General features: G+C 43.3%; 2 protein-coding genes across 2 annotated transcripts; one reads left to right on the plus strand and one right to left on the minus strand.

Annotated features, from left to right (window-relative positions):
- The first annotated feature begins 743 nt into the window (after positions 1 to 743).
- ADA (adenosine deaminase) lies at positions 744 to 37,356 on the plus strand. The gene is made up of 11 exons (XM_077335495.1): positions 744 to 898; positions 5,517 to 5,578; positions 6,516 to 6,638; positions 9,756 to 9,899; positions 13,487 to 13,602; positions 22,975 to 23,099; positions 28,217 to 28,288; positions 30,042 to 30,143; positions 31,274 to 31,341; positions 32,878 to 33,007; positions 34,475 to 37,356. The coding sequence occupies exons 1-11, from the start codon at positions 863 to 865 to the stop codon at positions 34,577 to 34,579; spliced, it is 1,083 nt and encodes a 360-aa protein (XP_077191610.1). The 5' UTR covers positions 744 to 862; the 3' UTR covers positions 34,580 to 37,356.
- Positions 37,357 to 41,705: 4,349 nt separating this feature from the next.
- PKIG (cAMP-dependent protein kinase inhibitor gamma) lies at positions 41,706 to 52,753 on the minus strand. Its single transcript, XM_077335496.1, has 4 exons — positions 52,601 to 52,753; positions 50,967 to 51,146; positions 43,558 to 43,733; positions 41,706 to 42,701 (listed from the first exon to the last, which is right to left on the minus strand). The coding sequence occupies exons 2-4, from the start codon at positions 51,104 to 51,106 to the stop codon at positions 42,622 to 42,624; spliced, it is 396 nt and encodes a 131-aa protein (XP_077191611.1). The 5' UTR covers positions 51,107 to 51,146; positions 52,601 to 52,753; the 3' UTR covers positions 41,706 to 42,621.
- Between the last annotated feature and the right edge of the window lie 19,336 nt (positions 52,754 to 72,089).

Here is a 72,089-nt window from a genome sequence, read left to right on the forward strand (position 1 = left end):
GAGGAGAGACTCAGCCACCACAACCCATGGCTATGAGCCAGTGGTTAAGAGTAGCAACTAGCAAGCTGGGTTTGATTCCCCACTCCTCCTCTACATGCAGCCCAGTGAGTGACCTGGGGCCTGTAACAGTTCTCTCAGAGCTCTCAACCCCACCTACCTCACATGGTGTCTGTTGTGAGGAGAGCAAAATTTGAGTCCAATGGCACCTTTTAAAACCACAAAGTTTTATTTAAGGCGTGAGCTTTCGGGTGCCTGCACACTTCCTTGTACAACGGAACAGGGATCATAAGAGTGCAGCTCTCAGTAAATAAAGTAAATAAGCAGCAAATCAGGAAACGGCATCACAACGTCCAAAATATACAGTATGATCATTCTTGGCTAGAAAAGCAAGTCGGTCCTTTGGGTTCAATTATCGCCGCGGGGACAGGAAGGGAAGGCGACCGAAAGCCGCTTTCGTACAGTGAAAAGCGGGGTATAAAGAAACCCTGCTCTGCTCGTTCTCTCCCCGAGCCCACAAAAGCCAGGCTCTGCTCACGGAAACTCTGCACACTCCCAGAGGCGCTCTCTGCTGGCCTCCAACGCAGGCGGGCCCCGGCTCGAATTCCGCTGCCGGCCGCAGAAGAAGGAGGCCGAGAAGGGCGCCGTCTCCGTGGCCCTCGGCGGAAAAGCAGAAGCGCGCGCCGGGGCCGTCGGCGGGGGGTGGGCGGAGGGAGGCGGTTGCCGCCTCAACCGTCCCGAGCAGAAGGTGGGCGGAGCCAGCCCTGCGGGAGAGCCGGGAGGGGGCGGGCCTCTCCCGAGGCCACTAAAAGTCCTCCTGGCCGACCGGCCTGCGAGAGCCGCCCAGAGACCGCGGCGAGGCAGCATGGAGAACGGCCCGCCCGTTTTCGACAAGCCCAAGGTGAGCCAGCCAGCCAGCCAGCCAGCCAGCCAGCCGCGGACTCCCGTCCTGAGGCGCCGGGGAGGACCTGTCTGCCGTCTGCCGCGCTTGCCCTCCCGAGAGCCCCTGGCGGACGGCGACAGCGGGGCAACACTGCGCGCTCTCCTCCGGCCCCGCGCAAGCCCGACCCTTCCTGTCAGGGGAACGCCTCTACCTTTGCCCTGCCCTGCCCGCGACCCTTCCCGCTTGGCGTCTCCGCAGCCTCTCCCCTGGCCAGGAGGGAAAGGCTTCTGGTCCCTGAGACCGGGAACCCACATGTCACCCCCAGACACCCACCCAGCCCGCGCACCCACAGACACCTGTTGGTCAAAGAGCGTGGCCCGCTCGCTGCTCCCCTTTTGCTGCAACCACGAGCTCTCCATTCTCCTCGGCCAGGGCAATAGTCGGACTGCCCCTGCCCCTGCTGGGCGCCTGCGAGAGCTTCCCCCCCCCCCCTTCCCCCTGTTCCTTTCCCCCCTGCCATCATCCCCGCGCCCTTTCCTCTCGGTTCTTGCCAGCTTCCCTCGCCTCAGCATCCTTCAGGCGACTCAGACGGGTGCCCGTGTTGCTTTGGGAGGCTTGCAGACTCTTGCAACTGCTTCTTGCATTTCTGCTTTCCTGGGCTGGCTGTCCTTTCGCCTTCCCCCATCTTGGCATTTCTTCTAACCCCTTCCTTCCCAGCGGCTGCCCGTTTCCCCGTCTTCCCATGTTCTAGCATTCCTGTACAGAAAATGGCATGTGTAGACTGCGCTCGTGGTTTATAGGTTTAGTTTGTGGTGGTCTTGGGTGTGCATCACCTTGGAAGGGGCATGCCATTTGTGGTTTCTTAACATGAGTAAATCCCAGAGAAATGTCACTGCATTCTGTGCACACAGGTGTGCCTATCACAAAAAAAGTTTGGTGATATGTGAAGTGGCTCTCAGTTGTTTATTATATCCTACCCAACCTTTCTAGAATTTTTTTTCTTATGGCGTGCCTGCCAGTGTTATGCATGCAAGAACATCTTTTATGTAAGTAACCTCCTCTGGGCACTTATAATGCTGACTTTGTTAATGGAATAGTTAATTAAGATAACTGTTATATGGTTGCCCATAGTTAAACAGCACCTAGTAGCCCTGTCCTAAGAAACTGCTGTATTATTTATGTTGGTAGGTATACTCTGTTTTTCTCCCCAGCGGAGACCCAAGCAGCTTACAATATTGTTATACCTTCCTCCATTTTTTCCTCACAACAGCCTGATGAGATACTTGCCACACCAAAAAGTGTTATAAAAATCATCCTGTCAATATCTTTTTTTAAAAAAATCTAGATTCTGATCTTCTAAATCATTTGTTGAATGCAAACCAATTCCAGGCCAGACAGGTGTGTCGGAGCTAGGTTTTGAGGCCATCTGAACTTTTGGTCAGGGATATGAACTGAACGAATGCTCCACCATTCATAGGACCTTCACCCGTGTGGTTGTTTATGTGAGATGACTGCACAGTCATCTTTTGTAATAAGGGTAGGGTATGTTACAACGTCAGAACTCCCTTGTGTGTGTTTTAGCGGACCCTGCTGCACACATTCATTTCAAGTAGACCTTTGCATGTAGCAGTTGGAGCATGCTGAACATGTGGCTTTCTTTGTCTGATATATAAATGAAATCCCTTCTGCACTAGTGAAGCTGACAATTCAGAATGAGCTTGTTTAATTTCCTGCAAAACTTGAGGAAGCAGCCGGAGAAAATGAAACCAGTTCATCCCAATTCTAATGACCATACATCCTGTTGGTCTGAGTTTCTAAAAGATACAGGAAAGTTAGCTACATAATGCTGACTTGCAAGAATGAGGAATGCAGTAAGGTTAAAAGTTAGTTTTATGACTGCACAGGATCTTAAAAGTCTGCATAAATCTGTTCTCTGTGTCATATGTTGCTGAACTCCTCCACAGAGGTGGCGCTAGCAGCCTGATCAATTACATACTAGATATTAGATGTTGCTGAGAATAATTAGTATTTGATGTTGTCTGTGGCAGCATACAGTAGTTCACGAGGGTTAAGTTGTATGTAAATCAGCTGCTTATTTAAAATCAAAGAATGCTAGATCTATACAGTACCACTCACAACATTATGGTAAGCACATTGAATACCCAGTTGGTATTGAATCAATGACTCTTCAAGCTATCTTGATGCTACGATGACAAATTTTAAGAGTGGCTTTTGAAAGTAGAACAATGTTTGGCATTCTTCCATAGATCTGGTAGGTATTTATCCTCATGATATGACCATGAGTAGCAAATAGGAAAATCCTCAATTGGAAATAAACTTACGTACATGGATTATACAAGCAAGTAGGAAAATATTCATTTGGAAACAAGACTTACATGGAATTTACAATCTCCCTGTAGTTAACCAATATATATGGTCTCCTTAAGGAGAATTAGTCTAACTTAGTTCATATGTTTGTACCTGCACATATTAAGCTGGTTGTTTAGGGTGGTGGAAACGTAGGAGGACTGTGAGGTGCTACAGTAGTTGGGCACTTGGGCGTCAATGTGGTAAATGAGATTCAACACTGGCAAGGACAAACTAATGCACATTGGAGCCAAAAATCCTACCTAGAAATATACATTGATGGGGTCTGAACTAGCAGTGATGGACCAGGAGAGAGATTTTGAAGATAACTCACTACAAATATCAACTCATTGTGTGACTGCAATAAAAAAGGCAATGCTATGCTGGGAGTACTAGGAAAGGGATTGAAAACAAATCAATCAATATCAAATTGCCCCTATATGAGTCTATGGTGTAGACTCATTTGGAATATGAATGTGTACAATTGTGTACAAATGAGTTTAGGACTTTTTAGTTGGAGAAACAATTTAGGGGTAACATGATAGAGGCTTACAAAATTATACATGGGATACGGAAGGTAGAGAAATAGGTAATTTTCTCCCTTTCTTAAAATACAAGAACTCGTGGGCACTCAGTGAAATTAATGAACAGTAGGCTTTGAAGAAATAAGAGGAAGTACTTTCCCCCCAAAGAGGTTCAGTATAAAAACCATGATCAAACGTAATTTTAAGGCTATTCTATTTTGAACCCCTGCCAGAAGAAAAGTTTATTTTATACCCCACTTTTCACTTTCCAAAGGAGCCTCAAATTGTCTTTCCTTCCTCTTCCCACAACTGACATCCTGTGAGGTAGATGGGGCTGTGAGAGCTCTGAGATCTGTGACTAGCCCAAAGTCAATCAGCTGGCTGCAGGTGGAGGAATATGGAATCAAACCTGGTTTCCCAGATTAGAATCCACCCACACTCTTAACCACTACACTAAGATGGCTCTTAAAAGCCTGCAATTTCTTAGAAATGTCTCTAATAGAGATGTTCCAAAATTTGATAATTCATTTAGTTTTTTAGAAAAGCAACAAAGGGCCAATAAAAATATTGAAAGAAAGATGGGCCTTTTTGTGCTGGTGTAATGTATGGGACATCCAAAGGTTATTTAAGGTAAAGGTAAAGGTATCCCCTGTGCAAGCACCGAGTCATGTCTGGCCCTTGGGGTGACGCCCTCTAGCGTTTTCATGGCAGACTCAATACGGGGTGGTTTGCCAGTGCCTTCCCCAGTCATTACCGTTTACCCCCCAGCAAGCTGGGTACTCATTTTACCAACCTCGGAAGGATGGAAGGCTGAGTCAACCTTTGGAAGGTTAACCTTAAATAACCTTAAAGGTTATTTAGTTGCATATAATACCATGAGAATGTGAACGTACAAAAATGTTTGTGTGGAGAAAAGGATTTCATTTTTTCTCTGTTGTAAAAGAACATTGTAAGAATTTATCTAGAGTTCAAAGGATGCTATGAATCAATTTTGATTAAAGAGATTGAGAATAAATGCACTCTTCTAAATTGCTTTCCTACTTGGACAGGAAAAGATATATGCAATTAGACAAATGCACAGGCCCTACATTATCAAGTTCTCTTGTGCCTTGCTTGATTATTGTTAGTCCAGTTGACATCACAAACTGAGAAGGAAGCATCTGTTTTCTCCTGATATTGCCTAAGTTGACTGAGTGACATCAGCTAGACATTTTAATTTACAGTCAGTATTCACAGCAGGACTTTCATGCTCAGAGCTTCCCATTCCCTGCTATTTTTGTGTGTAGCATGCAAGTTATTAGTCTATGGTTCAGCACTAGTTTATAAACAAGATCTGTTTTCCAGTATCAACAATAGTATCATAATAATGCATTTATGTTTTTGGACTAGTACTAAGGTTGTGTAATTGTTCATTAGAGCCATAGAGAACTAGTGTGGTATAGGGAAGGGGATGGCAGGTGCAAGGAGACTAAAAGTAAAAATGCAAGGAAGCCTGTCATATGGAAACCCTGTTACTGGTGTGCTATAGCAGCAAGGGGCAGGTGGTTGGGTTGGGGGAACCACAAAAGTCTTATCTCTATCTAAAAATAACCCTTGTCATGCCAGCAGAACTGGTAGGCTGATAGAAGTTTTTCTCACTCATGAAAAACCCATGCAGATGACCTCTCTGTTAATGTGCTTTTCCACATCTGCATTACAAAGACTTTAATATCTAATTGTTTTTCTATTCCTTTAACTCTTTGCAGGTAGAACTTCATGTTCATCTGGATGGAGCCATTAAACCTGAAACTATTTTACAAACTGGCAAGTGAGTGGGGCTCGGTTGCTTATGTTTCTCCATTAAAAAAAATGTAAAATGGCCTCTGACAGTAATAGTTTGAGAATAAGCAAATGAAATGTCAAGCTTTGGTCTTGCCTTTTTGTGGTTTAGATTGTGTTGCTTTAAAAAATGTTATTTAAGTCTCCCTGGATAGTCCAATCTCATCAGTTCTTGGGAACTAAGAAAGGTCAGCTCCAAAGTCATGAGGCAGGCAGTGGCAAATTACCTCTGAACACCTCTTTCCTTGAAAAATCTACAGGGTTTCCATCAATCAGTTGTGACTTGACAACATTTTCCACCATCACCAATGATTACAGAACTAGCAAGTGAAACTAAGCCGCAAAGTTACATTGGTGACGGGTTTTCCATCTTCTCTCTCATCCTTGTCTCAGACTCTGTCCTTAGCTGAACAATCAGAAGGTGCTCAGGGCAGGGGCCATGGCTCAGTGGTAGAACATCTGTTCTATACACAGAAGATCCCAGGTTCAATCTCTGACATCTCCAGTGAGGATCAGATAGTAGGTGGTATGAAAGACCTCAGCATATGAGCATGTTGCATTATTGCTAGTTTGAATAGAAAACTCTAACTTTTACCATTTCCGCATGGAGAACTAGGATCAGGCCAATGCTGGTCTAGTTGCAAGGCTAATCCCCATTTTCCGATGACATCAATGCTGGCCCAGGCCCAAACCTGGCCCAATTTAGGCCCTCCATTGTCCTGTGGTAAGGGAACGCAGATATTTCCACATTGCCTTTTTTGCGCGATACTAATCAGAATAAATCAAAATAAGTCTTCAGTAGATATGTAGAGAAAAAGCAACCACCTCTGCTTCTAACCCTTTGCTGGTGTTGCTGTAAGTCAGCTGCAACTTTTGACAGCATTGTATAGTCACATCACAGATGTATGTTGTTGTTTAACTTACAGGAAAAGAAAAATTAATCTTGTTGCTGATACTGTGGAAGGCCTCCTACAACGTGTTAGCTATGACAAACCACTTTCTCTCACAAAATTCTTAGAAAAGTTTTCCTTCTACATGCCAGCAATTGCGTAAGTAAAGTAACTTTCCTCTTCACCACTGTCAGAACCTCCTCAGTGTCTTTATCTCTACTGTGGATTGATATTACCAGCATAGGAACCTGTGATCTGGACCTAGCTTTGTTTCACCCTGATTTTGGTAAACAGTGACATGCTTTCCTCTCTAAGCTTTCCTCTCTAAGCTTTGAACAAAAAAGTGCAGGCTTTGATGTGGAAATAAGATTAATGGCTGCCCAGTCTGTGTGACTTGCTGGTGCACGGTGACCCTTTGCCTGTGGTGAAGTGAGCAAAGCAGTTTCTAAGGACTATCCTTTCCAAAGGATGGGGGGGGGAGGCAGTTCTAGCTGTGACAAAAAATAGGGTTTGCATTGTTGTAAAATTTATATTTTGTAATTTAATTTTTTGGAATTTATGTAAGATTCCATATGTAAGCATTTTAGAGAAGTATATATTTTTTACTTGTTGTAACCCACCATGAGCCGTCAGGGACACGTGGACTAAGAAGTAGAAAAGAAAAAGTTAAAAAATAGTTGTAAGACTAACATGCTGACTTCCAGACTGGTGCAGATCTTGTAACTAACATCAGCGCCTCCTGTTCTGTAGCTAATAAAGTCTTGCTGGAGAAATCATTTCCATGCCATAGAATTCTGATTCTTGGAATTAATTTGCAGAATGGTCAGTTTTAAATTATACAACGGATTGTTTGCAGTGTTGGGAGACCAAGACTAAGAAGGGTGGCTCAGCCAGTGACTTCTATGGCATCTGGGTCAGTTCTGTACTCTGCTCCAATGTGATATAATACCCTGCAGTTCAGCAAAGTCTGAAACCTACCTCCACCCCTTCCTCCTCCTCAGGTGGCACTTCTTCCACAGTAAAAAACATTTAAGCTTAAAGGCACCTTGCTGAGGAAAGGGGTGCTATCCTTTCCAATATGACTAAAATCATATTGGTACATTAAAGCGTGCTTGCCAAGAATTACTAATCATTAAGTAAAGATTTGAGTGAGGCATAGGTTGTTTATATTCCTAATGGCTCAACGAAAAATAGGGCTTGGTACACTGAAAATGGGGCTTGTTTTCCTCCTGTTGCTCAAGCTTACCTTTTTTTCTTCAGGTCCCTCCCGAGCCGGCTGGGTCCGGGAGTGGCAGTCAACAACTATGAATATAAATAAATAAAATAAATAAATAACCCAATCAGCTTATTGAATTCTGATTCAGGAATCTGCTCCCTCCCTTGTACCCTGCTTGAGATAGGCCGTCTGCTTAATTTTAACATTTTATTTATTGCCACTCCTGGGCCTTACCGGCTTGTGGCAGTTTACAATGAAATGATAAAACTACATAAAACAGATGCAAATATATAATCCCATACAACTGACAATAAAAACTAGTCTAATCCTCCCCTCCCTTTCTTGTGCACCCAACCACAGTCTCCCACAGCCCCTAACCACCATCTCGGTACATAACTCCTGCCCAGATGACCAGCATATAGGGCCTCCAAGGGAGGGACCTGATTTTCCTAGTCTGGCCTCAACCAAATACCTGGCGGAAGAGCTCTGTCTTACAGGCCTTGCGGAACTGTGATAGTTCTGTCAGGGTCTTCAGCTCTTCCAGGAGTTCATTCCACCAGGTCGGGGCCAGGACCAAAAAGGCCCTGGCCCTGTTCAAGGCCAGTCACGCCTCCTGGGGACCATGGACCGCCAATAGATTCAAACCCCCAGAGCTTACACGTTTGTCTTTTGATGTTCTTTATGGCTGACCTTTCCTACAGGCTGGAAGACATAGGAAGAAGCACTTTCCAGCAAAGACTAATAGCTCTGCAATCTTCCCTTTGAACAAAATATGATTTAGAGTTCTGGCATACAGCTCAATGTATATTCTGTGTTGCATTAGGGATCTAGCACAACATGCTGCATCCTTCGGTTTTATTTTCAGGAAGAAGTACCAGGTTTAATGTTGTATTCCTGAAATCTAGTCATTTATAGAATCGAGAAGGAAGAATGATCACTTGAGCCACTGTGCAGATGGATAGGGCATTGTGATAAAATGTATTAAGAGATCTGTTAGGTCAAACCAAAGACCCATCTCCTTCAGCATCCTGTTTATCATGGTACCTAACCTGATACTGCCATGAAGCTCAGAAGAAGGACATGCAGTCAATAGCTTTCCTCCTTGTTACCCCTCAGCACCTGGTGTTCAGAGGTATACTTCCACTGATTATAGAGGTTCTGTTTAATTCAAACAAAGCAATGCATGTAGGGGTTTGTCATTGACAAACCAGTCTTTCCCAGTGCATTTTGCACCAAAATAATAGTTTACAATGAATCATAGGGAAACCCTGGCAATTACAGGCAGTGCAGGCCCCATATTTATTCACAATGCAGTGTTTATGCTACATTTTCCAAGGAGCTTTGCTTGGCAAAATCAAGGGAGCTGTGTGAAATTCTGAAAAGAGACAAATAGTACGATACTAAGCAGAGTTATACTTTTCTAAGATCAATGGGGCCTAAATGAGTAGAACTTTACTTGGGGGAAAGTGAAGTTCAGTACTAAACTAGCTTCAAATCTGTCTGGTTAATTAAATAAAATTGTCTTTCCTCATAGAATTTAAAAAGTATAAAAATTCTACTCTGTAGCTAATCATCCTCGTTTTCCTCATTAATTGCATGACTGAATTTCAAATAGGAAACATGGATTGCATGACTGAATTTCAAATAGGAAACGTGTTCCCTACATTGTTTATGGCAAGCATAATTTAGCAATTGCATATGGGTTTGGAACTGGATTAGATCATATTTCACTTTAAAAAATGGGATTATTATAAAACTCCTGAAGCTTTTTTGCTTGTTTTTTTATTTTTTGGTGGGGAGGATGGAAATGGAATATCAGCGGACCAAATGTTGTTTAGTTGTGTCAATTTCAGATTTGTGGGTACACAAAGTATTTGAGCTGCATGTAGTTGAAGCTTAGATATAGTCTGCTGTGGAGCCATCTTGGGCATTGTGGAAAGGTGTAATACAAATATTTTCCATACATTTCACATTCATAGCACAGTGCATATGTTTACAGATGCTTGGTGATTGTTTGACTATAGTGATTGTAAAAATAAATTCAAACTTTATATGTGCAGGGGAGACCGTGATGCTGTGAAAAGAATAGCTTATGAATTTGTGGAAATGAAAGCAAAGGAGGGAGTCATCTATGTTGAAGTAAGGTACAGTCCTCACCTTCTTGCCAATTGCAAAGTGCACCCTATCCCTTGGGGCCAGGAAGAGTAAGTACCTCTTTAAATATTTTCAGTATGCATTCCAAAAAAATATCTTCCTGGGGAGGACAGTTATCAGTTAACTATTATTGGCTGTTAGTGTGCAGTTTGATTATTAAAGGGCACATCTTCATGTCTAGTATAACCTTACCTCATTTAGCATTCATAAGAGGAGTCTTTCTAAAATGAGCACTGATTATTGGTGTGCAGGACCAGCTTTCTCCTGCCTGAACAGGGAAGACATATTTCCTTCTTTAAAGGACAGTTGCCATATTTTTCTCATTCTTCTAGTTCAGTATTAAGTCCTAACTGGCATCTCTGTCAATCTCTTTTTGTCTCTGTCTCTCTCATTGTTCCCACAAAAAGAGCATATGTTGCTCGTTGCAGTTGGTTTCAGAGGCTACCTGTGTTGGCCTGGAATTTTTGAATAGGCTCATAAATTCCCAGATGCAAAATATAATGCAAAAACACACCTGAGAATTATTGGCAAGTGACTTTTGCACTGCTTCTGCTTAATGTTAAGATGAAGGAGAATTTAGAATCATAGAATCATTAGAGTTGGATGGGGCCATACAGGCCATCTAGTCCAACCCCCTGCTCAATGCAGGATCAGCCCAAATTTATATAAAACAACGTTTTGGTGGTATTAACTTCTCAAAAATTAAATTGGATATTTCATATTGACAAATATGTATACTGGTATCCACAAAAAAACAGGTTTCAAGCATATGTTCTGTAAGTACCAAATAGTTGATAAATTTTGGAGAAATATTCTGAGTGAAATTTGTCAAAGAACAGTAAATAATTCCAAATGAACATTGTATATTTGGAAAATTCATAAAAGGATCCTTCTTGATCTTATTACTGCAGCAAGAATTTCCCACAGAATTGGGGGGGAAGCAGAAAATTTTAATATTAAATCCATCTAAAGCCATATTTTCACATATAAAACAACAGAAATTAACTAGGCAAAAATTAACCATGTCTGGATAACAGCAAGTCATCCAGCAGTCTGTATAAACTAGCAGACCTAGTCAGACTAAGCATGTCAGGCTAACCCATCATGTGTTTCAGAAAGCTGGAAAAAAAGAATTTATAGTTGTGCTAATTTCCTGTAGAATAATGTTTAATTGAATCCAAACATAGAATGTGAGATGGCAGTGGATGAAAGCATCCAGTATTACAATAATTTAGCAAGCCTTTCTGAACTTTTTTTTAATATTGAGAAATCCTTGAAACATTCTTTGGGCTTTGAGAAATCCCAGAAGTGGCACAGTCATGCAGAATAAGGTTGGGAAACATAGTTGTGTACATACCCACCCAGGTCCCTCCCTTTCCTACCCTCTCCAGGCCTATCATTGGTCATTTTGGGAGGGGTGAATTGGATCAACATGGTCATATCACCTGATAAATGTTTAACAAACTTTTAAAAATATATAAAACTTAACTCCACCAATTTGGGAAACCCTTCCAGGGCCATCAAGAAACCCCAGGGTTTCACAAAACCCTGGTTGAGAAAGCCTGATTTAGTGGTATATATATTATATTTAGAATCTTCTTACCTTTATAAATATTGTTGAAACATATCATTTATTATCTGCTTGGAAAAGGAGATGTATTAATTGTTATTGGCTTGATTTGGTGGAATCTATATATATTAAAATAAAAGAAAATATTTTAAGATCATCAAGGCCTATTGTTTTCTTTGATTGGATGCGAGGGCTTTTCTTGATGAAGATATCCATAGTCTGTGCAATCATTGATTCACGCTCCCATTTTTTGTCACAAGTGTACTTTTTTTGCTTATTCACTGCTGACTGAGGAACCTTCACGAATTCTTGTATTAGGTGAGCCACAATACTGCTAAAATTGTGTTGCTATCAGCGGGAGGGCACAGCTTAACTCTCTCATTGAAATCAGTGGAATTTCAAAGTACTTAACTTTGGCTGCTGGTCTGAAAATGTCAAATAAATAAAATAACTTTTATGATGCTCATATAATTGCTGGCACAAAAAAGTTAACTTTGAATTATTGAGGCTTGTCTTGCGCTCCTATGTTGTTAAGAAAACAATCCTAGTATAAATGGTAGACTATGAAATGCATTTATTTCTGTTTGCAGATGTACTCTTGGTACTGTGGTTCTTTAAATCACTAAACCTATGTCCCATTATGGAATAACTACCTGATTCCCCCTGTCCATGCACTAGCCCATTCTTTGCAAAGTTTCAGTAGGACCTCAGTTTTAATAGGACCTCAGCCTTGAACACTTCTTCGATGTTTAAACCAGCTGTAAAGGGGAGGGTATTTGTGGTACTTTGTTGTACTTCTTTCTAAAGAAAAAACAGAGTTAAAAATGGCTTTTTCTCCCCCCTGTCTCCCCTGGGAGTGGGGAGGGCCTGTAGCAGATTTGACTGTTGTAGCCGTTGACAGTGAACCTACAGAGGATCTTTACAGGTCCTAATTTGTTTAGAAGAAATCAACGTTGTTTGACGATGCTGTGCTACTGCAAAACAGCTTTGTAAGAAGCTGCTCTAAGGAATTAGTGAGAAAAAGGCAGGAAGGGAGTTTTGGCACTGGTGGTTTAATTTTTGCCAGGATAGCCTGAGGTTGTGCATGTTAAAAAGCTCTTGGACTAGAGTGGGGCTTGAGGATAGGGAAGAGTGCTGTCACCAACTGGAAAAAATCTATTTCCTTGTGAAGACCTAGGGGCAACCAATTCTAGTATTAGGTATTAGGCCACACTGTTAACAAGGCAAGCCATTCAATTTTGCAAGGTGATGGCCTTCTGAAGAAGTTAGTTTGCTCCCTCTTGCAGTAGCAAAAACAGAGTAGTGTCCTTCATTAAACTGTATTTTTATTTAAATAGGATAGATTGAAATGAAGCTCTTTTTCTTCTGTTATGCTGATGGTGTTTATGGAGTATTTGGAAACAAACAAATTTGCTTTAATCCTGAAAGCTAGATCATACTTTTGAGGCAGACTTTTGTCATGTGTAAATAAGTATTCGATGACATCCTCTATAAAGTGATCACAAAAACATCCTTCCTTTTCATTTTAGGACAAAAATATACATTGCATGTTACAATTATCTTGATGGAGCCTCCTTTTAGGGAGAAGTAATCCAGATATTACCTCTGGAAAGCAGGGCCATGAAAAGTGGCACTTAACAAGGTGGGATGGGATAGATTATTTGTGTTTTGACCACTTGCTTGTTTTATTGTAAGTTGGGGTTTTGTGGAGTTTTTAATGTTTTATTCCATGAACCGCCGCAGGTTCCTAGGAAATGCGGCGGTATATAAATCAAAATAATAAATAAATAAGACCTTTTCTCTCTGTTTACTGTTTTTCCCTGCCACTGTATGCAAAATCACAATCTCTGCAGCCCCAGATGTGTGTATCTTCTGCCTTCATAGTTTAATACACTGTTCTGCCTTTGGTGTTCATGGAGAGATGCTCAGTAAACACTTCTGCTACCTAAAGTCCAAAACGGACTCTGGGATTCAACCAGCTTGACTGAGTAATCTTCCACTGCTTCTTCTATCATTGTTGGGCAGTGACAATGTGCTAACTGATCTCTCTGTATTTGTTTTATGCAGGGGAGACCTCACTCCGGATGAAGTGGTTAACCTTGTTAATCAGGGATTAAAAGCTGGAGAGGAGGCTTTCAACATCAAAGCCAGGTCTATTCTATGCTGCATGCGCCACATGCCAAGTAATGTATTACTGTTCACCCTCACTCAGCTTCTCTTTATCTAAGCAGTCTAATTCCACCTTCTTCTACCTTCAGTTCTCTACTACCTTGGTAGTGGTTAAGAGTGACAGCTTCTAATCTGGCAAGCCAGATTTGATTCCCTGCTCCTCCACATGGAGTCAGCTGTGTGACCTTGGGCTAGTCACAGTGCTGTCAGAAAATTCTCACAGAGTTCGCTCAGCCCTACCTACCTCAAGGGGGAGGTGTCTATTATGGGGAGAGGAAGGGAAGGCGATTGTAAGCTGCTTTTGCAGCTCCTTCAGGTAGTGAAAAGCAGAGTATAAAAAGGAATGGAAAGGAAGAGCTGAATCTGCTGAACTCTCTCCATTAACTCCTCCCATTTTCCCCTCTCTGAAATTCTTTTTAGAGCCCTGCTGGCAGAAAATGGCTGGAGGAAGGCTGTTGCAAGCAAAGGGATTCAGATATTCAGTCAGGAGAGGACTGTGTACAATACCACAGAGTCTGCCCTCTAAAGCAGCCATTTTCTCCAGGGAAACTGATATTTGTAGTCTGGAAATGAGCTGTAATTCCAGGGGATCCCAAGATCCCACCTGGAAGCTGACATCTCTGTCTGAGAGCTATTACACTTGGATCCAGTGCAAGGATCTTACCAAGTTTCCTCTTACCTTGGCAGCCATTTTTGATGCTGGGTCTTGCTAGGTTTGCCAACCTCCTGGTGGTGCCTGGAGATGTCCCAAAGTTACAAGGACCTCTAAATCACACAGATCATTTCACCTGAGGAGAATTTCTGCTTTGCTTGGTGACAGCTGAGATGACTGCTTCCTTATTTTGCTCAGGCAAGATAGTGTACACAAAAAAATTAACTTATTTAACAATCATTTTATTTTATAATGCCATGCACCATGTAAACATGTGACTTCCAGGGATATGGCAGGGAAGTGTGGCCAGCTGGCATCACTTCCAGGGTTACTTGAAGCCTGAAGAATATTTCAGGGGTTACTTCTTAGTAAAAAAAAAAACTGGGAATGACTAGTGTCATGGTTAAAGAGTAGTGGAGTCCATATGAAGCCAACTGGTCAGTCAGAGCACTCTCAGAGCTCTATCAACCCCACCTACCTCGGAGGATGTCGGTTGTGGTTAGATGAAGGGAAGGCAACTGTAAACCACTTTGATTGATTATGCACAGCAGCAGCCACACTGGGTTGCTGCCGTGCCGTTGCAGCGGGGTGGGATGCCCTACTTTTCCTCGCGTACACACAGGGGAGGGGCTCCCCCTGGTGTATGCGGTCTGCCCTGCCATAATGGCCACGCAGGCACAATGCGGAGCTGGAAGTGCCGGGTATGCTTCGCAGCATCAGCAACAGCAGGGGAACCCCACCCCGCTATGGCAGGGGAGTGGCATTGCGGAGCTGATGGGTGAGAGACATCCCTGCAGGGACAATGTAGGTCAGGGGAAGAGGTCCTCCTATTATGCATAAGGCTGGCCTGACTTAGCTCTCACTGGTGCCAGCAGCAGCTCCGGGAACGTGGAAGAATCCGCTTTTCCTTACTGAGGGCTTGGGTCGGGCCACGGCTGGGTAGCGTTCAGGACGTTGGCGACATCACGCATAATCAGGGATTTGCCCCGAAGTCCTGTTGCTGCTAGCCCGGGTATTCCACCCTGTGCATAATTGGTCATTAAGACTCATTCAGGTATTGAAAAGCAGGGTATAAAAACAAGTCTTCTTTGATTAAGTTAATTATGGGTGATTTTTTTTTTTTTACAAGATTGTGAAAATTTTCTAAAATGCTTTTGGGATTGGATACTTGATACCTTCAGTGTTTTGGAGGAAATGAGAATCTGAAACTAAAGACCGCTAAATGTATTTTTAATCATACATGGGATTTATGTATAAATAAGCACTCCAAGGGTGTGTTAATTGTTAACTTGGTATCTTATCTTTGTTTTTTGCTTTCTGCTGAGTTGAAGTACAATGTTGGTTTCCTTTGCTAGGGTCATCAACATTCTATCTCAGTGACAGATTGCTAATAATAATTCTCTGTCTCTTGAGTTCTGTGAAATAATAGTGTAAATGAAACTTTGCCCATGCAGGAACACTTTTGCAGCCATTACATATTTCAGGGAGTCAATCTGATAATCAATATCTGTGGTTTAGAGTGGCACCTATACAACCCGATATTAAACAGCAACAGGTGTGTCTGGGACCATTAATTTCAGCTACCTTTGGCTCCTCTAGTTCTGCATAGAATGGGACTGAGTTTCAAGGAAGGTACAATAGTGCAGAATCCTTGTATAACCTGATCTTGGGTTGGATCCTAAGCAGTACGAGGTGGAGTCACTCTGAAGGAAGGCAGCTACCTTGCATCCCACCCACTCACAGCCTTCTGTGCCTTTTGAAGGTGTGCTCCTTTGGGTCAGTGGATACAAAATAAAAATGGTGCTAACCCCTAAGTTTATTCAGAACTATCATTGACCCATAAGTGTTAATGCAGTCAGCAGTGGAATAGCATGGTGAAATGTGCATATATTAAATAATTAAAGATTTCTCCTGAAAATGTCTTCCTGAGGGCATCAACTGTTCCAGACCATGCCAATGGGTCTCTAGCAACAATCACATGTTGGCATCTGCACAATAAACATCACCATAAAATGGGAGATCTCATAATAAAGGCCAAATAAGATTTAATGATTCAAAAATATAATTTGTGAATGATACGGATTTTAGGAACCGTTTCAGTAAAAATCCAAAGACCTTGGAGCACAGAACCAGAGGATTTCCCTATGTCATCATAACCCTTTTACAACTAGAGTTTCCCAGCTTGGGAAAATCATGGAGAATTTAGGATAGTGCCAGGGGAAGAAATTTAGCAGGGATATGATACCACAGAGTCTGCCCTCTAAAACTGCCAACTGCAGGTCAGTTATAATTCCAGGCCCCATTTTGAGGTTGGTGTCAAGAGAAAAGCCAACTTCAGCGCAAAATTCCACTGATTAATCCCCCTTGATTTGTTAGCAACAGGTGTCATCCATTCACACAAACACACCTCAGCTAGACAGTTAGCTGTTCAAAGATGTTTCCCAAGCCTTGATAATTGTTTCACTCATTTTAGCAAGATGCATTTGGGAAGGTGAGAGAGCTTGCTCTTATCCAGAATGTCCCTCAGACAGCCCAGTGGTTGGTTGAAGAGGGTCAGAAGGACCATGGCCCATATTTCTACAAAATATAGTCTATGTTGGTAGGCTACAGTCTTTACCTCTAGTCTAGTCCATCTGCCCACTCCTATCCGTGTTAACTTATGCTACACCAATGTGGAGTTATGCTGCTTGCTAGGAACTGAGTTTGCTAAAGTTGTAAGAAGTTAAGGCTTATGCTGCTAGTAAAAGTATATAGAGAAATGTTTATTTTTATTGTTCTTGGAACTGCCACTACAGCTATATTGCTTTTAAAATTTTTCTTTAGCTTCCTTAATGCAATTCTATTTTATTCTAAGGTGTGTTGCTTTGAGTTGTCAGACCAAACCCAGGGTAAGAGGGCTTGTTCCATGGTCTCCCGTCAGAGACAAGGGAATAAATCTCTCAGATGAAGGCGGGTCCAAATTGACAGTTGGCAACTTATTCTAACATATTTTAGTTTCAAGGAGCTAAGGAATGTCCTGTACCAGGTAACCTCCTTCTGTGATATTAAGAAATATCCTGGAATTTATTTTCAGAGTTCTTTATTGAACAAACAAGTTAGTAGGACTCTACTTGCCCAATTAAAAATAGTCCCTGGGGAAGAACAAGTTGGAACCAGCCAGGAACTGAATTATGGCTTCACTGAGAAAACATTTTGCCCTGTCAAAGTCTCATTATTGTCTCTTGCCAAGTAGTCGTGACCTATTTGCCTAATTCATCAAACTTGTGGCAGCTGCAGGTTTTTTAGCTTATGAAAAATACAGCTGCCAACTCACAGTGGCCTATATCAGTAGACTTGGTGATCACCACAGTACACAGGAGACTGAAGAAACTGAGGCAGGCTGTATCAATTCTGGTGGGACAAACAAAGAAAACGGCATATGAGGAATTATCTGAAGAACTTATACTGGAATTGGGAAGCTGCCCATGACTTATGGAGGAGAAACTGTAGGTGTGGGCCAGGTCACTGAGTTTTAAAGAATGAAACATCTCTGGACAGGTACGGACAGTTGCCCAAATGATAGGCCTGATTGTCTTCCCAACTCTTGCTCGTGAGTGTCTTTGTTGGGCTAGGAGGCAGAGTGTACAGTAGACAGATCTCTGGCTAGGTTCAGTCATCCAGTTAAGTACAGTCAATGAAAATATGCATGGACATGACTGATGCTGGACTCATGTGTCTCACTCCTGTCCAACCTCCCCCTTTCTTGCTTGTACATAAAGACAGAATGGTGGCCAAAAGCTAACTCCACATCATGGTTCAAAAATGCTGATGTGCAGCTTGAGTGGCATTAGTTTCAGGTGGGTAAGCCATATTAGTCTGCAGCAGTAGAACAGAAGTTAAGTCCAGTATCAACAGTTTTTTTCCAGGATATATGCTTTCTTGAGTCAAAGCTCACTTTGTCAGATACAAACAGAATGAAATTCCATCAGCCCTTGTATCCAGGTCAAAAGGTAGGTTGTATATTGCAGAAAAGGGCCAGTTGGAGTCATGATGCAGAGGTATAATGCAACATCATGAATACTAGGCGATACGTGTAGGGGGTGGGAAGTTCAGAAAATTAGCATCTGTGATGAGATAAGAATCCTGTTTCCCTATTGGGGGAGTCTGTTATCCTGGAACTGTTAATTTATGCTGGTTTGACAAGCGGAGTTAGTTTACACACACACACTGGGACTCTTAACCAGGGCTTATGCCTGAGATCTTGGGAAATGAATTCCACTTAAGTTAGGCACCTTTATTTGTATGTCATGGGTAATCAGGGTTAATCTTAAACCACAGTACCTTTATCATTCTTCACACAAAAAGAAAAGGGGAAAGGAGGAAGAGCTAGGCTCAGAAGCCTGGCAGTAGCTACATTTGTTAATATCTTTAATGAACTGTGCTGGTATACTGGTGGTCTGAATCCAGCTTATTTCTTATTTTGCTTATCTAGGGCTATCTTATTGCCTAGGCAACCATGGACCCTTTTGGCTAAATCACTTGGCTTTATTGTATAAGGACACTTTCTCTTCCCCCCTCCCCTTTTCCTAATTATGGCAGAATTTAAGAACATCTGTGCTAGCTGCAACCTGCTCCAAAACTAGGAATAGTGTGGCAAATAATGGCATAGGATTTAGTGATTTCTTCCCCCCCCAGTCTGACAGAGCATTTAAGTTTCCATCACATCCTTTTCAGAATGCATCATACAAATAAAGCCTCAATAAGGAATCTATTGGGGAAGGCACTGGCAAACCACCCCGTATTTAGTCTGCCATGAAAACGTTAGAGGGCGTCACCCCAAGGGTCAGACATGACCCAGTTCTTGAACACGGGAATACCTTTACCTTTAAGGAATCTATAATGGAAGAAAGCCCCTGATTTATGGGAGATGACTCAACTGTACACTCTTTATCAGTTGTCCAGAATAGTAAAAAATGCGAGGTAGTCAGGTTCTATAGTTAAAACTCCTGCCAGACTTTTATCATGCTAGTGCCAACTTTCAGTGAATACTTTGGTGTTATGCCTGCAGGTTTCTAAGACCTTTCTGTGGCCAAGTCTATCAGCACAGTTCTTCTCAAGATGGGATTCTCAGTTTCACCTCTAATGGTGCCTGGAGTTTTCTGAACTCCTCATTTGTAGACTTTTTCCTTCTAAGAACAAGTCATTGTGAGTTTTCTAAAGCAAAACAGTTCCACTTGTAGCTGCTGTTAAAATATTTTCTAATTTTACAGTCTGGGATGTGCTTGGTAATTCTAAATCTTGGTGATTCTAGATTGTTCTGTTGACCTTGTGAAGTGGTTCCTACTTAAAGCAAGCTATGGGGCAAATATTCTTCAAGCAGTAAGCTTATCTTCTGTTTCCTAGCATGTTTCAATGGATGGCAATGCCTTGAGTTGGGAGGAGTAAAAAAAATCCTTTTTCCAAAAATTTTGTGAGGAGAAGCCTTGGATCTGAAGATGTTGTTCCATTAGAATACACTGTTCTTCCAGCAAGCACACCATTTATGCAATCTGATGATTTATATCTGCTTAATGGGATGCTGAAATGTGGCCCAAATCTAAGCACATTATTGTGAAGCCATGATTGCATCATTGTGTATTTAGGCCCTGGTGTTGCAATAAAAGCAAATGTTATTTTGCTTGTGCTAATGACTGGTGAAAGAATGATTGTGCCAGAACTGTGTGCATTAAAATATTGGGTCTGAATGCATGGTGAACCGTTTGAACACACCCTCTAGATCATGCATTAAGACAATTCACAGAACCCTTGAACATTCAACTTGCAGCTTTTTTCTCTCCTTTCTGGGCTGATACTGGTGTGCTTGTTGTAGAATTGCTCATTTGAGTATACTGCAGCATGTTAGTCTAGATTGCAGGCAGCCCATTGTAGTTCAAATTGAGTTTTCTGTAATCTATGTGGAATTACAATTCATCCTTGAGAAGGAGTGTTCAGATGCAACCTAGTAATGGTCTGATCCAGCTGAGCTCTTCTTCTGTCCTTCCCTAATCCTGGCCAGGGATCAGATGAACAAGCAGAAACCCGGTCATTTGCAGGTTCAAGTTATTTCCTCTTGTGTGGCACGTTGACACTAAAGGTGCCTTAAACTTCAGATAAAAATCTCAGTTCTTAGAAACAAAACTCAGGATGCCTGAATTCAAATATAACAAATAACTGGAATTAGAGGGAAGATCTTTTTTGTTCTCTAAGGATGAGAGGAAGGAAAGAATGACAGGCCTAATTAGGTTCATGCTAGTCATGAACAAACTCAAGTTTGTCAGTGGAATTGTTGATAAATGGCTATGAAACGGAGATTCCAGAGTAGCAAACCAGAAGTCTAGTAGCATATCAAAGACTAATAATGTTTATTTCAGCATGAGTAGTCATGAATCACAGCTCACTTTTGGTACATTTTACAGATTCTTAGAAGGAATATTACAGAAGGAGAAGGAAGAGGAATTGGGGCAGAGAGATGGGCCTGGTGTGAATCCCTCTGTAAACCTTTTAGGTGTAATTATCTGCATAAGAGATTGGGATCGATGTGGTTCTTGCCCTTAATGGATGATGAGATTGGTCAAAGGTTTCTGATTATCATACTACACTTGATCTTAGCCAAAAGGCCAAGAAGTGATTTCAGACTCTCATAGGGTGCGGATAAAGTATAATGTATAATATAAACATTTAATAAAGAGGAAGCATGAAATTGGAGGAGCACGTGATTAGGACAAATTTTAATGGGGATAAATTTTTAACAGCTTTGTACTTTAAAGATTATTTATTGTATCATTGTATTGATTTTTTTATATGTTGTTAGCCACTCTGACTCCCTTTCAGGGGAGAGGGAGTGGGATATAAATTTGATAAACTTAGTAATTCATGAAACTGAAAAGATGGGAATGGGGAATAGAGATACACAAACTAAGGATGGATATATTCCCTTTCTTCTTGTATTTCTCCTTGTGAGATGCTCCTGCAGGATTTTTAGTCATAGTTTTAAGTTTTTGCTTTCCCCCCTGGAATGCAGCTTTATGTGCAACTATGATGAGATGTCTTTGCTCTTTCAACCCATTTCCTTTTCTGATATTTCTCTTGAACCTTGCAGTCTAACTTTGCACTGGTTGGGAAAGTGCAGTCTTGATGTGAGGTGATCCTTTCACACTATATAGCCAGTGCAGTGCACTGTAATATGAGGTTTGTGTAGGGACCATAAAGTATTATTTGTTTGTTTGTTTATTGCATATGTGTGCTACCCTTCTCTTAACAGCTCAGGGCAGGTCATGAGATTAAAATACATACAATGTAATATAAATAATATAGAATTTAAAAGAAATTACAATGATTTAAAATAATGGTGCCAATTCAGTCTAAAACATCTCCTATTTCTATGGAATGGGGAAGGGTGAGATATAAAATGAGTCTGCAGTAGATGTTAATGGTTGGGTTCATTCAGGGACGCCAGCAGATGTTAATGGTAGTCTTCAGGCTTCAGCCATAGGCCTGGTGGAACATCTCTGTCTTTCAAGCCCTGCAGAACACTTTTAAAGTCCTGCAGGATGGTGATCTCATTAGGCAGAGTGTTCCACCAGGCTAGGGCCAAGGCAAACAAAACCCTAGCCCTAGTTGAGGCTGGTTTTATTCCTTTAGGGCTGGGATCCTTAATAAAGTTTTGTCACTTGACCATAATGCTCTCGGGGGGCATAAAGGGAGAGGCAGTCCCACAGATATGAGGGCCCCAGACTGTTTAGGGCTTTAAAGGTAATAACCAGAACCTTGAACCTGATCCAGTTTTAATCTGAAGCTTTCAATGATCCAGTCTTCAATGCAGCTAGAAGAGCATTGGTTATATATGTGCTCTCCCTTGGGTCCCGGTTAGAAGAAGAAGAAGAGTTGGTTCTTATATGCCGCTTTTCCCTACCCGAAGGAGGCTCAAAGCGGTTTACAGTTGCCTTCCCATTCCTTCCCATTCCAAGCTGTGTGCTGTTGCAGGATCCATGCTGCTGCATTTTGGAGTGCAGAAAATTGAAGTTTTCAGAGCCGGCTCAAGGGTAGCCCTGCATAGAGCGAGTTACAGTCATATAGCCGAGAGGTGACTGTTGCATGGATCACTGTCATGATCCAACAGGTAAAGTGCTAATTGCAGCACCTGACGAAGATGATAAAATGCCTGATACACAGAATTTGTGAACTGGGCCTCCATGGATAATGAGGCATTCATGATCACACCCAGACTCTTGACCGTCACTGGAGTTGTTAGTTGATCCCTGCCAAGAGCCAGGAATAGCACTGACTCTTCTGGGGCACAGAGGACCTCTGTCTTAGCTGTATTCAACTTTAGCTCACTCCATTTGAGCCAGTCCACCACAGCTTTCAGACATGTGGCCAAAGTATCCGGGGGTGAATATGGAAGGCCACCCATCAACAGATATCGCTTCATTTCAAAATGGCTTAACTTTATAAGAATGCTATTGGAGATTTTACTAACCGCTACTGCAGTGACAGTGCCCAGAAAAAAAAATGCACTGTTGAAAAGACTGGTGGACAGTCTCCAACATCTGGATGTTTTTTTTTCCTGGGAGGGCCTTAACAGATGGAAACATTTTGAAAAATGAAATGTTTTGGAATGACATATTTCCTTTGCATAAAAAACATATTTAAGCAAGGTTTAAGATAGTGCAAAAAAAGATGCCTTCTTACTAACATTTGTTGCTTTTCTTTTCAGGCTGGTCACCAGAAGTGGTAGAACTCTGTAAAAAATACAAGAATGATACTGTAGTTGCTATAGATTTGGCTGGGGATGAGTCAATAAATGCGGAGACCTGCCCAGAACATCGGAGAGCTTATGAGGTTTGTTCAGATAACATCAAAGCTCCACCAGAATATCGTCAAAGGGGATGGCTCTTCTGGGGAAGAGTCTGAGAACAATTTAGAGTGACAACAACTTTTTGCTGCAGTTCTAAAAATGCTTACTCGGTAGTAAGGCTCATTGATTCATCTATTTTGCTCTGGTTTCCACAATTCATAGTATTCAGTATTTCTTTAAAGTATAAATGTCCAGAATGTTTCTTTGTAATATGCAGCTTCCCATTTGTTTTCTTTCCTAGGTGCATTTAATAATCACCTATTATAGTTCTTATCGATTCAGATGTGATGACTCTCTTGCCCTGAAACAGGATGGGTTGTCAGTTGGTTTCACATGAGTCAACACTGGTGATTGTTATGTTGATGAAGGAACAGGATAGGGAAACATTCACCCTTCTTCTCCTGTGTATCAAAGTCCAGATTGCTTCATCTCAGTAATGAAGATAGTAGCTTACTTAGAACCAATAAAAGAACTGACTTATGCTTAGACCCTGTGAATGAATTTTGTATGTACTAGATAGTCTCTGCTGTGGATCATGCTGCCAGCTAAATTTTCCATATCTACAAGATTAGTGGTTTTTAATGGGCCCTTGCACAAACTGAATTTTAGCAGCAAAAGATGCACATTTCACAAAACAGATTACACAGAATTCTTTCATAGGATTCAAGCCAATGTGCTAGAATAGCTAGTTCTGAGTTCTGCTCATTACTGTTAATTGTGACAGGTAGTGTTGCACTGGGGTGTTCCAAGCTGTGTGCTGTTGCATACATTGCTTCCTCCAAAGTTAAAACAGAGTGCTGCTATTTTTAACGAACAATCTGTGTAAGTGGAGATGAGGAGAGGGATCTGTTAGGGGTAACAAATTATTACAGGAAGATTTTGCGTAACAGTGCTTTATTTCTTGTCTTTTGACTGCCGAGCCAGCCAAGTGCAGCACGAGGCTGCTTGCTGCTTTTCCTGGAGGGGAGGGGAGCCATTAGCAGATTTAGAGAACGAGGCAAATCTCTGTTCAGAAGTATGGGCTTCTGGAGGGCAGTCACTTTATAACAGATTCCAAAAGGAGGGCAAAATTAAGTCTTGGGAGGGAAGCCGTGCAACCGGGAACCAGGAAGTCTTTGAACTGATGCCCAGCCAATCAGGGACAGACTACTTCTCTACATCATCTGCATCTGGGTCAGAAAAATGAAAAGCATGCCTACTGGATGGGGGATACGCTTCTAGGTAACACTGTGTGTGAACAAGACCTTGGGGTACTTGTGGATTGTAAACTAAACATGAGCAGGCAGTGTGATGCAGTGGTAAAAAAGGCGAATGCCACTTTGGGCTGTATCAACAGGGACATCACATCTAAATCACAAGATGTCATAGTCCCATTGTATACAGCACTGGTCAGACCACACCTGGAGTACTGTGTGCAGTTCTGGAGACTTCACTTCAAGAAGGACGTGGATAAAATTTAAAGGGTACAGAGGAGAGCAACGAAGATGATCTGGGGCCAAGGGACCAAGCCCTATGAAGATAGGTTGAGAAAAGGAGGTTGAGAGGGGACTTGATGACCCTCTTTAAGTATTTGAAAGGTCACTTGGAGGAGGGCAGGATGCTGTTTCCGTTGGCTGCAGAGGAGAGGACACACAGTAATGGGTTTAAACTACAACGATATAGGCTAGATATCAGGAAAAAATTTTTCACAGTCAGAGTAGTTCAGCAGTGGAATAGGCTGCCTAAGGAGGTGGTGAGCTCCCCCTCACTGGCAGTCTTCAAGCAAAGGTTGGATACACACTTTTCTTGGATGCTTTAGGATGCTTTGGGCTGATCCTGCGTTGAGCAGGGGGTTGACGGCCTGTATGGCCCCTTCCAATTCTATGATTCTATGATCAGCGTTGCAGGCATCGGGCCGGAAGTTAATCCGGCAAAAATCAGATCTACACTTATACTGAGGGCTTTCAAAAGCGGGTTTCTCAAATATAGCGACTTATATCCACTCCTGGATATCGCTGGGGAAGGTAGGGTCACTGCAGATCAATCATGCATACTGCAGAGGGGAAATCTAAAGCGCCCAAATCAAAATGGAAATCGAATACAGTGTAGAGGGGAGAGGTTTATTCAGGCTGGGAGAGGATAAAAAGCAAAATGCAGATTTGATCTTGGATTCTGCAGATTTACCTCTCATTCCTGAATACAAGGATAAGCAAAATAGTATGAAATAGTTTCACATAGGTCTTTTTGGCCAATGAACCCATGGAATTACCCACCCTCACTGCTTTGTCTGCTGATGAAGTAAATTATGCCAGAATATTGTCAGGCATTAAAGTTGAAGGAAATGCTTTTCCCTTTGTTTTTGCTCTCATATAATCAAGGCTTATTTGGAAATCTCTCCAGACTTGAACCCTTCTTCATATTTTCAAAATTTTGTTCAGTTCAAGTCTTTACAGTATTGCAACTCTAGTGTGATGTTTCCTGTATTGATAGAAAAGTTTCAGTGTCACTAAAGGCAGTGAGGCATATTCAAAGCCACAGATAGAAGTGGATTCAGGATTGCAGTCAAATTAAATGTTTCTTGTTAGTATTAGGTACTCGTTCCTCATTAATCATTTCACTAAACTATTGGATTTGGGTCTGTCACAGTTTTAAAGCCTATGGTAGCATTCTATAAAAAATGAACATTGAAAAAAAGTGTCAAAATGTCTGCAGAGCATATCTTCTCAAAGATTAGAATGGCTCTATGCCATAACTATATACATTGGTAGGTTCTTGGGGTTGTGGCAGATAACTCAATATTGACTCAGTGTGAGACTACAATAAACAAGACAATAAACAAGACAATTGATATGCTGGGGATTATTATTATTATTATTATTATTATTATTATTATTGAATTTATTTCCCGCCACTCCCTTGCGGCTCGTGGCGGGTTACAACAGTATAAACCCCATAAAATACATTAAAACCAAATAACATGTCAATATTAATGACTACCTGGCAAGAGCGGCTAATCAACTACCCATTCCCCCTTAGCAAGTGGAGAGGGGATACTGATGGTACTCATGTCTAATCCCAATCCTCAGGTCCCGGGGGGGCGTAGGTGTTAAGCCTGGTCTCAACCGTAAACCTGGCGGAAGAGCTCCGTCTTGCAGGCCCTGCGGAACGATGGAAGGTCCCGCAGGGCCCGCAGTTCTCCCGGGAGCTCATTCCACCAGGCAGGGGCCAGGACCGAGAAGGCCCTGGCCCTGGTCGAGGCCAGGCGTGCTTCCCTAGGGCCGGGGACGACCAATAGATTTTCTCCCGCAGAACGTAAAGCTCTACGGGGGGCATAGGGCGATAAGCGGTCCCTCAGGTATGTGGGTCCCAACTCGCGTAGAGCCTTGAAGGTTAAAACCAAAACCTTGAACCGGATCCGGGCAGCAATTGGCAACCAGTGCAGCTGCCTCAGCACTGGCTGGATATGGGCCCTCCAAGGTGTACCAGTGAGGACCCTGGCAGCTGCGTTCTGCACTAGCTGAAGTTTCCGGATCAAGGACAAGGGAAGGCCCGCGTAGAGCGAGTTACAGAAATCTATTCTGGAGGTGACCGTTGCATGGATCACCGTGGCCAGGTGTTCGGGGGACAGGTAGGGCGCTAGTAGTCGGGCCTGGCGAAGTTGGAAGAATGCCTGGCCTGCTACTCTTTTGATCTGTGCCTCCAAAGTTAGGGAGGCATCAATGATCACGCCCAAATTCCTGGCCTGGGACGCGATGGTAAGATGCGCCCCTCCCAGGGTGGGCAAGCGCGCTTCCTGATCCTGCCCCCTGCGTCCCAGCCACAGGACCTCCGTCTTGGAGGGGTATTAGGAAAGGGTCTGAAAACAGATCGGCCCCTGTAAGATGCGGCCTCATTTGAAACACTACATATAACTCTGACCACTGCACATCAAAAAGATATTATAGCACTGGAAAAGATGCAGAAAAGGGCAATTAAAATAATTAAGGGGATGAAACACCTCCATGAAGAAAGGCTAAAAGAGGCTAGGACTCTTTAGCATGGAGAAATAATTGAGGGGTGACATAATAGAGATTAACAAAATTATGCATGGAATAGAGAAGTTAGAGAAAGTACATTTGTCTTTCTCACAATATAAGAACTCAAGGACATAATGTAATTAATGTGCAGTAGGCTTAGAACAGATCAAACATAGTACTTCTTCACCCAAAGAGTAAATGACACATGGAATTAATTGTTGCAGAAAGTGGTCACCACTGCAAGCATAGACAGCTTCTTGAGGGGATTAAGTCTTGGGAGGGAAGTTGTGCAGCCGGGGATTGGATAAACATATGGAGCAAAGGTCCATCAGTGGCTATTTGTCAGAAGGTATAGATTAGGGTTTCTCAACCAGGCATAATGGAGACTCCAGATCTCATTGCTACTCACTATTATACATCCAATGTGAATTTCTGTGACTGTTTAGGTTGTTTCATATTAGTCTTGCATATTAGCCTCGTACTATAGCTCCTTATCAAAGTAATTCCTTAATTAGAGTTTTGTTCATTGACATTTGTCAGCTTCTAGATATACAGATGGTATCAATTGATGAAGTAGCTTATTCCTGGCACTTGGCAGATCATTCGTATCGATATACATACATCCAGTGGTATATATGATATCAGAATCATGCGTGTCTTTTGGATGTGGGATGACTGACCAACTGAAGATTAATGAATCCCTCATCTGAAAGATGTTCCTGTTCCAAGCAGTTTCTTAAATTTCCTCAAAGTGGCTTCTTGTGAATAAGTTAGCAATTGTTTTTGGACACTTTACCCCTCCTCTCCAGCCCTGTTGAAAATCGCAAGAAATTGGTAAATAAATAAATAAATAAAGGGGGTGAAAAAGAAAAGAAAATCGCAAAGAAATTGGCATCTATAACTTTGTGCTATATTTTTATAATGCAGTTTATTTTACTCTTTGGGAGGGAAAGCATCCCTAGATAGAATGGTGCTGTGTTTATAGACAGTTATTCTAAGTCTGTAGCCAAGTAGTTAAGATAGCAAATACTGTCCCTCTGACATTGGCTGCTTGCTGCCATTTACATTTCTCTGATGGAGTGGTCTTCTATTTTTGTTTTATCCAGGAAGCTGAAAGATGTGGCATTCATCGAACTGTTCATGCTGGTGAAGCTGGCCCACCCCAGGTTGTCAAAGAGGTAAAAACTGTACCACAAAGCACTGAAAATAGATCTACATCCAGAGCTCTTATCCAAGATGAATTTGATGGAAATTTTGTACTAAACAGTTGTCCTTGCAAAATCAGTCTCAACATGCATTGTATTTAGTTTGTTTAGTTTGAAATTTTATATGCCATCTCCATGGAGGCCTGCTTGAGACAGTTGAAAGTATTAAAAAATAAAATGGAAACTCCACTGTAAGAAATTATTACTAAGAAAAAAGCCAGGGGCATAAAAACATCCGGCAACCTAAAATGATATTCATAAAACTGTTCTAATGCTGGGAGTAGCCCATTAAAACGGTTTTAAAGATGGGAACTATACAGTTAAACATCTGAGTCAAAGGAAATGTTTTCAACTGGTATCTAAAGGACATGCTGGCCTTAATACCCCAGCCTAGCCCGATCGCATCAGATCTCGAGATATCAGAAGCTAAGCAAGGTTGGCCCTGACTAGTATTTGGATAAGAGATCTCCAAGGAATACCACAGGCCTGATGTGGAGGCAGGCAATGGTAAACAGCCTCTGACCATATATTGCGTTGAAAACCCCACAGAGTTGCCAGTTGTGACTTGATGGCAACAACAACAAATAATAGTTGTAAAAGTAGGTGCCAGGTGAGCCTCAAAGGGGAGGTCATTTCTAGGGCAAGGTGTCACCATGGGAAAAGCCCTCTCTCTGATCACTATTGAACTTACACACAGTGAGCAGGGCTTGGGAGGAGGATCTTAATTAGAAGGCTGAAGAGTATGGAAGGGGCAGTCCCTCAAGTACCCTGCCCCAAGGCTTTTGTTGTTGTTGGCAAGTCACAGCTGACTTATGGCTATCTTGTAGGGTTTCCATCGCAAAAGATGTTCAGAGGTGGTTTGCCGTTGCCTGCATTTGTCTTTTCTTGTGAGTCTTGTCTTCTCATGACCCGAGATAACCTCAGTTTATTCATTGTAGTTTCTAGGGAGTGTTCAGGATTGAATTAATGAAAAACCCATTTATTTGTCTTTTTGGCTGTCCATGGTATCTGTTAAACTCTCCTTTCTTCCCATCAGCTTTCTTCATTTCCAGTTTTCACCCTCATATATAGTATTGAGGAATACTATGATATAGATGATCTTGGTTGCCAGTGACACATCCTTTCACTTAAGGATCTTTTCTAGTTCCTTAATGGTTGACTTTCCCAATTGCAGTCTCCTTCTGAGTCCTTGGTTGTTGTCTCCCTTTTGGTTGATGATTGAACCAAAGAATATAAAATCTTTAATAATTTCAATTTCTTCATTGTTAGCTTTGAAAAAGTTGTGTAATTCCTCAGTAGTCTTGATGTTCAGAGTAATCCTGCTTTAGAGCTTTCTGCTTTAACCTTCAGCAGTAGTCATTTCAGGTGTTCACTATTTTCTGCCAGTAATGTGGTGTCTTCTGCATATCTCTTTCTACCAGTTTTTGCTCTGCCTTACTCTAAACCTAATCTCTCTTTCCTTATGATATGTTCTACTTTAAAGATGCCCATGCCTGTACTGTACTAATAGAGCAAAATGATTTTTGTAAATATTAAACAGTTTGAGTTGGAATTCCAAAGCAATTTAAGTGAACCGTTTTGACTTCATGAATGTAGTTTTTAAAAACGTCTTGTGGCAAAATGAGTCCTAAAAGCGACTCATTCTCTCAGAGGGAAGTGAGGCACACTGCCTGCTCAGAGGGATCGAATCAATAAGCACCTGGTTTGTTTGTTTTGTGTCTTGTAGGCAATCTGCACTCTAAAAGCAGAGCGTATAGGCCATGGCTACCATGTCTTGGAAGATGAATGTCTATATAAGCATCTGTTGAAACGAAACATGCATTTTGAGGTAATATCTTGCAGGGTGGCATCTCTGTAGGTAGACTGTATGTACCTTTGTCAACTTTTTTACCATTGAGAAACGCCTGAAATTTTATCCAGGCTTTAAGAAACACCAGAACTGGTATGATCGTATAGAATATGCTTGGGACGCATAGCTGTATACATGCCCACCCAAGGTCCCTACCCTCCCCACCCCCTCCAGGCCCAAAACTGGCCATTTGGAGAGGGTAAGGTGGGTCAACATGACCATATATTATATAAGCCTGCCCTAGATAAATAGATTATCATAGATCTTTCTGATGGCGGAGGAGGTGTTGCTCTGTATTGCTGAGACACTATCAACTTTTAGGCTAAAGTAGCAAATAATTTACAGAAATTCTGATTTTATTTGAAGACAAACTCCTTGGTATTTCATTCCAGCTACATATCAGCTATGCAAGATGATATGTACAGTACTGATCTGATGCCTCATTTTCCTAAAATATGCATTGCTATATTGTCCTAAATATGAAGGATCAACATGCCTTTGAATAAAGAAAAGCAGATAGTGTAGAAATCTCTGTGCATTTACTTGGGAGCAAGGGGCATTGCTAAGCAAGATTAAGCCTTAAACCCTTTATTGAGACAGGAAGTACCATTTGTTGTTCTCCTTCTTCCCCTTTCCACCTGAAAAGTTCTAGGTAAACTTTGTAAACCATTGGGGCAGTTACATGAAGGCTGTATCCTGATGTGTGATCTTCTTTTTTGTGGCACAGTTATCTCACACTTGACTGCATAGTCTATGCTGCTGCAAGAGTGGTTTGGTGTGGTGTTCTTTCTCCCCCCAAGCATTCTTGAATTGGTATAGTTAATCCAGTTTAGCAAGCCAGGGGGAGCCAATTGTGCATGTACAGCCTAGTTCTGTTTTCAGAGCTGTGTTGGAATGACTGTGATCCCAATGCTCACAATTTTATATATTGTGGTGCCTTGACAAATGTACTTTTCCATGGGTAAGGAAGAGAGGTGGGTATATTTCAAAAGGATGAATCTTAGGAGTGATAAAGGAGAGAATTGTTTTCTGCTAAGTTATGAGCTTTATAAGAAAGTCTTGTTCTCAAAGTGGACTTTGATTTTTTTTTTCACATGGCCAACATACAGGTATGTCCTTGGTCAAGTTATCTCACTGGAGCATGTAGCCCCAACTTTGCTAATCATCCTGTAGTAAGGTAAGTTGAATTCTTTATATTTTTGATATCGTGCCAGCATTGTGCAATGGTTAGTGTCTAGAATCTAGGGAGTCTCAGGTTCAAATGGCCCACCTATCTTGGAAGCTTACTAAGTGACCTTGGGTCACTGACTCTCAGCCTAATCTACCACGCAGGGCTGTTTTGAGGATAAAGTGGAGAAGAGGAGGATGATATTGTCAGCTGCTTTTGGCTCCCACTGGGGAGAGAAGCAGGGTTTAGATATCTACAATAAAACATCATACACTCAATTTATTTATTTGGTTGTTGAATTTCTATATTGTCCTTCCCTGAGGGCTCAGGGTGGTTTACAGCAGTGGTCCCCAACCCGCGGGTCGCAGCCCGGTGCCAGGCCGCGGCTCCCTCTCCCCGACCCCCCCCCCCCGCAGTAAAAAACTTCCCAGGCCCCAAGCTTGCGGCCCGGGAAGCTTCTTACTGCGGGAGGGGCGGAGAGGGAATCAGGGCCGCGCCCGTGCATTGCGCATGCGCGGCTGGGCCACACATGCGCACATGCACCATGCACGCCGAAATCGCACATGCACAGCACTTTCGTGCCGCACATGCGCGATTTCGGCCACGGCCCGGCCGCGCATGCGCGATGCACGGGCGTGGCCGCGCATGTGCGGCATGCGCGGTTGGGCAGTTGCCCTGCCGGTCCCCAGCCTCAAAAAGGTTGGGGACCACTGGTTTACAGCATAATGCATTTAGGTAAAACATTTAATATAGTTAAAACCACTTTGTGTTAAGAATATGGTTATTTAAAACCCCAGGAGCTCCCACCTTTTCTTTAGTGGGTAGAGAGGGAATAAAGTGCTATACCAATATAAATTGGTGACAACTAGATGTTATTTCTATGTCCATGTATGTGTAGGGAGGCCAGTTACATTGATGTTCTATTATCTGCATAAGTGTTCAATAAGATGAAGCAAAGTCTGCACAGTCATTTCACTATATCTTAGTATTTTTCCTTGACTGTTGGAATGAATTTTTAAGTAATACAGCTAAGATTCACCTTTTTGGATTCAGCTGAGACCACCTGCCAAACAGCTGATAATGACAGGCGCTCCACCTGTTTCCTTTTAATCCCTCCCCCCTGTAATTATCATCCGTTGAGAAAGCAGGAGGGATGCATTTAAATAGGCCAAATTGTGGCAGAATCACAATTTGGCCACCTTGATTGAGGCTGTTTGAGTGCAGGGAATGGGCAGTTCAGCTTGGATGAACTTGAAAAAGTACCCCAAAAAGAATAGATTCTGGTGCTTTCTGGCTTACCCAAACTGAATCGCCCATCACTAGTCTTGCTCCTGATTTTGCTTTGAAACAATCCTTGCAGTTTTATCTATCTAGTTTTATAATAAAGAAAAGGAACATACAGATGTTCACTTCTGACCCTAGCTTGGTAGGAATTCTGTAAGTATATAAAAACATTTTGGATTGTTTGTACATTTTTATTTTGAGGAAAAATACAGGGCATAAGTCTGCTTTCAAACTGTCCCAGTTTCATTTCTGATTTCCCAGGTTTATGAAGGATGGTGCAAATTATTCCTTGAACACAGATGACCCACTCATTTTTAACTCGACGATTCACACAGACTATAAGATAGCAATGGATTCAATGGGTTTCACTGAGCAGGAATTCAAGAGGGTGGTATGTAGACTTGTGCTCATTCTCCTTGGAAATGTATTGTGTCTGGGCTTTTCTCCTTTCATTTATTCTTTTATTATTAAATTTATTATTCAGACCCTCACTTGGGTCCCGGGATAGCTAACAGCATTGTAAAAATTACAGTGCAGTCAATTTCCAAATTATTTGCTTGGAACGTCCATCCAAGGAAATGTGCTAGAACTGAAGCCAGTGTTTTACTTCTCAAAACATTGCATTTTTAGGGCAGGGATGATTCTGTAGAAACTTATCATGACAGGCATTCGGCTACACCATAGGCTGTAATCTACTCCCTTATTGAGAGCTACCCGGCATCTGAAGGCATAGACTTATGCTGCAGGTGGTGTAGACCAGTGGTCCCCAACCTGCGGGCCGCGGCCCGGTGCCGGGCCGCGAAGGCCATTGCGCCGGGCCGCAGCTACCTCTCCCCACCCCCCCCCCCGGCAGTAAAAAACTTCCCAGGCTTGTGGCCCGGGAAGCTTCTTACTGCGGGAGGGCGGGGAGAGGGAATCAGGGCCGCGCCCGCACACTGCGCATGCATGGCCAGGCTGCGCATGCATGCATGCGCCATGTGCGACCGAAATCGAGCATGCGTGGCACTTTTGCGCATGCGCGAAAGTGCCGCGCATGCGCGATTTTGTCCACGCATGGCACATGCGCGCTTACCTCAATTGAAAGGAGCGATACACTTACATTTGGGGGTTGATGGTGAAGGCATTTATTTATACCTCTTCTTTGTTGTAGAGACCTAAAGTAAGTGACAAAATAACATTTTTTAAAACAATACAATTCAAACTAGAATCCATTAGTTTAAGGCACTGAGGGTTTGTGGTCTTTCTGCCTTCCCTTTCTCTTTGCGCCCAGGGAATTCAGGCCCTGTGAAACACCAGAAGCTCCCACAAAGCCCTCAGCTCTTCCGGGAGCTCATTCCACTAGGTCAGGGCCAGAACCGAAAATGCCCTGGCCCTGGTCAATGCCAAATGAACTTCCCGGGGGCCCAGAACCACCAGCAAGTTACTACCCACAGAGCGTCAAGCCCTGTGGGGGCCATAGGGTGACAGGCGGTTCCTCAGATATATAAAACTTTGATTGTCTTAAACGGTGCCACTGGACTCAGACTTTGTTCAGATGATTTTTTTTTTAGTGTTGTGATGCCCTTCCACTAATAAGTGTTACAGGTTTAATGCCATGCAAGTTTTGGAGGCTGAAGAATTCCATTTTTCTCTTAAAGAACACTGCACCATGACCTAATGCGCCGTTTTTTTCATACCTTAATATTCTGTTTTAAAGGAAAGCAATAACTTTTAAAAACAACCAAGGGGTGAAAATATAGACTTAGAAACAGCACAGCTATATATTATTTCAGCTCTGTTTGTGTGCTTCAAACTGCAGAAATACTAGTGGAAATTGAACTGTCTGGAATAAAGTCACCTTCTGTTTTTCTTTTTGCAGAACATAAATTCAGCCAAGTCTAGTTTCTTGCCGGAGCAGGAGAAGAAGGAGCTTCTCTGTAAGCTGTATTGTGCCTACGGGATGGTGAAAAGCACAGCGTTCTAATCCTTTCTGTGGCAGCCTCTCATGATGTTACCACAGCTCTTGTGCTAGCTGGAGACATCTCCCTGCTTCTTGGGGGGGGGGGGGGAAACGCACAAACTTAGTATTACAATCTTGTTTACTATCAGTATGCACAAAGTGGTACATGCTGTATGTACGCAGAACAGTATTCCCATGTTGTTTGTATCATATCTACCTACAGGACCCAAATCTCACAGCCTGGACGGCTGCTGTCTAGACCACTAGCCACTATCTTTTGACTGATCTATAGGAGTGTTCATTTTTAGATTGGGGAGAATCTAATTTTTCTGGGAGCTTTCAAAAGAGGACCTGTGGCTTGTGGTACGTACTTCATCTCAATTTCCACTTTGGTAAAGAGGTTTTTACAATTTCCTTTTTCCAGTTTTGATTCGTTGACCTCTTTTAACCTGAGGTGACAGAGGGACAAAGGTGTTTGTATATTTTTGGGAAACAAACATCTACCTTAAGAACAATTTCCTTTCCCTAGCCTTAGAGAGAAATTTCTAACTGGTCTGTGTGCCCCTATATGTGAAAGTCAGGAATGTCTACCACTGATTTTTAAATAGAGATTTGTCATCTGTTGGTGATTTTATAAAAAAACAAATTCTGATGAAAATGAATGTCATGCCACCCTCAGTCATTATATAATTGATGTAATTCTAAGTCTGATTGTTCTCAGCCTTAATGCCGCCCAACACTTTTATAAAAATCACTAAATTTGGTAGTGCTGCAATCTGATTGTGGCAACTTTCATCCAAAGATAGCTTTGCGTAACTAGCAACCTGAGAAAGGGACTACAAATGCACCTTGAAGAACAGAACAAAACAAAAGAACAGGACAACACTTTGTTTCAAAATCACCTGCATTGACCAAAGAAGAAACCCTTTTAATTGTTATACGCTGGAGGTGTCTCATCCCTTACCTGTGTTACAGAAACCTTCCTGTTTAACAGCAGATTTGCCCAAGTTACGTTTGTTATTTTCTGGCCTGCCATTTGGTGGCCAACTGACTTTCTGTAATGGTGCTAGATGTCTTAAGTATCACAGGTGCTTTTCAGCCCAGTACACAATCCAGTTAAGTTGAAGCACTAGATTGTCCCCAGATTTAGTTCTGTTGAATTAGTCAGTGGGACTAATTTTGCCTTACATGCAAATACTTCTTACTAGTTTCACTGGTTTAACAGCTTGAGCAGTAAGCCAGTAGTACCTTAAAGAGCATGACATAAAACTGATGCTGTTTGTGCAGGAAGAGTTAACATGATACAGCATAACTTCCCTCCTGTTTCCTATGCAACCCTGCATATAGACTGGCCCCCCCCAGACCATGTAGAGGAACATTCTAGGAGGCTCTTATTGTGACTTACTCGCTCTCTTCTGTTCTCTGTCCTGCCTCGAACATGTCAGACCATCAGGAGTCTCTGCAATTTTGGCTCTAGCTATTATCTCTTTGGAAATATCAGATCTAATGAAGCCTGTGCAATACCATGAGAACGCCAAGGTTCTCACATCTTCCTTTGGGCGCCTTGGTGGGAAAGCCCTCCAAGAATCCAAATAATATTCAGGGCTTCAAAACATCCTAGCTTGCTGCATGTTTCTGTGGAGAACATGAAGTTATTGGGTTTCTGACAGTGCCATCATAAGCAGAGCTACAGCCTTCCAAACCCATAGGCTTAGAATGGTATAACTCTGCTTATGATGGCACTATTAAATGTATTATGTGTTCAGCAGTCCAATTCACAGCTGTAGGTAGCTTGAAGTACTATGGCTTAACCAGATTCAGCTCTGTTCCTTGTCTATGGGCCCTAAATGAGCTTAAATGCAAATGTTTGGGCTTAACTGAGCCATTGGCGGAGTTGTAATGAAACTCCAATAGCAGTTTATTATTTCACGTGTGTAGTAAACACAGTGTAGGAGACAGTCCAGTCACAGCTGGGCTTACTTTTTGTTGTGCTGATAAGGAATAGTACAAAAAATAATAATTGTGCAACAGCACATGGAGAAACGCGTGGGAATGTGGCTTTTAATTATTTTATTTTGCACTTTTAAAAATGCTTGTTGGAGGAGAGTCTTAAAATATCCACAATCTCCCCCACCAGCATAGCAGAACTCTTTGACTTTCATATCTGGGAGCGTTTTACACGCACTTCAAGAAGTGTTTCTGAACAACTCCTCTGTGGACAAAAGGCATCTGTTGCCCAAGCCCTGCACATCACAATACTCAGACATTTTACATTTTATTCGTATTTAGAGATATGTAGTTTAAGTTTACAGTATATCAATGTTTTTTTGTAACGTTTGTACATAAAGTTAAAGCAGCTCCAGAAGCTGGTGCTGTTGTGACTCAGAGGGCTTAGAAAGGCTGGTCTTACAACACTCCAGACACCAAAGTCTGCCTCTGATTAGTGTCTCTGACATTGTCTTATGTAAGATGAGTTATGATGGCATTATAATAACATATCTCAGAAATAAATTACTCAGCCAGTGAGTAATGGCTTACATTACTGATAGGAAAATGTTATTTTTTTAAATATATATATCCAAGTATATGTATACAGCAAATATATATATATGAATTATGTTATTTTTTTTAACCAGTGAAAAAGTTACCCTGCCTATAAACGTTCCTAACGTTGTCATATATCTTGTTTTGTTTGGTTTTGTAATTCCTTTGGAATATCCTTTTGAGGAAATTGTTCACATCTGAAGAACAAAGCCCGATGTATCCTTTGGCTTAAATAAATAAATTTCCATTTTGCTTTGCATGTGTTCTGACTTCCCTCGACCATGGCAGGAAAACGGCCAAGCCCTGGAGTACAAGCTGCGATTCAGTCCGAAGACTGAGCTTCAGTGGAAATTCATGATCTTTTGAGACAAGTGACACGCAGAACTGAAGGGAGGGCCGGGAGCAGTGCTACAGCTGGGCTTGCTAGAGGCATCTACAAAAGGAACTGAAATGGCAGAGCACAGAGTTGGACCGGCTCGATGGGTGTTGTATAATGCAGAAAGAAAAACAACTTGTGGTTCTGGTTATCCCTGCTTCCCAACTAGCCTGGTTCCCCCCGCCCCCCCCCTTTTTTAAACATGAAGCTGTTCTAGTATTGGAGAATTTCAGTGGGGAAGGATTTATTTGACCCTTTCTTTCCATTTGTCTGTTCAAAATCCCTCCCCTCCCCCTGCAAAAGATTTCTGCTTTCCCTGTAAGTTTGTCCACTGCTGGAAAAAGCAGTTGGGAGAAGCAAACCAAAATCAAGAAGGGATGTTAAGCAATCCCCTGCCCTGGCTGCTTTTTTTCTTCTCTTGATCTGCAACCGGTTCTTATATGCAGCTTTTCTCTACCAGAAGGAGGCTCAAAGTGGCTTACAGTCACCTCCCCTTTCCTCTCCCCACAACAGACACCCTGTGAGGGAGGTGAGGCTGAGAGAGCCCTGATATCAATGCTCGGTCAGAACAGCTTTATCGGGGCTATGGTGAGCCCAAGGTCACCCAGCTGGCTACATGTGGGGGAGTGCAGAATCGAACCTGGCATGCCAGATTAGAAGCCTGCACTCCTAACCACTACACCAAACTGGCTCTTGTATTTAAAATGTAGATGATAGTTTAGTCCACAGTAATGCCAGCAATATCAGAAATTTAAATTTTATATTTCCATTTATATGTCCAGACTTAGTGAATCATAACTGGGTTCTAACCTAGAAACAAGAAAAGCTTCCAGTTCGTTCAGTAGCTGTCAGTTTCCCAGGTGCCCTTGAAAACGATGCTGCATTAGATAAAGACCTTTTTAACTGCCTTTGTGAGATTGTTCTTGATCTGTTATGTCACCAGTGAAAATTGACACTGGCCTAAGTGTAGTTTACAACCTTCTCCTTAAGGATTTGGCTAAATATAATCCATAACCCAGGCATTCTTAACAGGACTAAGTTTAGCTTGTCTCCTGTGGCATCTGAGTTACCAGTGAAGATCTTACTGTCCCTCTTTCCTGTTTTGGCTGCATATGTGGGACTAGATCACAAATTCTCCTTTAAGGAATAGGAAAATTGCTGTAAGGTATGTTTCAGAAACCTCTTCCATGGTTGAAATAAGCCACAGTTCACCCCAATTTAGTGATACGGGGCTAGATGATCTTATAATACAGTGCAATGGTACCCTGCAGCTCGAAGGCCTCATGTGTTCGCTTCACGTGCTACCTCTGGCTCTTTTGGTTTCTATGGGTTTGCTTTACACTTCTGATAGCGGGCCCAAAAGTAAATACAATAAATAGGTTAGTGGGATTTAATTTTGCTGCATTAAATTGACTCAGTTGCATTTCTAATGATATCCTAAATATTATTGGACTAGAAATAAAGCTCATTGCACTTTTAAATGCAATGGGCGCTAGGAGCGGGATGGAGGGGCTGTGGCAGGGGGGCCTCGTCTGTGACGAAGCCCTGTTCCCCCCCCTCCCGCCCCAGCCTCCCAGCTTGGCGGCTGAGGAAGGAGCTGGGTGGCCACGTCTGCGACACTGGCCCAAGTCTTTCGCTGGCTGCGAAGGGCTTTTCTCCCCCCCACTCGTCCCAGCCTCCCTGCTTTACGGCTGGGGAAGGAGCTAGGCAGGCGCAAGTGTGATGCGCCGGCCCAGCTCCATCCCCGACCGCAAAGCCGTGTTTTCCCTCCCCAGCCTCCCTGCTGTCTCTGGGCGAAGGCCTCCCCTGCCCGGCCCCCAGGTCACCTGGGGGTTTCACGCTGGGCCCAGGTCCGTTGGGCCGGTCCAAAGGGCCCCCCCAGGCGAAGGTCGCAGGGTAGGGTAGGCTGGGCAGCCACCAACCTTCCATGTCATCGGATAGCCGCATAATGGTGGCTGTCGGGCAAAGGAGGCCCTGCTTGGGGGGTGGGCGGGTCTCGAGGCGCTTTGCGCCTCCTGATTCGTCAGTCTGGGGGCAAGGGGCAAATGGCCTCCCTTCCCCATCCCAGACCAAGCCCTCCCCTACACCCTTTACTCTTTTATTTATATCGCTCCCGTGGTGCGGTGTAAAGATGTGTGTGCTTGGAATAGTATGCTGGGCATACATGAAGCCTGTAGCATGGTCTTATACCAGTCACAGTTCTCTCAGAACTTTCTCAGCCTTACTTACCTCGCAAAGTGCTTGTTGGAAGGGAAAGACGATCATGAGCCACTTTGAGACTCCTCCGCATAGAGAAAAGTGCAGTATAAAACCCAACTATATTTAAACAGCACCATAGACATTGTTTCTTGCATGTGTGTTGTTGCACAGCTTGATAATAGTTTCCCCACAGAGGAAACTATCTCTCGATCTGCATGCCGCTTGGCAGCCAATTATATAAATCAGCAAAATCAGCCAACCAGCTATTGTAAATGCTGCATTTGTTTAAGCAGACTGTTTAACGTCCATTTAAGCCCATGCTGTTGACATTATTTTGCATATGTGCATTCTTACAGAAGTCTTATGGGAGGCATTGATTCTCCCCCACCCAATAACATAAAATTTCCTGATCCATTCATCCATGACCCTGTGAAGAATCAGCTCACCTCCTACACAGATGAAAAGGCCTTCCAAGTAGAACATGAGACAAGGTTATTACTTGAATGAGCTGCCATAGTTGATTATGGCACATTAATAATACTTGCATTTTTTACTCTATATATGTAATTCAGATAATTTGGGCTCTATCTTACAAAACAATCCAGAAATGCTGGTACATATATATCTTCCTTCTACGGAACCAGTATGCTTTTTAAAAAATAAAACAGAAACAAAACCTCTGAAAACCCCACAAACCTGGAAATCCTCTAGGCCATTCCGCACCTGATAAATATAGTGAAATGCTTACCTTACGAAGAAGCCATAATTTTGACGTTTTGCACGACGTCACCAACCTCTCGTGTCTATCCAGCAAACCCCAAGTAACATCCGCCATTTTAAAGTAGTAGTTAGGGAATTGCATAAAGTGGGTTCCCCAACCTATGTGGCATGAGCTACAGGAGAGCAACCAGCAAGCCACACGCTAAAGAAATATATGGAGGCGAAGAAGGACTATCTCCACTTCTAATGTCCCACTCTCACACCCATCTCCCTTCTTCCGCGGATGGGTTTTTGTTTTTTTTAGAGCAAACTGTCTGGAGCAATGAATATGGGTTCAACCGTGCAGCCAAAGTTGTCACACGAAGCATGCTTCTCTAAAGTCTCTCCCCCCCCCCTAAAATCAGGAATGATACTAATTTTTTAAAGCTTCCAGACTCGTGAGTTCATAAGGGATGGCATAAAAAGCACTATGCATCTATAATTAGATGCATAGGTATTTCAATGGAGAAGTTTTACTTTAAAAAAAATCAGCAGGAAACGTGGGCCCTTTTAAAAACTGTGAAAAGGGATAGGCTGCCTGACTTGATTGACGGGCAGAAGAGAGTTGCTTTCTTCCACCATTTCAATCAGTGCTTGCAGAGTGTAAGAAGTGTGAGAAGGTGGCAGGCAAAAGCAAGAGAGCCAAAAGTTGAGGAATGGCCGGTGGCGCAGTAATTTTTAGTGCTACCACGTTGGCATAACACTATTTTTTTCACTGTGCGAAAATGCCCTCTGTTTCTCCCAAGTTCCTTCTAGGGGTTTTGGTGGAAAGTGCAACCAAGTTGCAGCTGACTTATGGTGACCCTGCAGGGTTTTCAAAGCAAGGGATGTTTCATAGGTGGACTGCCATGGCTGCCCTATAGAATATTTAGATCTTGCATGCACTAGGTAATGTAGCCAATGAGTGTCCAGCAGTTCTAAAAACACTCGTTAGGGCAGAAAAAAGCAGCTAAGATCACAGTACCCTAAGAGGGAAGCCAAGTGAAATCCCCCCCCCCTCCCATCTACTACAGGCACTCTCATACTTCAGTGTTTTTAAGCCACCAGCACAATCATTCTGCCTGGTTTAGGAATGACGCCATACTTCATGGAGAGAAGTTTTCTTGAAGTCCAGTTAGGATGTTTGGGCACCTCTGGATCCAGTGACGTTACTTTTGAAATCATTCCAAGGCAATCACTTGCTGGCACACTTCTGTGTAAGATCAGATCATAACACCAGCTGAGAATTTTGTGTGCCTTCGGGATGAATGTGATGGGAAAGAGCCAGACGTGTGACAAAAAAGCCATTTAACTTTAATAGCTGAGAATTAACAGGTCTATAAATTTGCGTGCAAATCTCAAAACAAGGTGTTTGTACTCATAGGGGGTGCACAACTTGAATAGAGCTAGCTGCCTGAATGACACAGAACTTCCTGTGAGCCTGAAGAAGTCTCTTGCCATTTTCTAAACCACCGGGAAAGCATTCTAGAACACCTGATATCTGTCTTTTGCAGTACTAAACCACCCACTGATGCCGAACTGTGCCTGCAAGAAGTGGGCTTCCATGTCTACTTGAAAGCACCAAGTGGGTGGCATAGGAGTGGTGGTGACTGTCCAGCAGTACAAAGTGGGTCAGAACTCTTGGGAATAACTCTGATACTCCCCATGGAAGTGAATACAAGTTACACCAAAAAAAGAAAAAAGAAGGGGGCTCTTTACACAACTGTCATTGATTTCAACAGGAGTTGTTAAGTTCCTGCCAGATTATATGACCTTTGTGTTTCCCAAATGTCAGATGAACCTGAGGTGCAGTGTGGGTGCAAAGTGAGTGATACAACATGACACTTAATGATCTACAGGGAACATGGGAATAAATATATTTACCGTGAGGGCAAAATGTACCTCGTACAATAAAGTCTGAAGTGGATATTATTGCTAAAATGGTGCTTTCCTACATGGGAAAACAGTGGCTAAGGCTCTTGGAGTGGCTCAAGACAATGCAACCTATTCCACTTTGTAGTTTTATAGAAGAGAGTCCTTGGGAGGTGTCAATGTCCCCAGAAGATGACGGTGAGACCCGGATGTCCATGGCAAAGGCCTTCAAGTGATGAGGACTCCCTGTTGCAGGTGGACTTCTTAGCAGAGCAAAGGATCCCAGTTGCTACCATCCATCTCACCTACCCCTTCCATGACCTAAAACACATAGATCTCACACGGTGGGGCTGTCATCTTGGTTCTTTGGTTTTGTTCCAGGTTCCTTATCAGTAGAATCAGCCTCTGCTTCAGTTTCTGTGGAAATGAAATATTAAATGGGTCACTGAAAAATGAAATAGAATCATAGAGTTGGAAGGGGCCATACAGGCCATCTAGTCCAACCCCCTGCTCAACGCAGGATCAGCCCTAAGCATCCTAAATCTTTCTGTTGGTGGTGGTGGTGTCTTGGAGCCCAGGAAAAGCCACTTCTCTGTGGCGTAAATGCTGTTTGAGCAGTGGCTATGATTCTCTGGCAGGAGCAAAATTGACTCTAGCTTAATGCTTAGCTGGCCATGCCTAGAGTGGAAAAAAGATTTCATTTGAGGCACTTGTGCGCTTATGTGTCCTGAGACAGCTGCCTTTTAGAACCCTTCACTCAAAGCTACCACTGTGGGGAGGTGTGCCCTGATCAGACAATTCATGGGGAAGGTCTGATGCTGTGTGTTTCAGATTCGTGCATAATTTTTTTTCAAGTGAAATGCTATTATTTCCATTTTTTTAAAATAGTTATTTTTCTGAAACATTGGATTGCACACCTGTACTTCAACCAAGAAAACCCAGTATTTGTAACAGAAGTTGGCTTCTGCTCATGGACTTGATATTGGAGACAACTCTGGACAAAAGGAGCAGGGAGCTCATCCAGCAAAAACATATCTTTCAGCCACAGATAGCCAGCTTCTCTTCTGTAGCAAAGCATTGCTCAGATGGGCCCTTACGTGGCTGGAAACCTGGCCTCTTTCACCCAAGGGGAGGAGGAGTGGGACACCACTTGCGGGATTTTCCAGAGAAGCCCAAAGTGATTTGTACAGATCATACACAGAGCTGGGCTTTATGAATCAGAATGGCTGTTTGGGAAGATTTGGAGAGACTTAAGTAAAAAAGGACAACTCACCTCCCTCTGAAATAGCAATCTCACTCATGTTGCCTGCCAGTTTCTGCAGGTTAAGGGAGGCATCTCCCTGGAGATCAGGGATCGCATTTCTTCGCCCGCTGCGGTCAGAGGTGATGAAGTCAGAGTAGGCCGGCTCATTATCCATCACCTCCTTTTCATTGTATGCTTCAGAATCTCTGTGGAATAGACATAAAGATGGCTGAGAAGATGCCCAGGGTACATTCTTATGAAAATCCACCCAGCATCAGAACACATATTTAAGCAGCATGAAGGGAAAAAGCCATTTTCAGACCTACATTTTTCAAACTCTTGCTGTAGGTCAAAATTTGCTGGTCACATTCACTGAAACAAGCAAGCCTACTTGGTCAGACCCTATTGTTCAACCTAACTTTCTACGAGCAGGGATTGACAGATATTTGATGGGAAATGGACAGCTTCACATATTGCTAGATTGAGCTGTATCCACTGCAGGTATTACATCCAACACATATGTAATGGGAAGTTCCAGGAATTCTTCCTCCATGTGGTGGTGGTGGTGGTGGTGGTATTAGTAGTAGTAGCTGTTGTTATTTTTAAGACAAGGAGCTACAGGAGGCTGTTAGAGCAGAAGGCGCCATGTGCAAAATTATTTTGACCCTTTCTTTTCCAGCCAAGTCCTAAAAAATCTCTCCCTCCCCCCCCTCCAGCAGCCCACTACTTAAAGCAGACAAATAAATGGCAAGAAGTGGAAACATTAAGCATCGCCTCTCCTGCTTCTAATTTCAACTGCTGCTGACTACTTAAACATACAACACGTTGGATCCTGTCACACAGGCTGCCATGTTAGTCTGTAGCAGTAGAACGAAATGCAAGTCCAGTGACATCTTAAAAACCAACAAAATGTTCAGGATGTAAGCTTTCTTGAGTCAAAGTTCACTTCATCAAATATCCACCCCCACAAAAAAAATCTTGACAAAGTGAGTTTTGACTCATCAAAGCTGGCTTCTACTCTGTGGTTGATTTTTAAGAGCCTCTGGAACTCAAAGGCTGGACCCTGTGACTCCACCAAGTCTTGCTTCAATGACGAGCGGCGTTCCTTCAACAAAGAATGACTTTTATTCATCAGAGGAAGCCTAGCAGGAAAGAGTCATGGGAATCAACCCATCATTGATAAGAATCACAGCACAACCCACTACATATAGTTTGACCTTTCACATCTAGTTCAGAGCTGTGATCAGCTAAACTGGGTCACAGGAGACAAAAATGCATTTCGTGACATTTGCCCGCATACCTTCTATGGCAGTGAATCCTCAAGATCAAATGCAGGCTGGGGAAATATTGGCTGTAATTATTGCTTGCAGTTCTTCTTGGATCAAGGAAATGTAAGCTAGGACACCGTGGGACAAATGGGACCCCAAGAACATCGCCTGTTTCCCACCACCTGATTTGTTCAGCCTTGGAAAACACTGGATTTAATTGGCTATGCAAACCATTGTGTGGCTTTGGTGCCCAATCTGCATGCTGGATTTATTTCTAAGACTATATCTGCACGCTAAGAACTGTAAATCAGTATGATATGTATGTGTATGCAAAAAAATAAAAATATGTATCCTCAAAGCTATGTTAACCAGTTAAAATAGTATGTATGACCGGTTTCAGCTGTTGAGCAGAATAGCACCTCCAAAGAGAGCACCCCATATTGTAGCCAATGAAGAAGAATTTGTTTCTCTACCAGGAGTTTCAAAGAAGCTTACAATTGTCTTTCCTTCCCCTCCCCACAACAGACACCCTGTGAGGGAGGTGAGGCTGAGAGAGCTCTGATATTACTGCTCAGTCAGTACAGCTCTATCAGTGCTGTGGCGAGCCCAAGGTCACGCAGCTGGCTGCATGTGGAGGTCTCTAAGTGCACACCTGAAGACCACTTTTTCATAGCATCCTGAGAGAGTGGGACAAAATGTAAGATACCATGAGATACGTTTATTTCTTCATTTAGTTTGTATACCGCCTGTCACTGTGACGTCTCAGGGAGGTGTACATTTATTTATAATTTATTTATAGATTATATGTGCATTTATTTATAGATTATGTACTGAGTGTTTGGCTTCTCAGGGTTCATGCTCTTGTGCATAAATAAGAGAGCAGTTCAATCCCCTGGCCACAGATGTGCTGAATGCTTTCAGATCCACAGATAGGCTGAGTTACTTATTTTTCCAAAGAGCAGGTATCATATAGCGAAGGTCATATTGTAGCGATGACTTTATTTCTTAACCTGCGAAATTGCCCTGCAACTGAGACTGAGATTAACCTTCATATGCAGAACAAATTTTGCACCCTTCTGCCAAGGTAGAATGTCTTTGACAGTGACAGCACGTTCTCTTCCACTTAGGGTTGCTAACTCTGGATTGGGAAATTCCTAACAATTTATGGCGGGTGGGGTGCCTGGGCAGGATAGTGTTGGAGGAGGGGAGAGTTCAACAGGTATAAGACACCATACAAGCCACTCTCCAAAGCTGCCATTTCAGGAAGGGGAAATAAACTCGTCTCTGTTGTCCGGAGTTAAGTTGTAATTCTGGATGTACTCCAGGCCTCACCCGGAGGCTGGCAACCCTACTGCCACTTTTCTGCATGTAAGAAGTCTACAAAGAAAAAAACTCAGCTGCAAGGTCCATTACAGATGAGATATCAAAAGGTCACAGAGCTAAAAAACCAATCACCTTCAGTATGGCAAATATACCCCCTTCTCCAACCTGGGCAAACTGCCTGCTGGCCTCAGCCTGCTGGCCAGAGTGAAGTGGCTGCATCCATGAAGTCAATGGGATCTTCTCTGTCTACTCTTGCCTGGGACTGTTTGTGATCCGTTCTCTTTTTCCGAACCAGAACCTGGAGGCTTTTCAGAGCTATTGTCCGAAGCAACCTGTCCACTCCACACCCTGTACTGAGTTAATTAACAAGGTGTTCTACTGACATGCAGTCCTTCTTGTAAGAGGTGTTGGCACTGAATTCACATTAACAGCTAGACACATGGAAGTGGCTCTCAAGAACCACTGCCTCCCAGAATGATTCAAGAAATGTCAAAGTAAATGGGTCATAAGCCATTTGTTGTCTCACGAAATCAAGAACAAGATCAACAGGACGGTGAACAATTGTGTAGAACAGGGGATGTAGACCAATGCAGCATTAAGACACAGCAAGCTGACTCTTAGATGCTTTTTGATTTAGCACAGTTATAAAAGGCAAGGACTCTAATCTGCTGCCTCACCTGCTCACTTTATGGGCTTGCTTTGGTGGTGAGTCTAGCCATTCCTTTAGCCCAGCCTTTCTCAACATTTTTACCATTGAGAAACCCCTGAAACATTCTTCAGGCTTTGAAAAACCCCAGAATTGGTGCCACCATGCAAAATATGGTTGGGAAGCATAGCTGTGTACATGCCCACCTGAGACCCCTCCCCTCCTCCTCCAGGGCCATTTTGGGAGGGGGGTCAACATTGACCAAATATGGTTGTATCACCCAATAAAAGTAACACATTAAAAATACATATTAACTCCCACCCATTTGGGAAACCCTTCCAGGACTGTCAAGAATAACCCAGGGTTTCACAAAACCCTGGCTGAGAAAGCCTGCTCCAGCCTCCATTCTGCAAACACCTTGCTCTCCTTTGGCCCATTTTCAGTTCCAACTGGTCTCAAACAGGCCCTGTAACCATAACAGAACTACCATAACAGAACAGCTTTCTGGAAGCAAGCAAAGACTTCCATTTTGGCTGGCCTTTTCCTGACTGGCTTTCTGGTTTTGTGCATTATTTTTACAACTTCATTGTTTAAATGAAGTAATTAAAATATTTTGATCCTCTACACAGCTTTCCCTGATTCATTAGACAATTAATTTATATATAAGCATAGTTATGTATCTATCTCTATTTAGATATCCTTTGAGCCAACAGCCCCCACCCTATGTGAATAATTAAATCCATATAACAAGTCCTGCCACAGCTAATATGTAGAGCGATCCCCAGTTGATTTGAGCCTGTAGGCACCTTCTCAGTTCTGACCCAAGGTGACGGGCACAACCACAAAAATGGCTGCCACAAGAGGCCAAGCCAATCACAAAATGGATGCCAAAAGAGGTAGAGACATCCACAACATATTAAGGAGTGAGATTATGCATCACTCTTACAGTAACTCTTCAACATTCTGGGATGAAGTTCTGTTTAACAGGATGTCTTTTAAAATGAACATAATGTTTTAAAGTATTTTCATACATATGCACGGCTTACTTTCAATCATGCTGTGGGCTAATCTGGACAGCCAATCAGATACCCAGCAGCCAACTGGCAATCCTGCTGGTCAAAAGTCCCACTAGACCCTAGGTTTGCAGAAAAATCTATGCACACCCACGCACAATGGGAAGTGGGAGCAGGAGTTAAAATATTTTCTTACAGTGGAGGAGAATATCCTGGCTGGAGTTTGGATGGCACCATAGGCTGTCATAGCAACTCTAATGCATGGCCAGGAGGGAGTGACCTCAGAAGCAGATGCAGCCAAGAGTGAGAGAAGTATGGAAAGTGGAGCAAGAAAAACAAAAATGGGCTGGAGGGGGCTAGGGTTGCCAAACTTCTGATAGTGGCTGGAGATCCCCTGGAATTATAACTGGCCTCCGAGTTACAGAGATCACTTTCTCTGGAGAAAACAGCTGCTTTGGAAGGCGGACTCTATGGTATTATGCCCCACTGAGGTCCTGCCCCTCCTCAAACCTCGCCTTCGCCAGGTTCTGACCCCCAAATCTCCAGGAATTTCCCAACCTAGAGTTGGCAACCTTAGAGGGGAAAATCAGACTTTCCTTCTCTGTAAGTCCTTTTGTGTTATAGATACAAATAGATATACATGCTCATAAAAGCTATAGACAACAAGCACCATTTTAGAAAGGGCATTTTCTATTCTATGTGTGCTGATTGTGATAAATAGTGCCCCAGGGCAGGACAAATAGGCTCCACTCCCCTAGCCATTCCGCCTCAAGAAAACAGCACACAAAGGGGAGGCTGAGCCTCTCCTCACCTAGGGTTGCCAACTCCGGGTTGGGAAGTTCCTGGGAATTTTGGGTTGACGCTTGAGGTGGGACCTCAGCATGGTATAATGCCAGAAAGTCTACCCTCCGAAGTAGCCATTTTTTTCCAGGGGAAATTATCTTGGTGGTCTGGATATCAGTTGTAATTCCAGGAGCCCTTCAGATTCCATCTGGTGACTGTCAGCCTATCCGCACACCATGCCACACTGCACTCATGAACATTTGGGTACATGAATTTCCTGGTGCTACAAGTATTGCGAGTTGTATCAAGGGACCTCTGACCCAACAGGGGTCGCACATAATGTTCAGTTGGCCCTCCGATGGTATGTGTGTCTATTATCATCTAAAATGTTGTGTTTCATATTGAATTACTTTGCACTTTTAAGTGTTCTTTTTAAATTGTTGAAGTGTTTTAATGTTTTTATGTTCACCACATTAGGGACACTGATCAGGTGTAAAGGCGGCATAAAAATGTTTTATATAAAGAAAAAAAATTTTTTCTCCTGATTCTTATACTTGCACATTTGATCAATTAATTGGTTTGTCAACTAAATTAATTTGTCAACTAAATCAATTCAGTTAATCTACAAAGGGTTTTTTAAATTAGGTGGCATCTGTAATTAGTTTCTCTGTTGTTAGGGTTTTAAATGCAAATGTTTAATCTATTTTCTTGTTTCTCTGTTTTATGTACACCTCCCCAAGACCTCACAATGAGGGGTGGTATATATGCTGAACAAACAAACAAAGCGTTTTATATGCAATGAATGTGTTACTTTTGTATATTGCCTTAATTTAAATTTTAAAAAGCAGAATTTGTGGATAAAATAAATGTGACCTGGTGTGCTTTGCTACAAAAATAAGGGAAAGTGCTGTTGCCCCTTAGGGCCTAGCAAAGACACAAGTTCTTGTCTTTGCTTCCCTTTAAGGTCTGACACATTTCTTGCACCATCAGTTTTTGTGGACTGGAACCTGTTTTGTAATATTCATTCATTGTGAACTACAACAGAACTCAAAAGTACTGATTAGCTGTTTTAGCAAAGAATTGTCATACTACATAATTTGGATATTATGATAGTTTACTAATTTGCCACTAATTTACTTGTGCCTTATATCTGTACTCTTATGATCTGTGTTTCATTTTGTCTGAGGAAGAGTGCCTGCACTCGAAAGCTCATGCTTTGAATAAATCTTTGTTGGTCTTAAAGGTGCTACTGGACTCAAATTTTGTTGTGCTTCTTCAGACCAACACAGCTACCCACCTGAAACTATATTTGTGTTCAGTTGGAATGGTGTTGGAGCCTTTTCAGGATTCAATACATGATTGACCAGTAGATGGAGAACTTGAGTTGTTTTTTAACCGCTCCAGTAAAAACATTTAGTTTCCTTGACTGCATTCCCCTTCACACATTCCATAGCAGGCAGCACATTGGTCACTCTTCACAAGCAGCATAGCTGACACTGGCTGAACTGCGTGGGAAGCTCATTCACACAAACAGATTCCCACAGGAAATCTCTTCTTTATGGAAGGCCAAGAGTGAGGCTGCAAAATATTGGTACAGGAAGATAATACGTCCTTGGTCCTCATGTTTATGGCCCTACAAAGACGCAAAAGCTATGGCCTAGGCAGGGCATGCATGGTGAGCAGAGCAAATGTGGGGGAAAAGCCATCCCGCACAGGGTCTGCCAAATGACGTTGGTCTCCAAAGATCAGTTTGGATCAAAACTGAGGTTAGCTCTTCAGCAGAACCCAGATACTGGTATAGTTAGATAGGTGGACTAGGAGCAGGACAGACCAGACTGGAACCCCCATTTTGCCATGGATGCTTGTTGGGTGACCTTGGGCTAATGATACCTTCTGTCAGGCCTACCTCACAGGGCTGTTGTGAAGGAAAAATGGAGAAGAGAACAATATAAGCTACTTTGGAGCCGTATTTGGGAAGAAAGGTAAGGACATGAATACATATTACTTCCCAGGACACCTCCCCCTTTTTTTTCATGCTGCTTAGCTACATGGCAGAAGGTTCAGGTAGCCAAATACTCCCTTCTGTTTCCTGCCAGTAAATCTTACTCTGATTTTTTTCTTAAGAAGAGATCTGCTGGTTCAGATCCATCTAGTTCAGTTTCCAACAGCAGTCAGTTAAATGCCTCAAGGAAAACATAAAAGCAGGTTATGAAGGCAAAGCCCTCCCCAATGTTATTTATCACCAGTACTCTCCAGCTATTCGGCTTCTGCACATGGAGTTTGCGCATTATTGTTACGGAAAACGGCCAGTGAGTAATATATTTTGTGTGATATTTTAAAATAATCCATCTCAGTTCAGTCATTTTCCTGAATCGATCCAGTCAGTGGTCCAGCCCCTTCCCTTACCTCTTGCCTTTCTGGCTTTTTTGTTGCTCCTCTCTTTCCTTGCTTTTGCAGCGAAGACACACACCCTGCGCATCTAACATGTCTCCATTCATTTCCACTTCGCATTTCTGGCACTGTTTGACAAAGGTTCCCTTGGACATTCTAAATGTTAAACTGTCCGGCGCAGCACTCCTGGACTTGCTGTCACGTTGGGGGGAATTTAGACACGGATTAACACCTAAGAAGTCTGCGAGCAGGTCTGTACTTTCATCAGCTACATGATTTGCTCTTTCTGATCAGGAACTAGGATGGCCAGGTCCCCCACCAGCAGGGGATGGAGGGTTGCCAGATTCCAGTTGGGAAACTCCTATGAACTGGGGATGAAGCCTGGGGAGGACAGGGACCTCGGTGGGGCACAAGGCCATAGAGCCCACCCTCCAAAGCATCCATATTCTCCAGGGGAACAGATCTCGGCAGTCTGGAGATGAGCTATGATTCTGGGGAAAGACCCAGGTCTCATCTGGAGGCTGGCATCCCTATCAGGAACTGAAAATAGGGTTGGGCGCTTTGGTGCCCGAAGCAGCCGGTCTCTCTGTGCCTGCGTGTGTGCGCCCGCTGGTGTGCTGACGCCCATGCCTCCCCCCCCCTCGCGGTGCAGTGCAGTGCTGACTGCGCCAGGAGAGACCGGGCGCTTCAGGCGCAGATGCGCCCAACCCTAACTGAAATCCAACACTAAGAGGGCATAAGTCCTCTGACATCCCCTTGACAGCCCCTAGATCAGCATGTACTGGCAGGGGCTCATGGGAATTGTTGTCCATGGACATCTGGAGAGTCACAGTTTGGCCACCCCTGCCATAGATATTTACTCAGCTAGGGTTGCCAGCTCCAGATTGGGGGCTTCCTGGAGATCTGGAGATGGAACCAGGGGAGGGCAAGGTTTAGGAAGGAGAGGGACCTCAGCAGGGTCTATCAGAGGGTCCATCCTCCAATGGAGCCATTTTTCTCCAGGGAAATAGATCTCTGTACCCTGGAGTTCAGTTGAAATTCCAAGAGATCTCCAGGCCACTCCTGGTTACTGGCAGCCCTACCGATGCTAGGCTTCCTAAGCAGTAGCCTGGGAATCTTCCATTATAACGGGAGGTGTGTGTGGAGGGAGAGATAATACATGCAAGCAAATGAAAGCATCAAAAAAGAGTGAGACCATTTGCAAGAGACATGGCTAGGGAACATTAAAAAATGTATCACGCTCTATTATTTGATTTAAACCAAGTCAGTTTTTACTCTGACTGGCATCACCCTCCTCCTGCCTCCCCTCCCTTCAGTTTCCAAGTGGCATGGTGCAGGGTTGCCAACTCCAGTATGGGGGAAATCCTGGAAATTTGGTGGGAGATATAATCCGTAGGATATAATGCCATCCAATCCTAAACAGGCATTTTCTCCCAGGGAGCTGCAGTCTAGACACCAGTTGTAATTCTGAGAGATCTTCAGGCCCCACCTGGAGTTTGGCAACCCTGTGTACCAGCCATAGGGGTGATATTCTAATTCAGAAAAAAAGACATGTTGTGCCAGCCATTGCCAGCTCTTGGGCCTAAGGCTTCCTTTTCAATTTGTGGGGAGTGAAGGCATGAAGTGCCTCCCTCTAGTTTCATACATACCTCCAGTTTTTGTATTATAGCCAAAGAACGGTAATCTTTTGCCACCACACTTTTGGTTGCCCCTATAACAGACTCCCTCTTTAAAACGGCAGTTAGGACCCAACAGACCCAACTGTGATAATAACACGTGTTATTCCGGCCCTTCTGAAAGTTCTGAATGGAATCCTTGGCCTGCATTTCATCAGAGCCCTGAGTCCGAGGGGGGAAATGCAGAGTGATACGATTCAGGTGGGCCTCTTTGTCCCCCCTCCAACACGGAGGGCTGAAAGGGAGGTTATGAAGTACCAGGGAGAGAGGAAATCTCGCCACAGGTAAAGGCTATTCCGGCTGACTGTGCAGCCATTGCTCCCTCCAAAACGAGGCTGCAGTCCTAGAGTAGGATGGCCATCTATGGATTGACAGACCAAAAAAGAGGACAAACAAAAAGGATAAAACAAAAATATGCTGATTTACACTCCCCAATACAAATTGATGGGAGACTTTTAAAATTAGGGGTTGCAGGTTCCTCATGGTTACCCGGGGGGAGGGGGAGGGTTGCCAGATCCAGGTTGGGAAACTGCTGAAGATTTGGGGATGGAGCCTGGGTCAGACAAGGACATCATCATCAGTAGGATATAATGCCATAGAGTAGCGATCCCCAACCTGTGGGCCGCGGACCACATATGGTCCTTCGACTAATTGGAGGTGGGCCCCGAAGGACGCCTTCCCTCTCCCCCCCCCCAGCCCTTTACTTTATCCCCCCCAGCCCTTTACAACACACTTCGGGTGTCATTGTCTCCCATCACTCCCAGATGGGACTATCTCGTTGCAGAGAAACAAGCTCAGAGTTCCCATTGATTTGTCATTGTCATGAGTTAAAATAGTACACCCACCAAAGCAGGCATTTTCTCCGGGGGGACTCATAACATTAGTCTGGGAATGAGTTGTGATTCTGGGGGATCACTAGGTCCCATTGGCTAGCCTTATTTAAATAAATAATAAATGTTACCCCATCTATACCACGCAAGACAAAAAGAGATCAATGATCAGATCCACTAATTATATTAAAAATGTTAACAGAAGTCAAATGGAACCACGTTCAATTAGAAAATCGCTTATTCGCTTTTGCTAGCCCTCAAAGGGTGGGGAGATGCCGGGCTGCAGGTGGGACCTGGGGACTCAACTGGAATTACAGCTCCTCTCCAGACTACAGAGATCACTCCTCCTGGAAAAAATGGATGCCAAAGAGGATGGGCTCAATAACATTGTACCCCACTGAGGTCCCTCTCCCCCCCAGGCTACATACCCAAACTTCCAGGAGTTTATAAATCTGGACCTAGCAATACTTCCTCGCATGTCCCAGTAGTGGCCAGGGGGACCAGACAGCTCTAGGGGGAAATACAAAGTTCACCTTTGGCCTGCCTTTTTTTAACAGAGAAATTATCATGACATTTGGATGTGAGTCTGTTTCTGTTCTTGAAGCCACATAAGGAACAAGAGCTAAAAAACCTCTCTCCCCTTCCCTGTTCAAACCAGGTCCCTGTACGGCCTCTTTTGTCCTTCCAGTTCTGGATCTGTGTTTTGACAATGAAGCTAAAATCATTGGGATACAATGAGATTTTCTGCAGTACATTTTCCAAGGCTTGCTATTCATTAGTGGTATATACTGGAACTAATTTCTCCAGCAGTCAAGTGAATGTGTGTCTTGTACTAGTACCTCCTGACCGCTGTTTTCCTTGGCTTGTCCAGCACAAGACATGCCTATTTCTAGGCTTTATCTGCACCACAGTCTAGCTCAGCTGTCATTCTCTCTTCCCACAGAATCTTGGTCACTGTAATTCTGAGGGGCAAGACTCGTAACCAAAAACTACTACACACCCATTCTTGGATTAGGTCCAGATCCACCATAAAGACTATTAGATTGGTATTTGTTAGTTCCCCACTGAGCACTCGCTTCCTAGAAGGTGCAGAGGAGATCTGTGGTACAAGGGGGAGAGGACCTTATTGCCCTGCTTCAAAAAGGCCTCAAAGGAGTACTATTTTGGCTTTTGGCTTCAGAGAGAGGGAGAATTATTCTGATCAGCACAATTTACATTGAGATTGCCCTGTTCTGATGTTCACATTGAGACTTGATCTCTCACACCCACAAACACACAAAAACAACACCCATGGACCTGGCAACCTTATTTCCAGACTACAGAGATCAGTTTCTCTGGAGAAAATGGCTGCTTTGGAAGATGGACTCCGTGGCATGGTGCCCCCCTGAGGTCCCTCTCCTCCACAGAGTCCATCCCCAAATCTCCAAGAGTTTCCAAGTTTGATCTGGCAACTCTGCCCTCCCAGCCCCTGCCAATGGCCAGGAAGTACCAGGCAAGATAAAAAGCCAGTGTATCTAATACCTCTATATAAGTCTGCAGTGCAGATAAGGCCTTAGTGCAACACACCTTCCCTGATCTTTGGACCCTTGGGCAACTCCAGTGGATAGAACAATGTCTCAATCAGTGCTAAATCTCTGTAAGCCACTGTTTAATTATTGCCATGGATCAGGTGCTAGACTGGTTTTGTTATCAAGGCAGGTTTCAGTCAGAATGGAAGGCTCTCAGATGTCAAGAAGAAACAAACAGTGCCTGGGAAGGTACCCTGCAATCAGACTCCATATATTACCTAATCATGTGGGTTCAGTGACATAGCATAGGCCGAAGCCTCACTCAAGTAAATAGCAAAGGACACAGAGGTTTGAAGAGAATTTTGCGGGGAAAAACCCCAAGAAAAACAAAAACCCTCCCAAACACTTTTGCCCTTTCCAACAACAATGTTCAGGCTATTATTAGAACTATTGGACTGACAGCCTCAGCAAGAGAAAGCTGTTCCCTGAGAGCTGTTAAAATATTTAAGAGCTTAGAGATTATTTACTTCTTAGGAATTGTTGTCTGGCACAGGTAGGAACTACCTAAAGCTCTGGTTTTCCCATTATGGTTACTGTGAAAGTCCCCCCCCCCCCCCCAGCTACATAGCTCAGTCTAAGATCCCACCTGGGGATCTGCTGGAATTATATCTCCAGGCAAAATAAATCAGTTCCCCATGGAGTAAATGGCTGCTTTGGAGAGTGTACTCCATAGCATTATACTCCACTGAGGTCCCTCCCTGCAGCCCTGCCCTAAATCCCACCCATTCCCAGCTCCACTGCCAAAGGCTCCTGGTATTTCCCACCAGCAAAGAGGGTGAAGGAGAGAAACCTCATTTTCAGTCCTACCCCACACTTGCCTTCTGTTCAAATCTGTCCAATTTAGCCAACGGGTTGTCTTAGAACAGCAGGAATTCCACATGCACACCAGGCTTCTTTGGGAAACCTTTCAATGCCTTAGACAAGGTCATGCAGATATTAGGAATTCGAGCACGTCTCCTCTCAAAGACTTTTGAGTTCAAAACAAAGAAAAATGTGCATATAAAAAGTACAGACATTTACCCGGTAAACTGTTTCCCCTTCAGTTCACCTCTGTCCCACGTATGGCTCCGTTCCTTTCATCTCTCTTTTTTTATTGATTAGATGTCTACTGAAAGCATTTTCAAAAAGGGTGTTTTTTGTTTGTTTGTTTGTTTGTTTGTTTACTAACAGCGGCATCACACTCTGCTATTGAAGACCACTTTGTAGGGGGCCAGGATTCGGCTGCAGCTACTGCATTAACGCTAACCGTGGCGTAGTTCGGAGGCCTCCAGGTAGAACCACCTATGCTGCCTTGATGTCCATGTTGGAATCATGGCGGGAGGTCACTGTGGCAGATAAACAGTATGTTGGACTGTGGCACCTCTGCCTGGCCAGCTGGCCCCAAAGGCCTGTGTATAAGTATCAAATCAAGTACCAAATCAAAATGGGCAGCCAATGTAAATGAGAAATTGTGTGTGCACATAACTGTCATCTGGTGTGCAGCACCACAGATAGGGCGTAGAGCAGGGGTAGTCAACCCGTGATCCTCCAGATGTTCGTGGACTACAATTCCCATGAGCCCCTGCCAGCAAACACATTTGCTGGCAGGGGCTCATGGGAATTGTAGTCCATTGAAATCTGGAGGACCACGGGTTGACTACCCCTGGCATAGAGGATTTAACCAAGCCCCATCTCATTTTGTAACTGAAACTGACCTGCCTTGCTGTCATTCATAATATTAGAAGAAAAAGACAAAAGACCTGTCCTTAAAAAGAAAAACCCCAACCCTCTCTTCTCCCCTTTAAAATTGGGTTCACTGAACTTTTTGTATCTGCAGGCACCTTTGGCATTCTGACACAGTGTGTAGTGTGTGCAGCCATGAAGGGGCTGTCACAACTTTCAGCCACACCAGTGAAGATCCATGTGCCGTGGCAGGAGCTGCTGCCAAAGCAATTTTTAAAATGTGCACAGCCTTGCTGGGGAAAAGCCTCACCTGGCCATGACTATGTTCTAGAACCACTTGATAGGTGCACCAGAAAAGGTGGTTGTGGTGGGGACCGTAGTTAGCAAAACCAAGCGGGGAATGAAGGACTGAATCTCCTTCCCATGCAGCCCTCATCCAGATCATTTCTGAATCCAAATACAATTTAATATTGCCAGATTGATAGAGTCATGATCTTTGCTGCGTCTGTTTTGGCTCTTGTGGTATATGACACCCCTGAAGTCCTTCTCATTGCAATAGGTAAGGGACAGAGGAAAAGTCTGCAGGAAAATGTGGGGTTTAATTCCTCATTAAGGATTTTAAAATGAGAGCAGAAATCTGTAGGTATTGTGCCTGATCCCAATTAGAGAAAAGGGCACTAACTCTGCCTAAACAGGTCTCAGAAGGCCTCTGAGAGATTCTTCAGTTTTGAAGCATCTCCATGGAATGGGAGTTCTGTACTTCTGGGACTGCTGCCAAGGTGGCCTCTCTGCATGCCTCTGTCCTTCATATGATTAAAGTGGTTTCTCTGGGCCTTTAGTACATCAACTCCCAGTTAGAGGAGGATGCGCTGCACGTTCGCCACACAATTTGTACAGGCAAGGAGCACAATCATGTCCATATTAGCTACTGAGAATTAAATAGAAGAGCAAGTCTTTGGATGGACTGTGCACCTTGTGGCATGCATTCTACCTTGGCTGGGATGTGCGTGTTGAATTCAAGAAGATATTTTTGATTGCATGGAGCAGCACCAAGAAGCTGTGGTGCAATAATATTGCTAAGCTTTTATCATTTACAGCAGGGGTAGTCAACCTGTAGTCCTCCAGATGTTCATGGATTACAATTCCCATGAGCTCCTGCCAGCAAATCCTGATTTACAGCACTTCCTCAGTAATAGTTATGATCCCTGACTGTGGCTTCTTTTACTGGCACAAACTTGTTTCAGTGGCATCAGTGTGGTTTTAGTGACAAGCAACAGGAAGCCACCCGTGTTTGTCTCTTGCCTTGAAAACCCTATCAGGGGTTGCCATGAGTTAGTTGTGACTTGCCAGCTTTTTAGTATTAGTATTAGTATATGAAGAAGGGGCTGAAGGTGAAAGGCATAGCATTTCATCACAGCACCTGCAATTTACCTTGCCCACATCCACAACAACACAATGAACATTGGGAGAGCAATCATTCGTCCCTCGTTCTATCCTTCAGGCAGACTATCTGCCTTGCTTTTTAATATTGTGAAGCAGTGCACATCTGCTTAGAAGTATACGCATTATGCCTTGATTGCATGTATAAAATGGCACACTTTGAAACAAAATGCATTCTTTAAAAAGAGATGCTATTCCTGGGAGAACAGTATACCCAACAGCTTTTGGTGAGCCTGTCTTCTTCCCAGCTTCTCAAGTGAAATGTCTGGCATGGAGACTTAACGAATAAAATCATCAGCCTTGTCCATCACACAATACACTCACTTTTTGATTTGTAAAAGTGCTCCATGGATGTTCATGGAGGCCTAGTCTGTAAATAAAAACAAGGCCTAGTCCTGTAAATACTGGTTTTGTTGGACTGCTACCTTAACATGGCTGGGACAGACCAGCTTGATCTTGCCTGATCTCTCAAGCTAAGCAGAATCAGTTCACAGTCCATTGTGGATCCTGCTGAATCCAGATCAATTTGAACTCAGGTCTTCCTCTAACTCCCCCCCCCCCCTTCCCCATTGAAACAGAAAAGTGTTCTGCATGTGCTTAGGGAGGCTTAGAAGGGGAGGGGGAGCCAAGCGCAGCAGAAGCCTCTTTCTTTTCTTTTCTTGGGGGGGGGGGAGGATTGGAGACAGCAGAGGAAGGGGAGAAAACCATGAAGCAAACCTCTACCGACAGAAGTTAGGGCTTCTGCAGCTTCTGCTGAGAGAAAATTAAGGCTTCTTCTTTAAGAAAAGCTTACAGCCTTGGCCAATCAAGGCTTCTCTACCACAGAGTCAGCCCTGGCCAATCAAGACATCTCTACCACGGACCTCAGTAACAAATGCGAAGCAGGCACTGGTTCTGCATTCTTTCTCATGCTTTCTCAATCCGATTCTTCAAATACTGAGGGTTAAAAGCACTCTAAGATATTGCAGGATAAAGGTAGGGTCACTCCGGATCAATCATGCTTGTTGCAGAGGAAAAATTTAAGTTGGACAAAATCAAAATGGAAATCGCATTCACTGGAGACGGCAGGGATTGAATCGACCTGGGACTGGAATAAAAGCTCCATGCACACTCCACCCTGGTAAGCATTTGGGTGGGAGACCACCATGGAAATCCAGAGTCATTAATGCAAAGCAATGGCAAACCACCTTTGAAGGTCTCTTCCCTTTAAAATCCCAGGGGATTGCCATAAATCAGCAGATGACAATGAATAAATAAGTTGTTGATAGGCTCTGTTTCATCTGCCTGCAACAGACTTACACGGTTGAATCTCTAGAATTATCATGCATTCACATCTTTGTCAAAGTATTCCTTTTAAAAAAAAGAATGGCAAAATTGCTCCCATACTGTGGAGAAAGCTTCTTATGATTCTCTCACTCTCTCTGACAACGGGAGCATCCAATCAGCATTGTGCATAACCAGCCTCTGCTTCAAAATACCAGAAATGCTTTTTCAGAGCCCAACCTTGTAGAGGGAAGAGACATTTGGAAGGAAGGCAGGAATGTCAAATCCACAACCGATCGATGCTCTAAAAACATTTCAGCATTACTCACTGGTCACTCTTAGGGCCAACCTGCAACTTGCCTTTTTGATCACTGCAGGTGTATTTTGGTGAGCTCTTTCCTTTACAGATTTCCAAAATTCTGTGAAAGTCATTTACTGCTTTCCAACAGAATAATTTTCTTGCATAGGAAGTGAGCTGGAAATCAGTCACGACAAACGACTTTTGAAGGCTACAGACTCCTTCCAGCTCTGGGATTTTCTCTGTTAACTGACTCTCATATAAACAGAAATAAAACAGGACCCAGGAGAGTGTCACTATGGAATGGAGCGTTGTTAAGTGGCAACGGGGAGATCTTTTCACTCCCAAGACACTATGGCTTGTATTCCTCTATCTTCTTGTTAAAAATCTTCCTACTGTTTGCCTTTGTAGGAGCTGCAAATGATCTGTGGGGGTTTTCTCCCAGGATACTCAAACCGTAGAATTAGACCCCCCCACACAAGGTCTCCCCAGCAATGAGGTATCTCTGCATAGCAAAAGCTGCAAATCGGATTCCATTCAAGCAAAGATGGGGTTCGAGTATATTATTTCCAGTCCTGTCATACCACACAATCGACTATTCATAAGGAAGAGGATCCCAGACTATATTTAGATCAATTCTCAATGCAGCTTCACACTCAATGGGACAGATTTGCCTTGGCAAGGACGATGCGATGCAACATAAGAGGGAACAGGATTTGCATGCTTTCCCACCCATTTTCTTTCTCGCCAGATCATACTCAAGTTACGCAACAGCTCGTTAACAATACAGGGGCTGTGGAACATGAATTCCATAGTAATGTGCAGGAGCACATGGCATTTCAGTGTGCTGTGCATGAAGCGTCTTGGTTGTTCAAATCCAGTTCTTGGAAAGTGCAAATTGCAAAATTCAAAGGGGTCTCTAGGTATTTACTTAATTTATACCCCGCCTTCACCCCACAGGATACTCATTCTGTCCTCCAGGTTATTTCACAACATCCCTGTGAGGTCGGTTAGGCTTAAGAGTGTGTTCCTGGCCCAAGGTCACAGAGCAGACTTCCATGGCAGAGTTGGGATTTGAATTTTGGTCTCCCAGATCCTAGCTGGACACTCTAGCTCAGCCTTTCTCAAATTTTTACCATTAAGAAACCCGTGAAACATTCTTCAGGCTTTGAGAACCCCCAGAAGTGGTGCAATCTGTAGAATATGGTTGGGAAACACAGTTCTGAACACTCACACCTGAGGCCCCATTTCCTTCAGGCCCATCACCGGCCATTTTGGGAGGGGGAAAAAACAGATCAACATGACCATATATGGTCATATCACCTGATGAATGTTTAACACATATTAAAAATATATTAATAATTAATCAACTCCCACCCATATGGGAAACCCTTCCAGGGCTGTCAAGAAACCCCAGGGTTTCATAAAACCCTGGTTCAGAAAGCTTGGTCCAGTGGTACCTTGGACCAATAAAGTTTATTCATATGCACGACTGACAAGGATGCCTGACTAATAACTTGAATAAAACTTTATTGGTCTTAAAGGTTCACTATTGTCTATTCAGAATGGCAGCGACTCAGGCAGAAGTCTTTCACATCACCTTCTGCCTGCTCCTTTTAGCTGGAGATGCTAGGAATTGATCTGGGGACCTTCTGCGTGACAAACAGATGTTCTACAACTGAACCACAGTCCCTCCTATACAAATACCAAAGAATACTCTGCTCTGGTAACACCTTACTTGGATTACTGTGTTGTTTTGGGCACCACAATTGAAGAATGATGTAGACAAAACTGGAGCATGTCCAGAGGAGGGCTACGAAGATGGTGAAGGGCTTGGAGACAAAATTGTATGAGGAAAGGTTGAGGGAACTTGGTCAACCTCAACCTTAGCCTGGATAGAAGATGACTAAGAGGGGATAGGATAACCATCTTCAAATACTTGAAGGGTTGTCATATAGAAGATGGAGCAGAGTTGTTTTTTGTTGCCCCAGAAGGTCAGACTAGAACCAATGGGTTGAAATTAATTCAAAACAATTTTCAGCTAAACATCCAGAAGAAGTTCCTGAGAGTTAGAGTGGTTCCATAGTAGAACAGACTTCCTCGGAAGGTGGTGGGTTCTCCTTCTCTGGAAGTTTTTAAACAGAGGCTAGATAGTCATCTGACAGAAATGCTAATTTTATGAACTTAGGGAGATGGTGAGTGGGTGGACAAGAAAGGATGTGTCAGTGTTTGTCTCTTGTGGTATGTCCTTGCATATCCAGGGAATTGCTAATCATCACTGGGGGCAGTAGGTGAATTCCCTCCAGGCTAGGCTGGATTCTGGAGATTTTTGGTGGGGCAGAATTGTTTTCACTTGGGCATGAAATTGGGATCACTGTGAGTGGGCAGGTAGTTGTAAGTTCCTGCATTGTGTGGAGGGTTGGACTAGATGACCATGGAGATCCCTTCCAACTGTATGTTTCTATGATTCTATATAACATGTGAATTCTGAACAAAATCCAAGATATTTTTCAGAGTATTAACATAAGACCTACCTGATCTAATTCATCTCCTCTCAGTACAGGACAGCTCTCAGATGTTTCACTCCACCCACCAGAAGATGCCAAAGGTTTCTGAGGGGGGGGGAAAGGAAGAGAAGCATAAATATAATAGAATTAATTGGTCTCTTATCAATCAGCAAGTCCCAACTCTGGGGCTCCCTTAATCCCTTGTAATGACTAGCATGAAGGTGAATCAAGATGGAATTTAGGGTTGCCAACCTCAAGGAGGGACATGGAGATCTATATTATAATTTATATTATAATGTGGTTTTGCAATGTTTTGATGCCTTATTTGAAAGTTGATGTTACAGTCTATATAAGTTACAGTCTATGTAAGTTGTATTATATAATGTTCAATGTAAACCGCCCAGAGCTGCAAAGAAATGGGTGGTATAGAAATCTAAATAAATAAATATATATATAAATAAATAACCCGCCACGACCCGGCTTCAGGAGTGGTGGGAAATAAAAATCTTAATGATAATGGTAATGGTAATGGTAATGGTAATGATGATGATAATAGTAATAAAATACTTCATTTTATTTTCATAAAATAAATGTAGAACAAAGTTTGAGTCCACTGGCATCTTTAAGACAAAAAACGTTTTATTTAAGGTATAAACTTTCATTTATATGCACACTTCATCAGGCATCTTTGTCAGGCATGCACACAAAAGCTTGTGCCTTGAATAAAACTTTTATGGGTCTTAATGGCACCACTGGACTCAAAATTTGTTCTGCTGCTTCAGACCAACCCAGACGGCCACCTGAATCTAGCCAGCCATAATGTCATGCATCTGTTGTGAGGATCCCATACTTTTCCAGAAAACAAAGATGATTGGGGCATCTTAAAGGTTAATGAATTTATTATAGAATAAACTTTACTGAGCCAGTGCCATGAATGTGCTAAACTGCAACAGTTCAAAGTTCAAATCCAGAACAGCAAAGTTGTATTCAAGGAATAATCTTTTGTTTGCATGCAAGCTTCTTTAGATATGTTGTGTATTTAAAGAAGTAAGTGGGCACACAAAAGACCAACTGAATAACAATGTTTTTGTAGCTAGAAGAGTTGGGTTTTATGTCTCACTTTTCTCTACCCTAAGGTGCCTTCCCTTCCCCTCCTCACAATAGACACCTTGACAGGTAGGTGGGGCTGAGAGAGCTCTGAGAGAACCGTTACTGGCCCAAAGTCACCCAGAAGTGCAGAAGAGTGGGGAATCACACCTGGATCTCCAGATTAGAGTCCACCACTCTAAGCCACTGTGACCAATTATGCACAGTGGTGCCGGTTCCATGCAGCGCGGCAGCATGCCCCTCCACTTCCCATGTACGCATGGGGGACAAAATCCCCTGGTGCACACAGTCCGCCCCAGAGTTGTGTGTGCACATGCATAACTCTGGGGCAGACAGATTCTCCCACGCCGCACAGCAGGAGGTGTCCCTGCATGAAGGTGACATAGTATGGCAAAGATATTCCACCATTATGGGGGTCGATGCCCTAACAGGGCTTTTTGTGTTCCTTTGGGGACACTGTATGTGGGGGAGGAGCTGAGCCTAAATGGCCCGCGTCTTCCCCGTACACACGGACCTGGCCTGGCATGGGCGCTGATGGTGCCCCCTTTAAAAAAAGGAATGCTGAAAAAATTGGAGGCCCTAATGCGGGCCGGGGCTGGCAGGGGGGGTGGGTGGGCAAGCTTAAGCAACGTTATGCATCTGTGAGTATTTGCCCATTGACGTATGAGCACTGGCCCAGCGCACCCATCCCGCGCATAATCAGTCTATATCACACTGGCTGTATAAAAAAGCAATCACCCTAGCACCACCACCACAATGCTACCTTTGCCCCCCTGAACTTCTGGGGGTGTAGAGCAAATAAATGAGATATCTAAACATGTATGCTATGTGGAATGGGATTTTGAGGGTGTCATTCTCAAAATCCCATTCCACACTGCACCCAGTTAGACAATGTACATGGCATCATTAATAACTCATGACACATCTGCCCCTACAATGATTGCCTTTTGTGAAGATTGTTTCATTCAAGGGCTGGAGTATTTCCCCTGCCCTTTAAGGGGGAAAATGTGAGAATGAACCACGTTTCATAAGCGCTAGTACCATACCATTTTGTAATTTTTAAAACATATGTCATTTTGCAATTTTTTAAACCCATTCCTTTTTCTATTTCTACAAATATACACTTCTCCTCTACAGTGCACAAATAAACAACTCCATGATTTTTTAAATAACAAGAAACAAGGATATGCAATGTTAATAGACAGCTTTAAAGGGGGATTTGATAGATTAATGGAGAATAGGTATCCCTATAGCAAGGGTGAGTAAGGGGAACCTCCATATTCAGAGGCAGTCAAATTTTGAATCACAGTTCCAGGAGGAAATATCAGGGAAAGGCCCCAGTCTCCCTGTTGTGTCATTGGCCTTTGAGAGGAACCGGGTGGCCTCTGTTTGAGACAGGATCCAGGACGAGATGGACCACTGGTCTGATCCAGCAGTGCTCTCCTTACATTCCTGCCTCTCATTCATTGTGTGAAGCTGGGGGGTTGTACTAATGTTACAAAATCAGGGCTACTGGAATCGAGACTGTGTGATTTATCCAAATGCATGGATTGATCACTGTATCATCTTGGGAGTTGTAGCTTGGTGAGATACTGCGATGTTATGTCTCCCTGGCCCCAAATGCAGTTGCCAGAGAATGGCTGTTAGTTTGTGTTGCACATATGCTATAGTGCTTTGGGAAACCTGTTTTTCTAATCCTATAGAAAGCCCAATATGAAGAAACAGCACAGGAAAACTCTTCTGTACTCTCTCAGTTTTTACTGCAGGCACACAGTGGACTTGACTTTTCCATCCCACTGAATTGCTTACAAACTATGCGCCAATAAATCTGCTTCCAACTGAGTTTTCACTTTAAGCCCTGAAGTTTCTCTGCTAGATGAACTGAGACCAGGAAATGTCTTTGATACGTTAGTTGTAATTCACTGTCCAGGAAAACCAATGGCAAAATTCCCATTGGTTTTAACGATTTTGGACTACATCCAGGTTTGGATGCTTCTCTTGCATTTCTGAGTCTTTTTGCCATTTTCTGCAGCTGAATAACATTATCTGTTTGTTCCTAACATTCAGTCAATACATTTCCTCTGACAGCTGCCGGAGATCTGAAGATCAGGAATTGTTAGCTGTTCCAGCAAGGTTGCCACGTCAGAGTCTTTACAGAAAAAATTTCATCTCAGAGGCCCATTCTGCACACATAGGATAACGCACTTTCAATGTGCTTTGGAAGCTGGATTTTCCTGTGCAGAACAGGAAAATCTACTTCTAAAATGCATTGAAAGTGCAATATCTATTGTGTGCAGAATGGTGTAGAAACAGGTTCTCTGCTGATTATCAAGCAATTCATTACTTATTACATTACATTACATAATGTAATGTACATAATTACTGGGAGTGGTGGGCTATAAATTAAATAAATATATAAATATTGGCACCAGATTAATGCATTACTCCCTTGTGATCTAGAGCCATTCCCTACCTCTCGCTTTGTAGCTGGCTCACATCTTGTCATACCTAACCCCCATACCAATCTTTTCAGAACCTAAGAAAGTTGTCCTCATGAAGCAGTGTGTTTTAAAGCAGCAGATTGTAACAGGTACTCCCTAAAAAAAAAATCTTGTCATAAAACTAGCAGTAAGCCAATTGCACTGGGAGATGTAAGGGTTATGTGCAGTTCTGTAACTCATTTATTGACCTTAGTGCAAGTGGTCAAAAGTGCACCTGCTCAACAATAGCTGTAACTTGATTTTTGTTCCAAAGAGTATTCTTGGTAATTAATGGCTGTACATGAAAACAAGTACAAATTTGAAAATCATCCTGACATCTCTATAAGTGACCTATAAAACCCCTTCTCACTAGGTGGTTCAAAAGACATCAGATTTCTTGGCTACTAGCCATGGGGACTACAAACAGCCTCCATGTTCAGAGGCAGTAAACCTCTGAATAACACTGCTAGGAGGAAACATTAGGAGATGGTCTAGAACCGGTTGTTGACCCTCCAGAATAACATTTTGGCCTCTGTGTGAGACAGGCTGGGTCATAGATGGACCACCAAAGCAAAAAGGCTCTTCTTATGTTCTTGGGATTTATTATAGAAACAAGAGAGAAGACATGAGTTTGGGAACAATTCAGGCAGACCCTACACTTAATCTAGAGCACTATCCATTTCTGCTATCACAAGTAATACACTGAACAGCAGGGAAGAGTCTAGCCACCATCAATGGCTTTCTTTGGTAGCTTCTTTCACAGGAAACCCTTGGTATGGTTGTAAGAGGCCAGGGATTTCTTGTAGCTAATTCTCAAAACTAAGACTGCCAGTTCTGCATTGGGAAATATTTTTATGGGGTGATATGAATCATAGAATCATAGAGTTGGAAGGGGCCATACAGGCCATCTAGTCCAACCCCCTGCTCAACGCAGGATGACCATATAGAGTAATGTCGATTCAACCCCCATTTCCCAAAATGGCCAATGATGGGCCTGGAGGAGGGTGGAAAGGGGAGGGGCCCCATGTGGACATGTACACAACTATGTTTCCCAACCATATTCTGCATAAGGGCACCACTTTTGAGATTTTTCAAAGCCTGAAGAATGTTTCAGGGGTTTCTCAATGATAAAAAGGTTGGGAAAGGCTGGTCTAGAGATCAGCTGAAACAGTGGGAGAGTTCCAGGTACAACCTGGAGTTTGGCAACTCCACAAAACACTCCTACCAGCACACAGTTACCAGAACTTTTGGAGGGAAGGATGGGAAGCCAAGACAGCTTAAGAGTGCATTTGTAGCATAAAAATGTCTAAAAGATGCTAAAAATCCTGTCATATTACGGAACATCTGGCCATACAGTATTAGTTCTTCCAAACCTTTGTGAACTAGGCATGACTAGTCTGTTTCTTTAGCACGTGGGGACCACATGGGTACCATAGACCAATGAGACAAAATTCAATCCGACAATGAAACTGATTACCTATGGAGGAAGGGGAGGGTTGCCAACTCCACAATGGAAAATTCTTAGAGATTTCAAGTGGTGGAGTTTGGGAAGGATGGGTTTTGGGAAGGGGAGGAACATTGGCAGGGTACAATGCCATAAAGTTCACCCTCAGAGCAGCCATTTTCTCCAGGGGTACTGCTCTCTGTCACCTGTAAATCAATTGCTGGGAGATCTCCAGACCCCATCTGGAAGTTGGCAACTCTAGCAGGGTTGGGATCTCCCTAGATTTACATTTCCAAGTAGAAACTGGACAGCCATTTGTCAGGGTGCTCTGTCTTTAGAATTCTTATAGAAGAAGAGTTGGTTCTTATATGCCGCTTTTCTCTACCTGAAGGAGTCTCAAAGCGGCTTACAGTCGCCTTCCCTTTCCTCTCCCCACAACAGACACCCTGTGAGGTGGGAAGTTGAACAGGAAGTTGTACTAAATGGTCTAAAAGAACCCTTCCAAGTCTAAGATTTTATTATACATCGGTAACGCAATGAAATAATATAGGCTATTATCCCCTTGCACTGCAATTAGTGATCATCCATCATGAACACACATGGACATAAATGACACAGTCTTCTGTTGAGTCAGAACTGGTCTATCAAAGTCAGTATTACCTACCTACCAATTCTTATGCAAAGGCCTCTCACATCACCTACTCCATGATCCTTTTAACTGTGGAGATGCTAGAGACTCTGCAATTCCAGGACCTTCTGCAGGTGACACAGATACTTTACCACTGAGCTTTAGCCTCTCCCCTAAAGAGACCTTCTTGAGGTGGCCTAAGATCAACATCGAAACACTGGTTATTTTTCTCTATTTTAAGATGCTTGGCGTAGAGTAGAAGGAAAACTGCCAAAAAATGCAACTATATGAGCACTGGACACAAGTCACAGCTGACGCACACAAGCGGGAGACCTTTGCCACCAATGAGCTATGTATTATGTGTTCCAAAATGGGGTTTTGCCCAGCAGCTTCTTCCCTGTCTCTCCCCAAGCCCCTTGAGTGGGGCACAATGTCTTTCAAATCAGCTTTGACAAACCAGTTCCAGAATGGTATTTGTTATTTCTAGCCATGAGGTTACTACTAAAATGTCCTGTTTGCACTCAGTGAATCAAAGGGTCCTTTTTAAAAGTTCACAATTGATCGCCAAAGCCAAGCACACAAATAAAAATGCTGCATTCTTATTCTTATTCATGAATTGAAATGCCTTCTGTCTACCCACATTGACAGAATCTGATAAAGTGTACCAAGTTAAATGTAATACCCTACAAATCCAGCCAATCATTCTCTCTGACACCCACGCACACAACAATGAAACAAAAAGTGTTGTCCGCAGCATCTGGATTCTGATTGCCTAGGAAAACAACAACCCTGGCATCCACTTCATTTCTCTTCTGCTGTGTCCCATATGCAGTTCATGCCTGGCAAGATTCTGTCACACACACAATGGTGGGTGTAAAACAAACAAGCACACCCTTACAATAAATGTATTCTCAGGTTCCCCTGCAGCCGCTCCAAAGAGCCTTTGAGGTGGGCGCATGCATACATTTTGTTGCCTAAATTTTTCTTCCCACAGTGGCTTCGCGGCACCATTCAGCACATAAAACTGTACTTACAGAAGATGGCTTCGGCAGCTCTCTGAGTAACAAGTTAGAGATCGCGACCATTCAAAGTTGCTCGGGGCTCACATACAGCTGAGCCACGCATCTCCCCAGCGTTGTGTGCCTGGAATGGCAAGCGGCCAGAGAAGCCAGCCTTGAGTCACAGTCCGTTTCGGACCGGCTGTTTCCTTACAGGCATAGCAGCGAAATGAAGTTGTACTTCTGGGAGGCGTTTCCCTGCTCCCTTGCCAAGTCAGTCCCTGCTTGCTGTAATCCAATGCTCAGCCCTGCTGATGTCAAACAGCTACTTGCTTGGCTTCCAGCACACCCCGCGCAGGAGGGATCTGTTTCCTTTGCTTTGTTTAGCTCCGCATTGTAATCTCGTCTCCCAGCGGCCGTGAGCACTGAAACATCCTTCCTCCAATTTTCTGTTTGTCAAGAAGGAGCTTCCGACCGACTTTAACGCCCACCTGTTGTTGAGGGGCAGATGTGGCCTGCCTTGGGCCAAAAACGCTCGAAAACTGGGTGGGCAGGTTGCCACACAAGCACTGGACGGTGTGCTGGTTGCACACAAAACGCCTCCACTGGGCAATTCCCTCACAGGCAACAGCTGAAAAGAATGGAGGATGGTTCCCACACTGCTTGTGAGGCAGCAAGCCTGACAAATATGGTGAGCCAGGTATCATATGAAAAAACACCTGAACGACTCTCTTGCCCTGTGGCCACTACACTCCCATTGTCACAAAGCAGAGGGGCTTCCCTGAAGTCAACAGGCTTGGCTTAAATGACTTATTTTGGGTTGAATCCTCATAGATCCATTTGACGCTGCCTTATACTGAATCACAACCCTGGTTCGTCAAAGTCAGTATTGTCTGGTTGCAGCTCCCTGAGGTCATTCATACCACTTTCTCCCGGATCACTTTAACTGGAGATATCAGGGATTGAGCGTGAGACCTTCTGCAGGCCAAGAGGATGCTCTGCCACCGAGCTGCAGCCCCTGTGATGGTGAACTAGTTTGGTATTAAGAGCAGTGTCCTCTAATCGAAATAATAATAATAATAATAATAATAATAATAATAATAATAATAATAATAATAATAATAATAATAATCTGGAGAACCAGACTTGATTCCCCACTCCGCCACCTGCAGCCAGCTGGGTGACCTTGGGCCAGTCACTGTTCTCCCAGAGCTCTCTCAGCCTCACCTACCTCACAGTCTGTTGAGGGGAGAGGAAGGGTAGTTGAGTGTAAGCTGCTTTGAGACTCCTTTGGGTATCAAAACATGGGGTACAAAACCATCTCTTCTTCTTCTTCCTCCTCCTCCTAAGCAATGGTGCTTTCCTCCATCACTAGGAATCTTCCTGGGATGTTTAGAGTGCCATGCTAGGTTCTGAGATACCCAGGTTAAAATCCCCACTCTGCCATGGAAGCTACCTGACAGGGTTGTTGTGATGTTTGTAAAATGGAGGTGAGGTTAATGATGTAAGCCACTTTTTCCCACTGGGGAGAAAATGAGGCAAAAATATTTTAATAAGCATTTTGAATCATGAGAAGGTTTCTTACAATGGAAGAAAGCACCACCACTCACGGATCAGGTCCATAGGGTCCAGGCCATTAATTTGAAATGCTTCCTGATGCATCACCCATGGTGTTTAGAGCTGGATGCATTCTCCAATTGCATAACTGAGATAAATCACAAGGGAGATGTGAAGGCAGCAGGCCACTGGATATTCTTACAATGGATTGCTTTCAGCTTTCGATTCTAAGCTGGAGGAGTGTAGTGGTTAAGGATGTAAGCCATTCAAATCTCCCTTAAACCATGAGCTCATTCGGCAATCTTAGGCAAGGTACCTTCTTTTTGCTTTCTATCTGTATTATTGGAAGAAATATGTTGGTGATCTTACAAACTTGTAAGAATTATATATTGAGTTAATGTGTGTATGAAAAGTGCCATTCGTTGTCACCATCTCTGTGATAAACCAGATGTGACTCATAAGATCTGCTGTTATCTCTGTTTTTAAGCAGTCATCAAAAGAGGAGCAATTGGGAATGGGACACCCATGCAAGAAAGGAGTTAACCTTCCCTCCAATTCCATTTGCCCATTCACAGATCCTGTCCCCTCAGAGATGCCATTGGCTACCAGGAATACCAGCAGCATTTCCGCACATAGCGTTACGCTAGCTGCATGGGATAGTGCTAAACATGATTGTGCCTCCCAGACCCTACTCACAGTTTTCCTGTCTTGCTCTAGTCTGCCGCCTTCTTGTTCCTGATTTTTTTTGGGGGGGGGGCATTAGAGAGGCATGCTTTGTGTTACAACTTTGGAGGGAAATTTTGGGGGGCATCGCCTGCACGCTGGTCCGCCTATTCGTTGCTCCAGGATGTTAGCTATTTTTAAAAAGACATTCCTGTCCCCAGGAACAAAGGAGAGGGAGGTGGGTGTGAGGGTGGGACAAGACAAGCACCTTGAGCATGTTTTAGCCTCCGTACCTTCCTTCTGCTGGTTGCCTGCTGGCTGCTCTCCTGAAGCTCACACTAAATAGCTTGGGGAATCCACTTTATGTGATTCCCTGGCTAGCACTTTAAAATGGCGGATGTAGCCAGCCAGTTACTGCCCAGACGCTGGATGTTGGCAACGTCATATTCTGATGGGCCAGAATATAATAACTACATAAGGTAAGCATTTCACTATATTTAACGGGTATGGAAATGCCCCAGGAATTTTGCCATGAACACAGCAACGTTGCAGAGTGGGCCATTTCCTCCCTCTTAGTACAGCCTGTCCTTCCCAAACGTGAGCCCTGGTATGGAGAAAACTACTAAGTATAATGAATTCTGTACAAGGACTAATGCAGATAAATTTATAGTCACTCCATCTACACATGGGATTTTAGGGGCTTTTTTAGTCCTTCCAGCATGTTTACACTTACAACCAATCACAGAATGTGGAACACAAAGTCCATTTCATCAAATTGTTGTGCTGGTTAAAAAGAGTGGGGAAATCTGCAGTGTTTAAACAAAACTTTGCATGCCGGGAGCTCTTTGAATGAGGTGCGGGGACCTATCCACAGGCTTCCTTTTGTTGCTGACTTTAGAAGGCTCCCTGTGTCAACAAATTTCAAGCAGAACCCACCCATAACTTTCAGGATAATGTTGCTTTATATAGAGGTCATAAAACCTATTTTCATTTTGCTCGGCTTGGGACCTTCCCAGG

The sequence above is a fragment of the Paroedura picta genome, chromosome 4 (genome assembly GCF_049243985.1).
Source record: "Paroedura picta isolate Pp20150507F chromosome 4, Ppicta_v3.0, whole genome shotgun sequence".
NCBI classification, from domain to species: domain Eukaryota; kingdom Metazoa; phylum Chordata; class Lepidosauria; order Squamata; family Gekkonidae; genus Paroedura; species Paroedura picta.

Coding starts and splice junctions, on each gene's coding strand:
- ADA (XM_077335495.1), top strand. CDS start 863: ATGGAGAACGGCCCGCCCGTTTTCGACAAGCCCAAG. Junction 23,100..28,216: donor AACATCGGAGAGCTTATGAG/GTTTGTTCAGAT, acceptor TGTTTTATCCAG/GAAGCTGAAAGATGTGGCAT. Junction 31,342..32,877: donor GCTAATCATCCTGTAGTAAG/GTAAGTTGAATT, acceptor CTGATTTCCCAG/GTTTATGAAGGATGGTGCAA.
- PKIG (XM_077335496.1), bottom strand. CDS start 51,106: ATGTCCAAGGGAACCTTTGTCAAACAGTGCCAGAAATGCGAAGTGGAA. Junction 43,734..50,966: donor AAAAGCCAGAAAGGCAAGAG/GTAAGGGAAGGG, acceptor TCTATTCCACAG/AGATTCTGAAGCATACAATG. Junction 42,702..43,557: donor GATTGCTATTTCAGAGGGAG/GTGAGTTGTCCT, acceptor TCATTTCCACAG/AAACTGAAGCAGAGGCTGAT.